The sequence below is a fragment of the Bactrocera dorsalis genome, chromosome 1 (genome assembly GCF_023373825.1).
Source record: "Bactrocera dorsalis isolate Fly_Bdor chromosome 1, ASM2337382v1, whole genome shotgun sequence".
Taxonomy (NCBI): Eukaryota; Metazoa; Arthropoda; class Insecta; order Diptera; family Tephritidae; genus Bactrocera; species Bactrocera dorsalis.
Genome location: NC_064303.1, coordinates 110984 through 183072, shown reverse-complemented (window position 1 = coordinate 183072; position 72089 = coordinate 110984). Strand labels below are relative to the sequence as shown.

General features: G+C 34.9%; 3 protein-coding genes and 1 long non-coding RNA gene across 18 annotated transcripts; all 4 read left to right on the top strand.

Annotated features, from left to right (window-relative positions):
* Positions 1 to 35300: 35300 nt before the first annotated feature.
* LOC105232257 (uncharacterized) lies at positions 35301 to 37906 on the top strand. The gene is made up of 6 exons (XM_011213892.4): positions 35301 to 35484; positions 36320 to 36565; positions 36637 to 36766; positions 37030 to 37204; positions 37327 to 37398; positions 37632 to 37906. The coding sequence occupies exons 1-6, from the start codon at positions 35403 to 35405 to the stop codon at positions 37743 to 37745; spliced, it is 819 nt and encodes a 272-aa protein (XP_011212194.1). The 5' UTR covers positions 35301 to 35402; the 3' UTR covers positions 37746 to 37906.
* A 3111-nt stretch (positions 37907 to 41017) lies between these two features.
* LOC105232256 (putative oxidoreductase GLYR1 homolog) lies at positions 41018 to 47768 on the top strand. Of its 2 annotated transcripts, none has more exons than XM_011213891.4 (10): positions 41018 to 41422; positions 41984 to 42020; positions 42476 to 42558; positions 42674 to 43493; positions 44649 to 44759; positions 44872 to 45015; positions 45086 to 45212; positions 46410 to 46496; positions 46641 to 46730; positions 46801 to 47768. In XM_011213891.4, the coding sequence occupies exons 1-10, from the start codon at positions 41343 to 41345 to the stop codon at positions 46998 to 47000; spliced, it is 1779 nt and encodes a 592-aa protein (XP_011212193.1). In that variant the 5' UTR covers positions 41018 to 41342; the 3' UTR covers positions 47001 to 47768. The 2 variants fall into 2 exon arrangements, with proteins under 2 accessions (XP_011212193.1, XP_011212192.1); XM_011213890.4 differs by having other exon boundaries at positions 41019 to 41422; positions 46407 to 46496.
* A 271-nt stretch (positions 47769 to 48039) lies between these two features.
* LOC105232254 (AF4/FMR2 family member lilli) lies at positions 48040 to 71832 on the top strand. Of its 14 annotated transcripts, XM_029552877.2 has the most exons (14): positions 48040 to 50203; positions 52689 to 53062; positions 61183 to 61256; positions 63494 to 64166; positions 64234 to 64694; positions 64750 to 64803; positions 64894 to 65488; positions 65554 to 68982; positions 69045 to 69343; positions 69409 to 69603; positions 69709 to 69795; positions 69859 to 70024; positions 70088 to 70238; positions 70319 to 71832. In XM_029552877.2, exons 4-14 carry the CDS (start codon positions 63495 to 63497, stop codon positions 70606 to 70608), a joined length of 6399 nt encoding a protein of 2132 aa, XP_029408737.2. In that variant the 5' UTR covers positions 48040 to 50203; positions 52689 to 53062; positions 61183 to 61256; position 63494; the 3' UTR covers positions 70609 to 71832. The 14 variants fall into 14 exon arrangements, with proteins under 14 accessions (XP_029408737.2, XP_029408734.2, XP_019848038.2 ...); XM_029552874.2 differs by lacking the exon at positions 61183 to 61256 and having other exon boundaries at positions 48040 to 49810; positions 52748 to 53062; XM_019992479.3 differs by lacking the exon at positions 61183 to 61256 and having other exon boundaries at positions 48040 to 49810; positions 52745 to 53062.
* On the top strand, positions 53069 to 58663 carry LOC115066583 (uncharacterized). Its single transcript, XR_007422640.1, has 2 exons — positions 53069 to 58288; positions 58368 to 58663. It is a non-coding gene; the product is annotated as an uncharacterized LOC115066583 (long non-coding RNA).
* Positions 71833 to 72089: the final 257 nt, after the last annotated feature.

Below are 72089 nucleotides of genomic sequence, written 5' to 3'. Positions count from 1 at the left end.
GAAACCTTTTAAAAGTGTATATGTGCACGTGTAAGAGGCCACTCCACTAAAAGTGTTTACCTTTTCCAGCGCATGTGTTTGTGCACTTGAAAAATTGTTAAGTGCCTTTGATTGCCTGCTTTTCTTATTACTTGTACATATGTGCATTCGTTTCTTTGCAAATACGTCAATGTTTCGCTACGAGTTTCTAATCGGCAACCCTTGGCTCATCGGTTCCGTCCTCGGTAAAGTTAACTTCCGCTGGTTTCCTATTTTTTGCATTATTACCAACTTTGTTTACGTACACACTTCCCACTTCAATGTACATATGTACATACATATATGCAATCACGCTTTTGATTTTTTTTGTTTTTAACCGTTTATCGTACGCCAAGTACATTAGTGAGCGCAACAGCAATTAGCAATGTAATCTTCGCAACTCTTAAGTAACGAACATGGTCAGGGAAGGCAGCAGAGTTGGAGGCATTGAAGTAAAACATTGAAAGAACAAAACAATTCTGCAAATTTACAGCTTAAGTAAGAGTGAATGCAATAAAGGTGTAACAAAGCTGACTAAGTGACGACGGCAATAAGAGATCGAGTGCAGAAATCGAGCTGGTGAGTTGAATGAATGTAGAGGCTTGTGCATGCCAAATGGGGTGCAATCATAAGTGCGAGCATTACAGTGTTAATTGGCACTTCAGCTAATTGTGTGAGGAAGGCACGCCTTTGCGATAACAACCTCTTTTCATTTTATAATGAAACATCCAATTAGACCGAGTTTCGCTTCTGCCATAAGTCGACTCATGTTGATGAATTTACGATCGTAGTCGAGAAGTCGGGGATCTATCCTTTCGCTGAAAAAAGAAGACTGGAATTGGATGTATTTCGTTTTCGTCTTCTTTTCATTGTTTATCCGATAAAATATGCTTTTATATTGTACAACTTTCCTTTGATATTAATTCAACTTATTAAAAGGCGGGAAACAGTATATCATTCGAATCTAAAAACTTATTTCAGAACGTCTTCAATCAAAAAATTTAATTACAAAACTCAGTTGGCACAAATTCGTGACAAATATGCCACATGACATTTAATAATTATAAGAATTGAGAAAATAGTACCCAAGTTTAAGAATTATTGACGCCTTGTAATCATTGTCCTAATGCTGTCATCGGGACACATTCCCACTCAAGTCGAATGCCACTTTGACTGCGCACTTCAAATTCCAATTCATTTTCTTTTTCTCTTGTGACGAAAAGCCCAGCATACAAATATAGCATATTAAAACTGCAGTAATACTTTTTATACCCTCACATAATTCTGCACAGAGAATAATAACTTTGTACACTCCAAATTTCTGAGGCAAAAAGTGATCACCTCCGCAACTAAGGAACATATCATTATGAACAACTTCAATTGTTTCTCCCAAACTTGGGGATAACATTGCATTGAGAAGGTAATATCTCATTTTGTAAAAAAATATCTTATGACAACAGCACTACTACTAGCATGAAAGTTGCCTATCGTACGTTTAACATTAGTCTGGACAAATGAGCAAGTTTTCACTTAAAAAACATATATTTTAACACAAATTCTTACACACAGCTCCAAATATTCTAGAATTTTGATTTTCTTACATTTATAAAACTACGTTAAATTCGGATCTATCCGAACACAGTTTATCTTACTTTCTCATACTGTTATACGATCGCCACAGCGGAGTGAATAAGTATATAACAACCATTCGATTGGCATGAGTTCAACTACCAAACGGCACAAAGTCAAAAATTCTTAAAAACTACATACCAACCGACCACTTTACGTTAACCTTACCATAAATATCGCGCGGTCTTCTGTAATTGTTATAAACCTACTCTTGATCCAACGAACAACACCACTAGCATACCACAAATAGAATGAGAAGCCCGGCCAACCGGCCAAATCCCGTAAAGCCAAATGCAAACAATAACGTGAACATACTTACTCAGCATGGTTGTAACTTCGACCCAACGTCTAATATGAAATGCCAAGCAAATCTACCAATTAATTTTAATGCCACAGTTACCACCTCCAACCAACTTTGCAACATACTCAAACATACGAGGCAAGCGCTCATGTATAAAATATTTTAAAACGGCGCTCAGGGTGGCATTTGACAAGTCAGCCAATTAATTTGAAAAATATTACGCACTTTGCACAGCCATTCCTTCTGTTCCTTCTGCCTTCAACGTTGGCGCCATATTTTGTGACTTGTGAAAATTGTTATTTGGTTGTCAGCAGAATTATAGCAATAACACAAAACTGAAAAACAAACTTTTATTTTCGGGTAATACAAAATTTTTGCAATTAAAAACTTTGAAAAAATTTTGAACTTTGTATTCCATTGGTTTCTTCGGCATTCTTCTACGCTTTCCTCTACTTTTCACAGCGTTTTTATATTTTTATTAATTTTTCTAACATTCTTCTTTGCTTTTTTACAAAGTTGGCATAGTCTTGCGAAATTTTTCTATAGTACTTCGGACAGCTAGCATGGAATCGGGAAAAATTTGGTTTTAATTGCAAAGCTTGAGTTACTAATAAATGTCATTTGTTACAGACAATTTTTTCAAACCCCTTTTCAACTCATCTTTAAATTGTGATAACGCACATTTTACCCCTTCCACTCTCTCTCTGATACTTCCTTCCTCCACTCATTTCTACGATTACTTTAATTGTTTTATGATATTTGGCGCATTTCGCTCTTTTAGCGAAGTGTCTTGCTGACCTTCTTCGCTTTTCCATGGACTTGTCTTGTTTGCGCAATTTTCCCACATTCATCGTTACTCGCACTCGTACTCGCACAATGTTTTAGTGAATTCCTTCGCAGTTAGCAAAACTTTGATATAAGTAATTTTTCATTAGCGCATAAATGTGAAAATTTTATATAAAGTGAGTATTTCAAGCGGCGCAATGCACCGCCGAGTGTTCGCAACCTTAGCCTATTGGCTAATGGCTGCTTGCATTATACTTTCCCTCATCTAAACTTGTTACTTAACTTTTCCAAACATTTAAAAAAACAATTTCAGTTCTTTTTTCAATTATGATTTAATTCAGTATACTCGAGCTCTACATGTTCTCCAAGGATATTACTTTATTCCACGGTTTTTTCATATAATAGATCTTAAAATATGCACCGATGCCGCACAACCTTATATGTATGTGCAATCAATGTACTAATTGTACCGTTATATTTTCTGTAAATGGTGCAACATACTACTATTATACACCTCTTCAGTCAAGTCACATGAGCAAATTTTGAAAAACTATTTTCTTATTTCATTTACCCAGCACTAAATATGGGCCTAATAAATTATTAGAATCATGTTCGCGCAACGTGTTTTTGTTCATGGTGCATGCCGTAAATGCAGCGTTCGTTAGAGCAGAGGTACGCGATTAAATTCTGTGTGAAACTCGGTAAATCTGCCACAAAGACGTTTGATATGATCAAGCAGGCTTACCCAGGTGTTGCTTAGCAAGAACTGGTGTGTTGCGGTGGCACCAGGTCTTTTTGGAGGGCCGGGAAGAGGTCGCTGATTCTTCTTTACTGGCGTAGACACCGCTTACGCGATTATAGCCGAGTCAACAACAGCGCGCCAGTCGTTTCTTCTCTTCGCTACGTGGCGCCAATTGGATATTCCAAGCGAAGCCAGGTCCTTCTCCACTTGGTCCTTCCAACGGAGTGGAGGTCTTCCTCTTCCTCTGCTTCCCGTGGCGGGTACTGCGTCAAATACTTTCAGAGCTGGAGTGTTTTCATCCATCCGTACAACATGACCTAGCCAGCGTAGCCGCTGTCTTTTAATTCGCTGAACTATGTCAATGTCGTCGTATATCTCGTACAGCTCATCGTTCCGTCGAATGCGATATTCGCCGTGGCCAATGCGTAAAGGACCATAAATCTTTCGCAGAGCTTTTCTCTCGAAAACTCGCAACGTTGACTCATCGGTTGTTGTCATCGTCCAAGCCTCTGCACCATATAGCAGGACGGGAATTATGAGGGACTTATAGAGTTTGGCTTTTGTTCGTCAAGAGAGGACTTTACTTTTCAATTGCCTACTCAGTCCGAAGTACCACCTGTTGGCAAGGGTAATCCTGCGTTGGATTTCCAGGCTGACATTGTTGGTGGTGTTAATGCTGGTTCCTAAATAGACGAAATTATCTACAACTTCAAAGTTATGACTGTCAACAGTGACGTGAGAGCCAAGTCGCGAGTGCGACGACTGTTTGTTTGATGACAGGAGATATTTCGTCTTGCCCTCGTTCACTGCCAGACCCATTTGCGTTGCTTCCTTGTTCAGTCTGGAGAAAGCAGAACTAACGGCGCGGATGTTGTGGCCGATGATATCAATATCATCGGCATACGCCAGCAGCTGTACACTCTTATAAAAGATTGTACCTGCTCGATTAAGTTCTGCAGCTCGAATAATTTTCTCCAGCAGCAGATTGAAGAAGTCGCACGATAGGGAGTCGCCTTGTCTGAAACCTCGTTTGGTATCGAACGGCTCGGAGAGGTCCTTCCCGATCCTGACGGAGCTGTTGGTGCTGCTCAACGTCAGTTTACACAGCCGTATTAGTTTTGCGGGGATACCAAATTCAGACATCGCGGCATAAAGGCAGCTCCTTTTCGTGCTGTCGAAAGCAGCTTTGAAATCGACGAAGAGGTGGTGTGTGTCGATTCTCTTCTCATGGGCCTTTTCCAAGATTTGGCGCAAGGTGAATATCTGGTCGCTTGTTGATTTTCCAGGTCTACAGCTACACTGATAAGGTCCAATCAGATTGTCGACGGTAGGCTTTAATCTTATATGCGATGTTGTCCCACGGTAGTTGGCGCAGATTGTGGGGTTTCTCTTTTTGTAGATTGGGCGGAGCACACTTAAATTCCAATCGTTGGGCATGCTTTCATCAGACCAAATTTAAAAAAAGCTAATGCACGCTCCTTATCAGCTCTTCGCCGCCGCGTTTGAATAGCTCGGCCGGCAATCCATCGGCCCCTGCCGCTTTGTTATTTTTCAGGCGGGCAATTGCTATTCGAACTTCGTCATGGTCGGGCAATGGAATGTCTGCTCCATCGTCATCGATTGGGGTATCGGGTTCATCTTCTCCTGGTGTGGTGCGTTCACTGCCATTCAGCAGGCTGGAGAAGTGTTCCTCCATAGTTTAAGTATGCTCTGGGCATCGGTGGCTAGATCACCTTGGGGGATTCTACAATAGTATGCTCCGGTCTTAACACCTTCTGTAAGCCGCCGCATCTTTTCGTAGAATTTTCGAGCATTTCCCCTGTCGGCCAGCTTATCAAGCTCTTCGTACTCACGCATTTCGGCCTCTTTCTTTTTCTGTCTACAAATGCGTCTCGCTTCCCTCTTCAACTCTCGGTATCTATCCCATCCCGCACGTGTTGTGGTCGATCGTAACGTTGCGAGGTAGGCAGCCTGTTTTCTCTCCGCTACGACACGGCACTCCTCGTCGTACCAGCTGTTCTTTTGCACTTTCCGAAAACCAATGGTTTTGGTTGCAGCTGTACGTAAGGAGTTTGAAATGTCGTCCCACAGTTCCCTTATACCGAGTTGTTGACGAGTGCTCTCAGAGGGCAGGAGTGCAAGCCGAGTAGAAAATCGGACCGGAAAAATTAGCAGATCCAAAGTGAAAACGATGTGTCCACCATGAATTTATTCCTCTTGGACAAACCGTCAACGCCAAGTTTTACGTGGAAGTCCTCAAGAGACTCAAACGAAAGGTCAATCGGGTCCGACAGATCATCGCAGCCGATTGGAAGTTGCACCACGACAACGGCCCGGCTCACACCGCCTTCTTTGTGCAGCTTCCTAACCGAGGCCGACATCCACACGCTTCCGCAGCCGCCGATGTGCCACCCGCCGAAACTTTTTTGTTTCCTTGCCTGAAAATGTCGATTAATGACAAGCATTTTGAGACAACAGAGGGGATCCAAGCAATGCACTTCGCCTCTCAAGACCATTCCGGAGAATGTCTTCCGTGACGCCTTCAATGCTGTGAAATCGAACTGGCACTGTATCGACGCAGAAAGACGATATTTTGATTTTTTTTAAAGATTTGTAACGATTGGTTCTATAAATTTTTTTTTAAATCGACTCAGTCCTATTACTTTCCGGACAAACCTTGTAGGATCGGTAAATTGTTTCAGTTAAAAAATATATTCATTTTATGTAATAAGTTGTTCACTGCTTTTAAAAAAGTTTCTTTGATAAAACCATAAAAATTGTGGTAACATCCCCACCTATATCAGTTGCTAGAAGAACAAAAAACCCAATAACAAAGATGAAAGGACACGGATACCTCTATTAAGTCCTTAAAGAAATAAAAAGCAATCATTAAAAGGATGATTCCATCGCCATCGCCAACTTCAACTCTCCACTACTTTCAACTACTTCATTGCCTTCGTCTGACATAAAAAAGTAACAAATTTCGGTTTCCGCTTCCGGCAGCAAGTTGGCTTGCGCAAATATACGTCTGTATTTGGCCTCCTCCGGCGACCGACGCTTTAAAAAACAAAATAAAACAGCATAAAATAGCACCAGTAACATTTTTGTGAAATGCTCTTGCTTCTATTTCTCATTCTCGCTTGGCTAACGCCCGTTGACTATTACTTTTTAGCTTTGTTGAAAAGGCCTGTGAAGTATAGGACAATTAATATAATAATATTACACTTCGCAAATATCCCGCTACAATGCCGTTGCATACATACAGAAATACATAGATATGTACTAATTACTAACGTTTTAATATCACTCCTTGGCTCAGGTCAAACCCGCAGCCACGTAAATACTAATTTAGTTTCAATGATATCAGTTAAGGTGCTTGTTGACAGGCAAAGACCAACGTTATGTCTCCCTCGCCGATGTTTGTGTAGCGAGTGTCGGCAACAATGAAAAGTAAGGAAGACTAAGGTCGAGTGCAACCAAACGTTAGATTTAAGGTAATGAATAATGGGAAATATTTCGGAATGAATTTAGTGTGTTCTTTTTATCATCAACTTAGTGATTTTGACAATAGATTACTTTTTTTAATCTTTGAGCTTCAGAATGTTTCAAATGGGTATTTATTAAATTAATTTTGTGTGATGACTGTCAGATTTTAGTTGTAAAATCTGAATAAGACAGCTCAAAGTTGCTCTTTAGATATCCATATTATTCAATCGTATAACAATAGTTAATTGAACTTGACTATTATACTCTGTGCAACATGTTACGAAGCTATAAAAAGTACACTAAGTGGTAACACCACTGCCTCGTTAGGGTTGTAAATATTATAGAAGAAAAATGTTTCCTCTTACTCCTGCGCCTCTCCCAAGAATGCTTAAATGTGCTGATTTCTGTTTTGCAGCGAGTTGCTCAAAGTAACACATTACGGCCTGGCCATTTAGATTAAACAACAAAATGTTCAACTTGCAAACACAATGCTTTTCTTCCTGGTAGCTTGCCGCGTGGCTATGCAACAAGCGATGTCGACTACATAACAAGCGACTGCACGCCAGTCCTTTACGTGTATGTCTTGTTGTCTCTAGGCCTCATTCGCCGTTTTCTCTTTTTAAGCTGCCATGTCTGAGAGTGCCATTGCAACATCCGCTTCCGTTTGACATGTAGTGCAACGTTGCACGTAAATTTTCACAAATTTCGCCCTTTCCATCCGGCTGTTGACGCCTTTTATATGCACCCAAGCACGCTTTCTTTTATGCCACGCCAACCTCATTCTACGCTAGCTACTTTGTTGCGCTACAATGTACTTAAAAACTCAAACTCAAAACTTGCTATTTGGTTCATCCCGTTCCCTAAAAACAGACCAACCTCCCGGAATACTCCGAATCACTATTCTTTGTTTGCACAATACTAGTAAAGAATTAACAAAAAAAAATTTAAAACCCTATAGTTACAAAATTTCTTAGACCAAAAAGTTGCACATTTGTGTAAGTAAAATAATTTTGCAACTTAAGTTTGACTATCTTGAAAAGCCCTACATGGTAGGGTATAACAAAGATCTTCATAGTCGACCTGCTCTTCTAGCCACTCACACGTCTATTTAATTTTGCGGTAAGTTCACTGTTTTGACATGTAATAAAGTAATTCCGAAAGCAGTTAGAGTCAACGAAAATAAAGTCTATCCATTCGCCAATCTTCCACTATACAAGTGTCGACTTGTTAGGCTTTCGTGTGGAAATTTAGCACTTAATTATATTTTGTGATAGCATCGCGTGTAATTTATTAGCATAAATGTTAACCTGAGTCTGCCTAATAGGTAAACTGCACGGTACTCCTGCTATAAGAGGGGTCTGAAGGGGTTGTTTGTGAGGAACGCACACTAAGGTAGCTCAATCGCTCGCACAACTCAACATGTTAGATTCCTTGGTTCACTTCTTGCTGAGGTTAGCCGCACTAATTTGTTTTGCAGCTTGTGTCAGGTAAACAATAAATATACCATTCACACAAGGGAGGCTTGAGAGAAAAGTTTTACTAGGGTAATGAAACATGAAATTAACCCTTATTCCTACTTTCTTCATAACATAAAGGACCAGACATACATACATACATATATACGTATCACTGTAACTTTTTTTAATGTCGCAGTTAAAAATTATAATTGTTCAAACAAAGACAATTTGTGGTGTAATTTCCAAATGCAAAACAGTCTAAAGAAAGTCAGTAATAATTATAGTAATAAAGTTACATAAAAGTAGTTTAACGATGCTCACTTATAAGTGAACATAACGGAAGCTCATAAGAATTAAGATTTTTCGCCTTAAACAATGTCTTTGCAACTCTTTTGTGACAATGACATTGATAACTGTCAAAGTGCAAACGTAAATTCAGGCTTGCATGAATACACTTATCAGTTGCGCACTTATACGAGCAAATATATTGACAGATACGAATGCAGCGGCGACACGACAATAAGCCCGATTTCTCTTTATCAGAAGTATTGGCACAGAAGTTAGTGAACAATTCATCGCACAAATATTGCCTTTTTCCCATTTTTTACTAGCGCAACTCACTTCTCCCTTGAAGTTCACTTGCTTTTCCAGCTGACATTCATGCGTTTTTATTGCCCATGCATGGAAATGCCTCAGCCGCTGACAGAGATAACACCACCATGGCTTCCCGCCATTACTCGTTCACTTAGTCAATTTGTCCCTCTTCTTTGTATTCACATTTTTCTTCTATTTTTTATATTTTTTCGCTCACTTGTAGCTTTCTACAGTTATCGGAAATGTTTGACAATTATTTGCATTGTTCAATTTCGCGCAAGCAATGTACTTAGAAAATGGAGATGGTAGAGGCAGAGGAAAGAAAGAAACTCCGAATAACTAAAATATTGCTTCCTTTTTATATTACAGTAGATTGTTAAAGAACAGTTTGGAAAAATTGAATTATATATTTTATCAATTTATATATGTAAATATGCCTGTATGTACAACCTCGAGAAATGATTCTGCTACTCTTGGAGTTGTTCAAGTTTTAAGCCGCCCCCATCGGTTAGAAACTTTCCAGAAAGTGAGACTGCGTCCATATCTTATGCATCCAGATATTATGGATGATTTCCAAAAAGAAAAGTCGGATACCCTATAAAATATACATACTATATATCTAAAGGATTAGCATAATGAGCTGAGTCTATTTAGCCATGTCAGTCTGTCTGTATATACGAGAACTAGTCTCTCGGTTTTTGAAATATTTAACTGCAATTTTACACACGTTCTTTTCTCTACTTAAAATTGCTCATTTGTCGGAATCAGCGATATCGGACCACTATTGCATATGACTGCCATACAAACTGAACGATCGGAATCAAGTCCTTGTGTGAAAATCCTTTGTATTGAACGATTTATATTTGCAAAAATTGGTAGAGATTTTTTCTAAAAAATTTTCTAGATCGAACTACTATATCATATGTATACCTAGCTGACATACAAACAAAACGATCAAAAATTAAATCCTTGTAGGGAACTTCGTTATTTCTGAAGAATATTCAAAACTTGGTGCAAGCGAATTTAAAGGTTTTTTTATTGTTCATAGCTTAATGTACTATGTTCAACTGATTTGAAATTTTCATTTCAACGTTTCACGAAAACCAATTTTTAAATAAAACTAATAAGTTTGGTATTATTATCATAATCCAACATTAAATAATTATAACTACAATATTAAAATAGAAGTGAAAATCATTCAAGTATTTATGTATAATAGTGTACTGATTACTGACAACATTCATTACATAACGGCATTATAGTATCTTACATGCATACATACTTCATGCTTCATGCAGCTCACAGCGGACACAATAAATAGAATGCCCGGGATAGCAAGAATTTATTGCACTTATCAACCAAATATTGACCTAAAAGTAATAAATATCTATTTAAACAGCTTTAAAACAATAGCAACAAACACTACACATATTCGCAATTACAAGTACAACCGCAATTTGTTGAGACCGACAGTAATGAATGTCACAATGAGCTGCAGCGGACAAATGACCACAATGCGAAATAATTTCATTATACACATACGGATGTGTGTAGCTGGAACATTTGCCGAAAATTTCGACTATTTGACAATATTGTGACAATAGTAACAAAATTTGAGTTGAATACAAATAAGTACATATTTATTTTGCGAATATTTATGGGTTTTATATATAGTACACAAATAGTAATGAATGTTTCCGGTTTAAGTTAACAATTCACCCAGTTATAACATAGCAATTCGAAATCAAATTTTGGAAGTTTTTTAAACAAGAATAATATATTTAATACATACATATAATACAAAAGAATTGCCTTATAAACTAGTGATATCTTCATTCTAGGTTGATATCATAGGATATGTACCTACCACAAATACACCTATACAAATACACAAATTTAAGCCCTAATGTTGCAGCAATTTCTTGGAAGCGATAAATATTAAGGCACAAAAGTTGCCAACAATAGAGAAAAACTCTAGATTTGCATACCGTGTACCGTTAAGGGAGGAAACATAACGCTAAGCCCTCTCACAATAATTACCCTGGAAGACAACTATCGGTTAAGTTATCGGTTAGCTATCCAACATTACTTCCAGAAATTTTTGTTAAAATTTCTACGTGTTTCTTAAGAACCAACTTAACCAAAAATCTTTTGTAAGTATGATCCCTCATCCTTTTCTTATGCAAAGGCCTTATGAGTTGCACAGTATGTACTATACTTTCCGCCTTAATTCTTTCTAGTCACGACTTGCTGGGTACTGCCCGTTGTTCTGTCAATGTTTATGAATTGCAGTTTTTTGTCACAATTTTTACGTCCTGCACCCCTCCTTATAACTTCGACGGTTACTTAAATGTGTCCCAACAACGGAGCAAACCCATTGTGATAGACATATCGGCTAAACGACGAAAGGACATATGCTGTGGCAAAAGTCACATTGCTTATTATAATTCGCATGAATTGGCACTTAAAAGGAAACACGAGTATACACAAAACCCTTAAATTACTTAAATTATAGTATTGAATGCAAAATATTTATATATAGTATAAGAAGGCAACATGAGGACGAAAGTACAGAGTACTTATTCTCATGTGCTAGTATAAAAAATATTTCGAGAGAAATATATTAGTTATTTTATTAGCATTTGGTAAGTAAACTTCTTAGGCATGGTAACAAATGTTTTCTTTAAACCGCAAGCCGATTTTATTGCGCGAATATCATTGCTTCTTCAATAACCCACCCTCGTTGCTTACTCTTATCTCAAGCTTCTATTGCTATTTTATGAACTTACTATGCAGCAATCGCCATAAATGCAATATGCGTGACTGTTTAGAAAGCAAATAGACACGTTGATCATGAAATAAAGCGGTTTCATAACCATTGCAACCCTTTTTCTATACCAAAAGTATAAGAAAACAATGTGGGAATATTTTTATATAACATATTATATAATAATACTCAATTCAAATAAATGATATGAAGCTGTAACGATTTTTATGATTTTATATAATTTCTCATATATGCAGTTATATGCAAATGCACATATAAAATTTTAATAGACTACACATGAGTGTTAAATTATACCCTGAACAGAGTATATTAAGCTTGCCAACGTCAAAAGCCCCATAAAATGTATACAATAATGATCTGTGTGACATGCTGAGTTGATCTACCCATATCCGTCTGTCCATTTGTAGCGAGAATTAGTCCTAAAGTTTTTTTCGGTGCAACCGAAGTTAAAGGTTTTTTCTTGCTGTAGAGTTTATTTTATGATTAAATTCTCGCATGGTTTTGTTTATATTGTCTCTTTAGTTAGCATTACCATACAGAGGCGTACGTAAAGGGGAATAGTTTTAGAGGTTCAAACCCCTGAAATTTTAATGAATAAATATTTTAATTTTATTTCAATCGCCGGTATTACACATATTTTAGCAAGTAGTCTTTATCTACAATACTACATAGTTTCTGCGATAGCGTTTCGGTTATCCCTTGGGTTCAATGCATGAGGGAACGGAGAATTCGGGGAACGGTCATTCCGAAGATTCGTCAAACTTGGAAGCTAAGGAGAGTATTATAGTTTTGTTCACATAACGGTTGTTTGTAAGTCCTAAAACTAAAAGAGTCAGATATAGGGTTATCTATACCAAAGTGATCAGGGTGACGAGTAGAGTTGAAATCCGGATGTCTGTCTGTCCGTCCGTCCGTCCGTGCAAGCTGTAACTTGAGTAAAAATTGAGATATCATGATGAAACTTGGTACACGTATTTCTTGGCTCCATAAGAAGGTTAAGTTCGAAGGTGGGCAAAATCGGCTTACTGCCACGCCCACAAAATGGCGGAAGCCGAAAACCTATAAAGTGTCATAACTAAGCCATAAATAAAGATATTAAAGTGAAATTTGGCACAAAGGATCACATTAAAGAGGGGCATAATTGGACTTAATTTTTTTGGAAAAGTGGGCGTGGCCCCGCCCCCTACTAAGTTTTTTGTACATATCTCGGAAACTACTATAGCTATGTCAACCAAACTCTATAGAGTCGTTTCCTTCAGGCATTTCCATATACAGTTCAAAAATAGAAGAAATCGGATAATAACCACCTCCCATACAACGGTTATGTTGAAAATCACTAAAAGTACGTTAACCGGCTAACAAAAAACGTCGGAAACACTAAATTTTGCGGAAGAAATGGCAGAAGGAAGCTGCACCCAGGCTTTTTTAAAAATTAAAAATGGGCGTGGCGTCTCCCACTTATGGACTAAAAACCATATCTCAGGAACTACTAGACCGATTTCAATGAAATTCGGTATATAATATTTTCTTAACACCCTTATGATATGTACGAAATATTGGTGAAATCGGTTCACAACCACGCCTTCTTCCAATATAACGCTATTTTGAATTCCATCTGATGCCTTTTCTGTATAATATATACATTAGGAACCAATGATGATAGCGGAATAAAACTTTACACAAATACGGTATCAGTAACAGTGTGTATTTTAGTTGAGGTATCCCTTGTGGAAAAATTGTCGTGATCGGACTATAACTTTTCAATGTCTCTGATATCGAACACGAAGAACTCAGTGCCTAACCTAACCTAATTTTTCACCGAAAATATCGGTAAATCTCTCAGAATTTAATTCTAATTAATTTTACAGCAAAATAAAAAAATATGTAAATGACGGATAATGAAATCTCGATTATCACTTTATCATGCGAGAGTATAAAATGTTCGGTGACACCCGAACTTAGCCCTTCCTTACTTGTTTATTTTTATATTGTACAAAAAAAATTCTTTCACGAAAATTGGTGGAAATTTACCTTCTTATGTCCCAAACATACCACTTCTATATTTAAAATATTTATTATTTCTCCTTATATTGACCTAATATCGCAGAAATCCAAATTTTCAATAAAAAAAATCTCAAGTCAAAATGTAATTTTTTTAAGCCAATAACCCTTAAAAATTCAGACACTCCCCTCTAATATTTATTATTTTATATTTGGCTTACGATTCTACAATGAATTTTTTTTTATATACTTTTCAAATGTCATAAGAAAAGACCATACGCTTTTCTTGCAAAGACATTTTTAATTAGTCTTTTATAAGAAAGTATTTCAATTTTTCTAAACACTGCAAATCTTCATATTTTATAAGCAGAGTCCTAAAACGGGTTATAAGGTCAGCGATATTAGTAAATTTAGGATTTATTTAGTTAGTACTAAAGCTTTGTAAGTTAAACGATGTAACATCTAAGAGCATACAAACATATTAGATATTTCCTATTACTAAAAATATTTCCACATATCTTTAGCTCATGAGAATGTACAGAATTTACAAACAAACTACTTTTAAAAGCGCTCCTGTATAAATCTGAGTAATTTGAGAATAATTGAATACCTTTAAATAGTAATTTGAATTTAATTCTTTTCATGAAATCTTAATTTCAATTAAATGAACGACACGTTGGTAACATTAACACGCACGCACTGACGGTTTTATTAATTATAATTGCATGATTCGGAGGCGTCAGTCAAGCGTAGTATTGGCGTCAGCCGTAAGCGAGAAAACTCAGCCGCAAACACGGCATTCTAAGCTTATCAAAGTGACAAAAGTGAGGTTGGAAAACTTGATTTTGTATGTATAGTTCCCAAGCCAAGAAAGTTTACAACAGCCGCAGATACACATACATATGTATGTATGCTGCTGTGCATTCAAATGTGAAAGTGCGTATTTGCCAGACATTCACATACCCACCACACTTTACACACATACATACATATGTATTTACACTAGAAAATTACTCTTGCCGCGTTCTATTCACGACAGGTGAGCCATACGTGATAACAAGTTGACAGCGTATGCGTTTTGTAAGTATGGCGGTACTTTTGTATGTATTTATATACAATATATGGGTGCGTGCCTGCAAGTCACACGTGAGTATGTATGATCACTTAAGTATGTATACAAATTCAATTTCTTGACGTGATTTGTGCCAAAACAAACTATTCTATTGTTACGGTAAAATATTTTACTGATTTGTCGCACCTTTATACTATACCATATGTATGTTCCTATGTATGTACATAACAAATATACACAAACTCGTATATACATTTTCTCAACAGTACATTCGTTGCACGCAACCATTTAATTACACATTTTCACCATTTACATCTATTTGTATGCATACCAGGAAGCACTCAAACGCAAACTAATGAGTTTGGCGAGCTTACTACTGCTGGATAACTTTGGCACTTCTTCTTGGCAGCTGCATGATGGCAAGAAATTGGAGCTGACGTTGAAAAATTTAGCGAAAAATTGCTTTCCAAGCGTTATTAAATTAAGTTTAAGCCCCGAGATGGTATGAGAAGCTTTTAAGGGAGCCGGGGTCAAAATTGGAGGAGGGGCGCGGCAACGCCTGTGAAAACACATATCTCGAGACCCGCCTGAAACTGTTGGATTTTGCATATAGAGAACAACCTCTCCTAGTGGAATAATTTTTGAAGATCTTTTATGTGGGCAACTGTATTTAGAGGATCTATAATTTTCTATAATTTTTTGTCTGTCGCGACCAAGTCTTGCACTCACCTGTATGTATGGATATTCCATTATGTTCAATTGTTTGGAATTAACTTTGTAACATCTTCGAAAAGTTTTATTCCAATCAAAAATCATTTAAAATGATTGCGAATAGTTTCTCGCGAACTCACGGTTTCACTGCGGTCTGGAATTTATTCAATCAAATTAAATTTCTGCACTAATAATTTTACAAATTGCAACATACATACATACATCATGTAGATATGTATGTACGCATGTTACAGGTTTCCAGTGCTCGTCCTTCACTGTCGATCACAACTGACGGTCAACGGGCCAAATAAATAGGTAAATAGATTTGTACATATGAACATTGAAAATTATCCCCCAGCGCAGGAGAAATGTGCGATGCGCCCTCAAGCATTGAAGTGTGAAGGAGCGTCAGTGATGCGAATTTATTGTATAATGCGACAGTTTTCTTCAATAGTTTTTGCGTTTCTTACGATTTTCGTTGACTCCACAGCATTTTGTGCACCATCGATGCTACATGAATAGGAGTACCCACCCACCCTATGCACTCACTTCGCCTTGGTCATGCTGTACTTTGTTTGCAACACATTTGTTGATCCCCCAACCACCGCATGTTGCCAAGCCTTCGCCTTGAGCGCGACACTTCACTTTGCTACATCACGCATCAAAACAACAGCATGCCAACGGAACAACAGAAGAGCGGTCCGAATTTCAAGAAGACGAAAAAGAAATATGTCCAACTAAAACTGTTTGTCGCTACAGTTGTACTCGTACTATATGCATACATACACATGTATTTGTCACAGTATAAAGTTCGGCGGTGTGAAAAGAAAACATACCTATTACATTTGAACATTTTTGCACTTCAACAAAGTAAACAGAATAATAAAAAATTAAAGAAAAAAGTTGAAAACTCGAACTTATAAAATTTATTGCGAATTTCATCGCTGCCACCAACGCAGACGCTGCTGTTTTTGCTGCCGCCGTTAGCATCAGGATTACATACCATTACAACTGAAATTATGTTTCTTTCTTTTTTCAAATTTCACTTCAACAGTTAATGGTTTTCCCCTCGAGAATTCTCAAATGATGGCCACGCTATCGGCAGTGGTGAAGGCAACAGCGGGTACAAGTACGAAATGCGCAGAGAGCACGGAATAGAGGAGTTTAAAAATAGGTATTTTGTTGTAATGTTTACTAGAAATTCCATTACAAATTAAGCGACAGCATCAAAGCGCTGTAGCCAGTTTGCTTCTGTCGACGCAAGTTTCAGCGTAGTTTGCCACTTTCTCACACCTTTTATTTGATTTGCGATTTATTTGTTTATTTCATGTTGATATTTTATTCTCACTTTGTTTTTGTTCTGAAATTCCCACGAAAAGACGTTATTTCTATTGAAGTAATGTAGCAACAGTGTAAATAGCAAAGTTAATGTAAAGTTACGAGCATACATACATACATATATAGTTATACATATGTAGGGAACCATTAAAAAAAAACAAAGTCGAATAGTGAAAAAACAAATCTTCTTTGCCATTGTGACCTAGCCGACGATTTGTTCGAGAAAACTAAAGTAGCGCTGTTGAAGAAAACTTATTCTTCGCAACACTCTCAGCTGCCCCCATCTATTCACCCCTTGACTATATTGCACTTTTCATTCGTTTTGTATGTTGTTGGTTGGGGTTCCCGCAAATTGCCGCACCATCATTGCAGTATTCTTTTCTTGATGAACATATTTTTATCGGCTCTTTTACTTCGACCCCTGAACACTTTTCACAAACTTTATTCCTTTTCTTTGTGTAACTTACGCAATTGTATATTTGGAAGACTTTTTAGTTTTCGCATCTAATGGACATCGTCTAAATTATTCTTTATTGAAATTTATTGGGTTGAAGTTCATGGTGATGTTTTCACCAATTCGCGTATTTCTTTCGTTTTGCTCAAATATATATACATACATATACACTTTATACACGTGTGTCTTAACTTATGGAACTTACAACAGAAGGGTCAACAAGTATTTTATGTCTACTCATGGTTCCTGGGTCTGAGTAGTATTTTACAAACAAATTACGAAAGCTAGTTAAAGGGTTTTTTGACGAGTTTTGTCGAACGCGACCAAATATTACTATAAAAATAAAACCCGCTTAGTCCTAATATAGCTTATAAAATTTCGTATATATTATATAATAGATTGGCAGGACTCAAAACTAGTCAAACTTCGCAGGTGGCATCCACTAAGTGCAAATTCTTCTATTCATATATGACACGACTAAATATTTTCCGATAAGTGAAGAACATTATTTTGAGGCGTTTGTGTTATTTTGTATTATCATCTGATTTTTTTATTAATGTCGCTGAACTCGTCTCAAAATAATTTATTGTAGTAAAAATGTATGGCAAACAATCCTCGTCGAAATAAAAAAATGCATTTCAAGTTGGCTTTTGTTTACCATACTATTGTTCCTTGTCGTTCCGACAAGGGCATACCATATAATACTTAGCTATTGTAGGTGCTGATCGATGGTAGAAGAGGAGAAGACTATAAAACATCTTTCATGCAAATGTAAGGCTTTATATACAAAAAGAATCCCAACTATTTGCAGAGGGCTCCTTGGCGACGTCTCGTCTTCATCAGACGCACGGGGTGGTTCAAAGAGAACTCAAAATAGTGAGTGGATTTTAGTTTTGGTGGCATTACAATGGGCCTCCTAAAGACTGCTATTCTCCCTATCCACTTTTATTTTAATAACTTCATTAGAGCTTTTGTAAGCATATTAGTAGTTTTAATGCCCAGGATTGATTTATTTTGGATATATGTAGGTATGTATTTGTGCCACAATACAGGAAACGATCAATGATTCTGTAAGATTTTCTCTCATAAATTTTTAAACCTTTATATTCATTTTAGATAGGGAAACCTAAAACAAAATAACACTTTTATTTATAATCTAAGTTTTTTTTTATTATTCATTGTTTTGAAATGAAAGCAAGATTTTCATTGAGTCAAAGATGGTATTTTGTAGACTGAAGTCTAGATATCTCTATGTTTGATTTTTTATAAAAACCTTCCACATAATATTTCGCATATTTTCGGTAAAAGTTGATAAATTATCAAAAAAATAGATATGCAATAATCATAAAAAGAAGGACATTTTCAATACTTTCAGGATTAAATTCGTAAACCGAACACTTGAAAACATCAAAACTTGCTAGGATATCCAGGGTAACAAAAAACTTGTTTAGGACTACAATTGTGACCCAATACTTGAATTGTTTTATGCAAGCGTTGTCCTATGCTTTGAATAAATATCCAAATATAGGCAGGTCCAATACTACCATAGTGTTAATATATTAATTTTCCCATATAAACAAATCTGTGATTACTGTCAGTACCGTACAAGAAATCTGGCTTAACTTTTCCAGGCGTTCAAACGTACTAAATGTCCTAGAGGATATGTGTATGTGCACGTGCAGAACTTTACGAAATGTCGTCATTTGTTTGCTAAAACTTTTGTTTCACTCCGATGCTTTGACTTCCTAACAACTTTTCACACTTTGCCTTGCTTTTAGCTTGTTATGCTAGTTTTCGCCTCATCCAAATGTTACATATCACGCTCTTAAATACGTCGGCATGCAGCGACAATTTTCTAAACTCCATATCCTGCATTGCTATGTAGTGGAGGCGTGTCTTGGTCACACATGTGCTTACAAACAAGTGTTTCTACTTAAGTTGATAATGAAAAACAAACAAGCATGGCAAATCATTGTGTCAAAGTCAAGGAAGAAACTTTTGAAGGATGCGCACATATGTATGTGTGAAGACAGCAAATTGTAATAGAAAATTTGTAATAATTTTTTAGAATTTTCATTAACATAAAAGCTTACTCTTTAATGCAGAATTGCTTAACTTTATCCACTTATCTGTACTTGCTTGAACAGACGGCGCTGCTTTAAAATAGCACCTTTTTTAATAAAGTAAGAGAATATAAGAATTATTATTATTACTTATATTGAAGCATAAAGAAAGATTTACACACAAAAATACAAAAGTCAAACACACATATACTGTATTAATACATTTTTTTCTGACAATCACGAAATTATACGTTTTTTATATGTTCTTCCTCTAGTCTACCACATTAAATTTAAAAATATATAGACATGTATTCATCAACAGCAAAAAGATTATGTTGCGGCAGCATTCACAATACCCAAACCAAAAATAAATAGTGACTTATACGAGTGCATACATATGTACGTATATATATACATATGAAAAAAGCTATCATAAATTACATAGTGCAAAAATATTGCAAAACTATGGCAGTTTTGTATGTATCTCGGTGAAATAAGTAAGTGTGTTGCGAGTTTCCAAGATAAAACCAATAAAATAAGATAAATTCATACAATTGTGGAATATTTATTTTACACGATATTATCAAATGTCACAAACCACATGAAACCGCCCCAGCAGTCAATAACTAATGGAGGACCTTCTTCTGTTCAATGTTCTCTTATATAAAAAGTGTAAAATTTGGCAGCCAAGCGGTAGATGTAAATGACATCGCCATGCTCAGAGTGGGTAAATGTATCCAAATGTTAATAAATGTTTGTGCTTTATTTATAAGCGTCATTTCACGATAACCCTTGTTTGGCGCCCACTCTGAAGAACGTAACACATAATAAGTAAGACCTGAAAGGTCAACTCCAGTGGCTTAGGATGAGAAATTTAAGTTTCCAACAGCACTTTTTAAGGAATTAACAAACCTAAGTATGTAACTTTGTCCGATTTCACCCATTCGTTATATGTTTATTAATAATACATTAGGATGGGTTTGAGGCTATTTTTCACAAATTTAAAAATCTAATGTATCTCCTTTTTTTAATAGATCTTGCTTGAGTCATGTCAAACTGTCATGTTATTTTTGTTCAGTATTGTTTGGCATTTCAACAGAGAAAGGTTTACGCCCGCATTGCTCAACTTATGGTCAACATATTCAGCCTATACGCGACACCACCACCCAGCTTAAGACCCGACATTCATTATTGGATAATACTCGAGCGAATAGCCCACGTCCAGCACCGTCCAGTAAAGAAAAAATAGCAGCTGTAGTTGATAGCAGCAACTCGGTGTGACGTCTGGAACAACTTGTCGCATTTTACGTGGAGATTCTAAATTGAAAGCTTACCAAATATTGCTTGTGCAAGAACTGAAGCCGCTCGACTTTCCCAACCGACATCGCTTCACTTTATGGGCCCTTGAAAAGTTCTAAGAAGATCCGTCGTTTTCGAGCCAAATTTTTTTCAGCGATAAAGTCCATTCAATGGCTATGTAAACAAGCAATATTGCCGTATTTGGGACGAACATAATCCTAAAGAGATTCAAGAGCTACCATTTGATCCAGGAAAAACAACGGTTTGGTATATTTTTTGGACCGATGGAATCATCGTTCTTCAGACGAGTATTGTGAAGTGAAAAAGTAACGTCACAATGAACATATAGCTACTTTACGCTGTAAGTGTAGTTCTCATTAGTTTAACCAGTTTTTCCTCCCCATGATTGTTTTTTTATAGCGTTTGTAGTGTATTTTGTATTTAAACATTCCTCATTTAATGCTGGCACATTTCTGCTCAGTCGTTCGATTCGCACCTTTTCAAGTAGCTCTTCAGTTTAATTAATCTCCACAGCCCACGCTTTGCTTTGATTCTCTTTTTCTATTGCCCGCTGTACAAATCCATTGTTGTGCTAATTGATTCCACAAATTAAATACATTGTTGGCCAATTTTTTCAATTACTCTGAGAAAGAACCACTTTGCAAAAAATCGACCGTCTCAAATTGTTTGACATGCTAGAGAATTTGTAAATACTATATACCTAACATTTGGCGCAGGCGATAATTGTCCAACTACTTGTCTAATTAATTGCGAGACTTTTTTATTCAACTTACTGATTTTGTATTGCACTTGTTGGCACAAGAGCTCAAGCAGTTTTTTTACGAAAGACAACAGAGTTTTCATTAGCGAGATCCACAAACATTGGCACCGACAAATCAACGCACCACCGAAACACTTTAAACAACATTTTTTTTATTATATTTTCCGATATTTACAATATTATAATGTCGATACTTGGCGCATTCAACACTGTTCAGTTCGTAATACTTTTTTCTTCCTTTTATTTATTTTTTTATACATTTCGATGTCAACACGTTGGCCAAACATTTTTTACCCTCCCCTTTTTTGTTTTAATGTTTTTTGCCAATGAACAAAAGCTGTGAAATGCATTGTAAGTAACTAAAGGTAAAAGGTTTAACGCTGACAATTTATTTGTGCGGTGTTTTTCCAACTCCTTTTAAAACATTTAATTAATTTTCTCTTGTCCGCCTTCTCTCTTCCCAACTCAGGTTCGTTGAAATCCTCTTTCACAGCGTTGTTGGTTAATTCACTTTTCCATTCCAATATTTTAATTAAGTGCAAAATAATAATGGCAGACTTGGAAAGCTGTCATAAGATTTAAAAGAATCGGCAACAAGCAAGAAGAGGGAAAACTAAAAATCTTCAAAACCTATGTGTTGTGCCTATATATTTTATATATCCTCTTCTCGAACCAGAGTTGATTTCAATTTGTCTGTTGACCTATTTAGGGGGAGTACGTATGTAGTAGGCAAATGCGTCACGAGGGAATTCCATAGATTGCCAACCATTTGCAAGTTTTTTACAAAAATGTGTGGTTTTGTATTTGGCTGACACCGCTTGCCGGCGTTAAAACAGTGAAAACCATTTTTGGCGCAAATTGTCAAAACAATTTCTGCATTAATTGATCATAGTGCGACGTTTCTGATTAGGTTTTGGTAAACACACCAGTATACCTAGTCAGCTGGCTCAATTAATGCCAGCGTCGAATCTAAATTAACTCCGTGAAAATGCTAAATTAAATGTGGGCACATAAGGAAATGGAAATAGAGCAAACATCGCGCTAGGACAGTGAATTTGCATTGTTGTGCTAGGAAGTGTACTAGTTTTCACATACAAATGCATCTCTACGCTTAAATCGGAAACATATTTAGAAATATATAATATGTGCAAATACTTGTATGTATCAAAGATATAAAACCTCGGTATGTTAATTTCCTAATTAACCCTTCTACTAAAAATAAAGTTTGAAAAAATATGGTAACGAAGCTGAAATAGAGTGGTAATGCTAAGGAGCGCAGCTAGTGTGACAGCATAAAAAAGATGATTTAGGGAAATTAAAAAAAAAAACAACTGTATTAATTATTTTAAAATTTTAAGGTATAAATATCCTATTTTAAAAATACACAGTAAAATTGTTGAAGGCAAAAAGTAAATATTTTTCGAGTTTCGCGATCTCTGACGGGGCTAAAAAACTAAGAGTTAAACGTTTTTCGACACCTGAAGTGGCAGCTGATACTTTTAAAACGCATGTTTTGGAGAAACCTAAATCAGAACGGCAAAAATGCCTCGACAATTGGTTCAAACTCATGCAAAAATATATATATAGATCATATGGGGTTGTTTTTAAAAATAGTAAAACGATTTTCGATGATTAAAACTTGTTTTTGTTCTATATAACATAAAAGGCAACAACGCATGTCAAAATTCAGGAAGGTATTTTGTCAACTAGAAAATGTTACATTATTTTAGCGTTAACCCTTAAGAAAAAGTAAAGTAAAAAATTACCATAGCAAGGGCTTGCTTTCCAACGCTCACTAATTAAAGAAATGCAAATCTCTATTTCAAAAATTTATTTTGTATATTATGGAAAAAGAAAATTCTAACCTGTCTACTTTTATGGAAAGCAGAATAAGTATTAGAGAATTCATTAATATATGTATGTTATGCTTTTCTTTTATATAAAGACCTACGTAACATCTAAACATGATAAAATTCAGTTTAGAAATATGCAAAGAAATCACCGTCACTTGCATACCAGTTTAAATAGTATTAGTGCCGGGAATAGTTTTATGATAAAACGAAAGCAATTAAAATATATAAACTCACAACACATACAAAAGGTAAACACCAGCAAAACATTTTAAATAGCATGTGGTGCAAAAAATCAGTAGCATATATCGCCTGGCAACTGACAGTTCAATTTACAGCCACGATAATGACAATGTCAGTATGTGCAATGTCAGAAATGGCAACAATAATTGCTGTAACAGGAAAATGCAGACATACTAGGAGGGCAGTAATGAAAGTTTACGCAGAATTGTATTGTTTTTGTTAATTTTTAATTGGGGCATCGCCGCAATTACAAAAATATTGTAGTATGGTTACATACACATATTTTATTTTTCTAAACAATAACACACCATGTCAAAACTACAATACTCTTATTGTGTATCATGATAACCAGGGAAATATTAAATCCTTATTTAAAAACAATATTATTAACGCATCAAATGCTTCACAATATTTTTAAGATTTTTTATAAATTTGTGAACGTATTCATTCTCAATAAAATGATTTTTTTTAATTAAAAATTTTGCTTTGGTAGCATATTTAGCATTGTGTGTTTGGTAAAAACAAACCAACAGGCTAAACAGCAATTTGTTAAATAACACTCTTATTATGAAGAAACGATTTCTATCACTCATCATCAAAGTCATTTTTTATTTATACTTTATTTTGATATATACATAAGTAGACAATTTTCAAGATGATTCAGTGCGCATTTGCGTCTACCGCCCGGTCTTGTGCAGCTCATATCTTTCAACAGTGCAAGGATGCATGCATAATATTTAACCTCTTAGCCGGTAAATGCTCTTAGACCTCACCAGTGCGATATAAACACATCTACGTTCCTGATTGTATACTCCAATACACACACATACATATATTCCAAATATTCTTACATTTTCCTTCCACATTACTGAGAGATTTTCTACACAACCAACATTAAACTTAAGTTGTTAACGCTGTCGTGGCAAGTTCCTCCATTTGCTGAGTACAAATAAATATGTATTATAATTTTATTTTCATTTTTTTGCTTTAATAATATGCTTACATGAGGGAGTTGGTAGTCAATTTCGTTCACTGGTGTATTTATCTGCATTTATATGTACTTTTAGTACTTTATAACGGATTTAGTAGTAAATACGCTTTGGCAAATGTAATAGCGCATGGCATATGAATATAGCATACTTAGAGGCGCATAAACACACGTACGGCACGTAAATCGAGCTGGCTGGCAATTCTGCAGTAAGGCAAGGATAAAGCAGATTGTAAATCTCTTCATATTTTTCGCATCATATAATTGATGAAAAAATTACCGCGATTTCAGCTAAATTCAGTGTGCATACTTTTAGGATTGCGGCCTTTGTTAGTACAGCTTCTTGTTGCTATGATTTGACTTCGTCTTCAGATTCTTCTTCGTTTGAGCAATCACATTTTTTCCGCCATTTGCTTTGGGTAAATCGAGCATAGTTGAGTTATGTGTAATGATCTACTCAAAGTATTTAAGTATATGAAATATCAACAGAAAATATATTCATACGCATCTGTATATAACTTTACTTATACTCGTACGTATATGAAAGCCGGAAAATTACCTATTGGAATGAAAGTCGGTTTTTTTGCTACATCGAGCAGTTTTTCTTTTGTTAGAAGTATATGGGTATATACTTGCAAAAATTTTATTTTTTACTACATGTTAATCGGCAATAAACTTTGATAAATGTTTAACCCCCACTCGGTACGTCGTGGTCTCACAACTTAAAATGTCACAAGTATGGAAGATATTTTGTGGTAGTGGTTGCCGTTTGCCGAGTCAAATCTCTTACAACATTGTTGTTAAGCAAAACTTGGACTTTGAATGTGCATAGGCTACCTTACCATGTCTTACCCAGCTGCTTCTAACCACTTTATACAATATGTTGATAAGTTTTTTATCACTCCTAAGAATAGGATGCACTGAAAACACTTTTACAATTCATGTTCTACAGAACATGCAAAAATGAGAAACTTAGAATTGACCAGATCTTGTCAAGAATTTTTTACGCACCTTGAAAAATGATCACGATCCACGAAAACTGCAAACACGTATGAAATTGATTTAAGAGATATGTATGTATGTTTATAAACAACAGTTATCTTGACTTGTATTAGCCAATTTGTATGGCAGCTATAAGCTATAGGTGTCCGATATCGCAGATTCCAACAAATTATCGTCTTCTTGGTGCAAAAAGGACATGTGCAAAATTTCTGGTCAATATCGCAAAAACTGATCTAAGATAAACGGACGGACGCAGTTGGCTAAAACGCGCTGATCACTCTGATCAACTATATACCTCATTGATAGTGTTACAAAGATCTTAAAAAACTTAATACATCAAGTTCAGGGTATAAAAACGCATTTTACTTTATAAAAACTCTGAGGAGTGCAGCGAATTGGTGGATTCAGTGTTATCTGAGATATTGCACCGCAACAAAATTTAACGTTAACAGCTGCAACAAAGTGCCAAATTACCACAATGCAGACACGTATTATACATACATATGTGAAATAAACTTAGTATCTAGGTCCATATGCCTGCAGAAATGCACAGAAACGCAACTGCATGACCATTAACCAAGGAAGTTAAGCATTAGTAGCCTCATGGCATGTAAAGCGTATGCATATACATACACACATACATACATATATAACACCATGTGTGTGTGCAGAGCCTCGGCCATCCTTTCATGAATGACACTAGCAAAAAATGTTCCTTCAAATATTTTTTGGTCATAAAACGCATTTGTGACCCTTGGCCACTTTTCAGGGGTTTGGGTCACCATCAGCTAAGCTATCGCCAACAAAATGAATGGAAATATGAGCAAAATGAGTAAGTGATGCACTGCAGCCACTTTAAGTGCATTACCACTGCAGCACAATAACAATAACAAGGTTTTGCACTAATAATCCTCGAAATTTTCTCTGCAAATGATAAATTAACATGAAAATGCCTTTTTATTACATAATAGATGCAAACCAATCTATAAAAAGAAAATCTAGAGAAAAGAAAAAAAGTAAGAACAAGTGGGAAAGGGACTAATTCAGGTTCAACCGAACATTTTATACTCTCGCAACTTGCAAGTCTCAAAGCCAGGGAAATACTTTAAGGTATAAAACCAAACATTTAGGTAGTAAAGATAGCCGGATGTTCGAAAATCCTGACATAGTATTATGTATACTGAAGAGGTCAAGTTTTCGCTCAAATTTACCTATTTTAGGCATAAAAATACACTGATATGAAAAAACACGCGTTATGTTATGAAACACCACACGCGTACAAAGTTTTATCTCAATACATTCCGTATACTGAAAGTGAAAGAATCAGATGGAATTTAAAATGGAGTTGGAAAGTATGAAATGAATGGAAAGAAGGTGTGATTTTGTTTTGTGTACGGTGCCACATTCATTGTCCAATTTTGACTCTGACTACTATAAAATCCTCACGTACTATCTAGGATGTAAACGATGCCCCAAAATGAACACAAAATTTAATTTGCCGCCTTATATGTAGCAAAGGCCGCAGAGTCTGTTAAAATTCGCGTCAAGCGTAGGAATCCTAAAGGATGATCTTCATGGTACTGTAAATGAATTCCATCTTCTACCGCAAAGAACCAAAACTGGTCTATGCGTGGATTATTAGCCTACCGAATTAACTTAACCTAATCTATGTAGAAAAGTGTTTACAACCCTAAAAAGCGACAACTGTCAGTTTTAGTAAAAATTACATGATAGAATAACGAGTCTTCATTATTATAATGTTTTAAATTTCATTTCATCAAATGGATGCAGTCGCTCGGAATTCAATTCGTCTCCTTAGCCTATATTTTTTATATATATAACGGGTTTTTCAATAGGGACGCTACGGTGCTACAAAAGCAGATAGTGGCCGAAAACGACGCCATATTTTTTCCGCTCTTTTGACATTTCTCTTCAGTAGGGTTTGGGTTTCATCAAGAAAGATATACGATCGAAATTATTACAATTTACTACCTAAATACGGCCTCAACTTTAAGAGTGGGGGTTTCAATAAGAGCGCTACAATTTTTTTTTTTTTAACAAATGTTAAAACAACAAGTAAGGAAGGACTAAGTTTGGGTGTCACCGAACATTTTATACTCTCGCATGATAAAGTGATAATCGAGATTTCATTATCCGTCATTTACATATTTTTCTTATTTTGGTTCCTAATGTATATACATACTCGTATTATACAGAGAAGGCATCAGATGGATTTCAAAATAGCGTTATATTGGAAGAAGGCGTGGTTGTGAACCGATTTCGCCCATATTTCGTACATGTCATCAGGGTGTTAAAAAAATATTATAAACCGAATTTCACTGAAATGGTCTAGTAGTTCCTGAGATATGGTTTTTGGTCCATAAGTGGGCGACGCCACGCCCATTTTCAATTTTTAAAAAAAGCCTGGGTACAGCTCCCTTCTGCCATTCCTTTCGTACAATTTAGTGTTTCTGATGTTTTTTGTTAGTCGGTTAACGCACTTTTAGTGATTTTCAACATAACCTTTGTATGGGAGGTGGGCGTGGTTATTATCCGATTTCTTCCATTTTTGAACTGTATATGGAAATGCCGGAAGGAAACTTCTCTATAGAGTTTGGTTGACATAGCTATAGTAGTTTCCGAGATATGTACAAAAAACTTAATAGGGGGCGGGGCCACGCCCACTTTTCCAAAAAAATTACCTCCAAATATGCCCCTCCCTAATGTGATCCTTTGTGCCAAATTTCACTTTAATATCTTTATTTATGGCTTAGTTATGACACTTTATAGGTTTTCGGTTTCCGCCATTTTGTGGGCGTGGCAGTGGACCGATTTTGCCCATCTTCGAACTTAACCTTCTTATGGAGCCAAGAAATACGTGTACCAAGTTTCATTATGATATCTCAATTTTTACTCAAGTTACAGCTTGCACGGACGGACAGACAGACATCCGGATTTCAACTCTACTCGTCACCCTGATCACTTTGGTATATATAACCCTATATCTGACTCTTTTAGTTTTAGGACTTACAAACAACCGTTATGTGAACAAAACTATAATACTCTCTTTAGCAACTTTGTTGCGAGAGTATAAAAACGGTTTGGGATATCAATGAAATTCTTTATTCCTGTAAAAGTACATTCGTACGTACTCCATGAGTCACCATTGCATCCCGAAATAATACGGCTTGGTGCGGTTTATGGGCTACCGAATCGAATGATATACTTAGTTCCAAGAGGATGACGTTACAGAGCGAATGTCACAATCGATTTATTGAAAACCAAGTTTGGAGAACGTATTATCTCAAAAAATGGCCCAGTCAATTGGGCACCTCGGCCTATTGCAGCAGTATCTGCCGATTTAAGCTTGAACACCGTCGAAAATTTGGTTCAGCGTCTGAACTTCTGCAAGCGTGCCCGTGGTGGCCATGCAAAAAAGATCGAATTACATACATAATGTATGTTCAGAGGAGTCAAGAATTTCATTGATATCCAAAGCCATTTTTGTTTTATTTAAAATAACTTTTGTAGCAGTCTTATTGAAAACCCCTTTATAACACTTTATCTATCTCGAACAAAACTATTGTGCACCAATTTAAAAACACATGTATGTAAATTTCTTACAAAACAATTATAATATAAAGCGAACGGTTTTATACAGAGTATAGGCATATATTGTAAATACATCCATGCTATATCACCAAATAATAATTAGTAACAGTTTTAACGATTAAACATATACCATTAAAAATTTGGCTGATTTTATTGTTGCGCTCTTAACATACACACATACATATATATACAGACATATTTATGTGTTATATGTAGGTACATATAAAGTGTTATCATTGTTGTTAACTTGGCATTTGCCAAATGTGAGTGCCAAATTGCATTGAACATCATTTAACTTATACGGTGGATTTTTATCGTGTCTATTAGCCATCCAAGCGATTAAAACCGCCAGCCGTAAACAACATATTCACAACTCAATGACTTCGCTATAGCCGCATTGAATCTGCTGCTCTTTTAAGTTTTTAATACCATATACCACAAACTCTAAACACCACAAAATGTCATTAATCTAACTAATAAGTTGGCAATTGGTCTCGCATTTATTTGTTGGCAAACCCGTCAATTTGTGGTTACCGACAGAAAAAAATCAAACTAAAAATGAGTGTTACTTATATATGTATGCCTTTATGTAGATTCAAATAAAATTTCGTATGACTCTAATATCAGTAAGTATGCAATTCTCAGTGTGTACTAAGCACATATCCTAAAACCATTTGGTAGTGCAGCTAGTCTAAAAGAGGAATTCTATTTTAAGCGGACCGAGTGATGGATTATGATGATATTATTTTATAAAATTCGTTTAAGTTACAATTAAATTATATATTTGGCAACTCTCCAACCACGTTATTTAAAAATACAGTATACTCTCGAAAAGTAAATTCTCAGAAAGTAAATAATCGCGGAAAAGTAAATCACCTTTAAGATTACACATGCACCTCGAAAAAGTAAATTTTTTAATTTACTTTTCGGAGAGTGTGATAAAAAATTCGAAACGAAGCAAGCAGCGTTTTTTACGATGTTGCAAAAACACTTACTCTCTTGTTTATTGCGTCTTTTTAGTAAACAAAGAAACTGCTGATGAAATAGAAATTTTGTCAGACACTTCAGATGGAGAAGAAGTCAGCCAGGAACCCAAAGTGACATATGCGGAAGCAATTCAAAGCGTAAACAACTTGATCCACTGGTTTAAAAATGAAAACGATGCAAATCAGGTTTTGAATTGTCGTACAAAAATGGTCAGAAAATATATTGCAAAAGAAAAAAAAAAAAAGAATATTTAAGATTTTTTCTCTTCATAGTAAATACATATGTATGTATGTAAATATAAATATGTTTTTCATGTAAATCCATATGTTTTATTGAAGCAAATAAATGAATGAATTTTTTATGTTTAAAAATGCATTTAATATTATAAAAACAGATAATTTATGTATATATTTGGAAAAGTAAATTATTCGAAAAAGTAAATTACCCAAAATACCAATCGATTTACTTTTCGAGAGTATACTGTATTCATTTAAACATTTAGTTGAAGCCAACCTTTTATTTTCTCAAGTTCAAGCCCACTATGGTAACGGGTGATTTTTTTGAGGTTAGGATTTTCATGCATTAGTATTTGACAGATCACGTGGGATTTCAGACATGGTGTCAAAGAGAAAGATGCTCAGTATGCTTTGACATTTCATCATGAATAGACTTACTAACGAGCAACGCTTGCAAATCATTGAATTTTATTACCAAAATCAGTGTTCGGTTCTTTTCTTTTTTATCGACAAATTTTGTTCAGCGATGAGGCTCATTTCTGGTTGAATGGCTACGTAAATAAGCAAAATTGCCGCATTTGGGGTGAAGAGCAACCAGAAGCCGTTCAAGAACTGCCCATGCATCCCGAAAAATGCACTGTTTGGTGTGGTTTGTACGCTGGTGGAATCATTGGACCGTATTTTTTCAAGATGCTGTTGGACGCAACGTTACGGTGAATGGCGATCGCTATCGTTCGATGCTAACAAACTTTTTGTTGCCAAAAATGGAAGAACTGAACTTGGTTGACATGTGGTTTCAACAAGATGGCGCTACATGCCACACAGCTCGCGATTCTATGGCCATTTTGAGGGAAAACTTCGGACAACAATTCATCTCAAAAAATGGACCCGTAAGTTGGCCACCAAGATCATGCGATTTAACGCCTTTAGACTATTTTTTGTGGGGCTACGTCAAGTCTAAAGTCTACAGAAATAAGCCAGCAACTATTCCAGCTTTGGAAGACAACATTTCCGAAGAAATTCGGGCTATTCCGGCCGAAATGCTCGAAAAAGTTGCCCAAAATTGGACTTTCCGAATGGACCACCTAAGACGCAGCCGCGGTCAACATTTAAATGAAATTATCTTCAAAAAGTAAATGTCATGAACCAATCTAACGTTTCAAATAAAGAACCGATGAGATTTTGCTAATTTTATGCGTTTTTTTTTTTAAAAAGTTATCAAGCTCTTAAAAAATCACCCTTTATTATGGAACTATGTATCTTCTTCCTTTAAAGTAACAGATTATTAAGTCACGTACTTAATTTCATACTAAAACCTTCGGTCACATATTGCTGTCGACTATGTTTTGTTGTTTGTTTTTGCTGATATTGCCAATGTTACTCATATTCGAAAACTAAACTATTTTTTATTGTTTGTGAATTATACGTATATGAGCTTTGTACAACGCAAACCGCTATTATAACATTTAAAGACTGTCATTGCAACTAATATATTTTATAACTGACCATTTGGAACAGCTAGGCATTTAAGAATAGTCGAGAGATCAAAACGCTAGATAACATTAAATTTTGGCAAGTCAATTGCTAAAGCAGAAAACAATCAATAAGTATTGATTCCAGACACACTTGTCGTATTTGAATCGCTAACTAACACCTGAGCTTTTTTGAATTTACAACCAAACATTTGTATGAATACATTACTGCTTTTTTGTTTTAATTTGCGTCATTAGCATTCACAACTAAAGAATTAAAAACAAGTAGGGAAGGACTGAGTTCGGGTGTAACCGAACATTTCATACTCTTGCAACTTGCAAAGTTCAAAACCGGGGAAATACATTCAAGTGTTGGCAAAACTTTAGTCAGGTGAAAAATCGAAATTATTATACCCTATATAATTGAGGTCAGAGAAAGAAACGTGCTGATTGCATTCATTTTAGCATTGCAGAGATATACTTGAGAAGATATGTTCAAGCAACTTAATACATAAGTATATAACTCACACACTGCGCGACATTTTCAGCATAAGGTTGGTTGGAATAACGAAAATCATTATACTATGTAACAAACTTGTATGGGAGTTGGGGTAATTAGTAGCCTAAATTCACATATTTTCGACTTTACTTTATTAAAGGAGTTCTGCATTGATCGAAACAAATGGTATTCCGATGATGCAAGGTCAGGGCTACATGGTGGATGTATCAAAACTTCCCAGCCAAGCTCTCCCAGTTTTTGCCGAGCCATCAAAAATATGTGTGGTCTAGCGTTGTCCTGATGGAAGACCTTTCTGTTTTTTTTTTGTATTGCTTGCTTTAATCTCATCAGTTGTTGACAGTAAAATGTAGAATCAATAGTTCGACTAGGCTGGAGCAGCTCATAGTGGATGATTCCTTTCCAATCCCACCAAACACTCAGCATAACCTTTCAAGGTGTCAACACTGTCTTTGCGACCATTTGTTGAGATTCACCACGCTTGGACCATGAACTTTTTCGCACATTATTATCGTATTTGATCCACTTTTCGTCTCCTGTTACCATTCGCTTCAGAAATGGAGCTTCTTTTTGTAGCCAACCTTTTTAAATGGTTCAAAACCGTTTTATGATGAATGCTAAGTTCCTTAGCGATATCATGGCTGCTTATGTGACGGTCCTGGTCAATTTTTTTCATAATTTCATTGACTCTTTTTATACAAAAATTTTAAAATATAGCGAATTTCTTCATTATTTTCACACTATTTTAGCACTGGAGATATGCGACTGCAACGACATCTATTGACAAAATACGAAAAGAATTTTTCGACTACCCAATTATGACAGAATAGTTAGGTGAACAAAACTATTATACTCTGTAGCAACATGTTCCGTGAGTATAACAATATTTAAATTTTTTATGCAAGAACTATATATTCATATTCGCAAACATATGAGGTACACTCATGATATATTCGTATTTAATTGAATGCCCTATAAATGCGCATTAATATAAATAAAATTGTGAAACACATATGGATGTCAAACCCTGACCTGCGCTTCAACACGTTAAACACACATAAATGACGACTATGATTAGCGCACTGACTGCTAGGAACACCGACTGCGACGTGTTGTGTAAAATAATTAGTCAGTGCATTACACACCTATGTACATGCTTATATATTACTTAAGCTAATTTCTTTTCTTGTATTATATTTCGTTTTCAATTTTAATTATATTTATATATTTGGATTATTCGATAAACAAGTTTTGCATATTAAACATAGTCAGATATATAGTACGAGTACACAAATATCCGTTAATCGTTCAATAACAAGTTAGTCAGAAAAAGTAAAGAGTTTTCCAGTTTTCGTGTTTTGTATGCTAATCAGTTGCATGGACCTATTTTAGGAGTATATATGAAGTGCGCCATTGAAAGTGACATTTTAGATATTGTAAATTTTGGATTCGGAAGCACATCCATACATGTCTAAGTGTGAACTTTTCTGAGACGTTATAAACCACTTCCTAAGCAGGGATTGAGAATACGACAGCTAATATCACTAATAATGGATTACCTTAAAGCTTATTAGTCAGTTTACAATGGCAATTAATCTTGGTAAGAAATGAAATATACATATGTACATATGTGTACAACGCTTGTAGATATATATATATGTATGGATGCAACAATCGCAATCATTTGGGTGATTCGATCATTTAGGGGCTAAAAACCGATTTTTGAAATTTTCATTTTTTGAATTAAGAACACTGCAGGCAATTAATTCAAAGAGTTCATTTTAGTGCATATACATATGAACATTTTTTCATGATTGAAACATATCATTAATTTATGTTTTCCGCTTTAAATTATCCAAAAACCTTACATATTTAGACCCGATCTTACGTGTAATAAGTTCAATTAACAGGCCTTTTTCAAATCTGTTTAGAGGTTACATTTTTTTGTTAATAGTGTACGTTTGTAACAATAAAAAATTCTAATAAAATATTTCATTTTTTATATGAGAAAGAAATTGTTGAAAAAGTTAAGTAGAGATATTGACAAGTATCGCCTATGTAAAAAACGAGGATTTAAAAGCATTACACAATCGTTATACCGAGTGGAAAATTCTACTATTTTTTTTGTTTTTTTGTTTGTTTACTGAAAAAATTCGCTGCACAAATATATATGCATTTAATATAGATATATATATTTTAAAGCAATATGTACTTTGTATGTATTTATTACTTTGAAACACTTATTACACTCCCGTACTGACCTTATTGTTCTCACTTCACAACTTCAGACAAAGTTTAAGAAACGATCAAAGTCTAAGAAAGACAAAGCGACCCCTTTAATGAACATTTTTCAACTACGTAAGCCACTTATACTCACAATTTCAAGCAACTTTTATTAATTAAAAAACGGTGTTTAAATTTTGTATAATCGCATATCTGGGTGCTAAGTGCATGAAACATTAAACAATCATATACTCATTACTTCGCAACAGCATCTGCCAGGTGACTAAGAAGGTGAAGAAAAATTTTGAAATTTCACTCTACACTCGATCATTTTGACCAGGTACAAGAGCAAACTGCTTTGACAACCGCTGAAGGCTGCCAATTAGAAAAGTATCAGCGAAGCAGCAAGTCAGCTCATCTTAACTTTATCATTCAATTAAATTATAGTGTTGAGAAATTGTGAAATTATCATTTCATAAGTCAATTTCGCATAATTGTCGCCCATTATTATAAAATAGTAATGCACACTTTCGTGTAGTATTGCGACTTGTAGCATTTTTAGGTAGAATACATTTTATTATTACACCGAAGCAAGAGACACATTTTATGAACAGCTAAATCATCGTAAAGCGTCGTCGGCCATCGACTGACGGCAGGTGTGCAAAGCATAAAATAGAAATCAAATAAACTTATTGCTCAAACAACTTTAGTCGAAGGCGCGTGCGTACACAATTAAAGTTCCTCTTAGTAAAATGCAAATGTTATTGTCAACAAAATTTGAACACACTGCTGAGCAGTTGGACAAAATGCAGGAATTGCGCCATTTGGTGGAGTGTGAGTGTACTAAAAAGCATACAGTGAAAAATATACAGAATAATAAGGATAACAAATTGAAGACAAAATATTTTGTAAAATAAAATGTGCTTTTAAATACACAACAAATGTTGTGCATGATATTTTAAACGTAAAATATTAATCCAATGATAATAATGATCTAGATCTTCAGAGGAACCATTATGTGCAGTGACATAATTAGAACATATGTACATATAGTATGTATATACATATGTATATTCTATTATTTTGTATTTTATATATAACGGAACATCAAAGAACGGATACTTAGAACCAAATATTGGGTAGTCGAAAAAGTCTTTTCGTATTTCTAATCAAACTTCAACATATTCCATCAGTGTTAAACCTTCATCGGTGTAATTCGAAATTTCCAGAACGGAAGCGAGCGAACCACTGTTGTGCTACACGCTACTGATACAGCATCGTCTCCGTAAACTTAACAAATTTAATTGGTGGCTTGCCTGGCTTTCTTCCCTTTTTTATACAAAAATTTAAAAATATAGCGAATTTCTTAATTATTTTCACTCATTTTGAACAGATATAACTTTTCTTCAACTTCCCCGAATTAAATTTTTTTTGTTCAAATAAAGATGTTAAGCCTTCCAACATATATTTATACATATATTGTGGTGGGACACAATGTGATTGGTAGCACTGGAGGTATACGACTGCAACGAGATCTATAGTATTGACAATATACGAAAGGTCTTTTTCGACTACCTCATATTTGTGTTATTTATTAAAAGTTTGTGTTATGAGATTGATTCCAAACATTTTCAAGTGAAACTATTTGTCATCTCATCCCAATATCTAGCTGCCAATGAGTTGGATATAAGCGCCGATGATATTTTGCTTTCCAAATTCCTGACATTTACTGGTTGGCAAGTTGAACGCGCTTATGGAGCCCTCAATAGGTATTACGACTTTAAACTACATAACCCAGACTGGTTAGCACATCACGAGGTGCATTACTTTCGGGATCATTTTTATCAAACACTCAGCAAATACATTATGCCTAAGCCAGACAAGGATGGGCGTGTGATTTTTGTATCGAAAACAGGTAAATTCGGTTAAGAAAAATAACAAGCTTTTTTATTTTTGATTTTTAATTATAATTTTCACTTTTTAAAGTCGATGCATTTAAAACATTCCCTAATTATATGTACGATATTATCGAAATGGATGATTTAATATTCGAATCGCTTTTACTATTGCCACAGGCGCAAAAATATGGAATCACTGTTATCAGTGACTTAAGTGGGTATGTACAAACTTGCGTGTATAAAACTGCCATGTAATAGGCATTTATATACGCTAACACATGTGTAAGTAAGTATATATTTTTTAATTTATCAGCAAAGATATTTTATATTATAAAAGTTTACAGTAAACAAGAATACTTTTCTTATAAAATATTTAAAAAAAAAATATTTTATTACTTACATGCACATCCACTCGAAATATCGACAATCATAAAAGTCATCCATCAAGTATAACTGTGCATTCATTTATCCAATTTTTTAGTACCAACAAACGATTTTTGCGTTTCGCCTCACCCGCCATGGCCAAAATGGTGAATGCCAAAAATGATGTTATGCCGTTTACATCACGTATTGTACATGTCATACAGAAGGGCATGTTTTTGAATGCCACAACCAATTTGATGATGTCCTTTGCTAGTAAAGAGTTCAAAGACCGTGTAAGTTAATAATAATTACAAAAAAGTACATAAAAAATATATGTATGTATATATAAGGTCAAAGTTAAACAATTAACACTTTTTGTCATTGGAATATTTTGCTTTAATAAATTTCTCGGTAGATACACATTCACGATGGCAAGAATTTTGACAAACTGCGAAACATGGTGGGGTATGAAAATTTGCCGGCTGAGGTGCGTATTTCAACATTTAAATTAGTATTTCATAAATTAAGTATTTAAAAAATATTAGTTATATTGTATTTATACTTTTGTAAATTTAGTCAACATTTTAGCAACTATTGTTGCAACTATTGTTGCTAAAATTAACGAAGTAATCCAACAAATTTAAATTGTAGTGTATTTCACACGCATATGAATTTAGTTGTTCACTAATGGCCTACTTTTATTTTCTTAAAATTTCACAGTATGGTGGCCCCAAAGAAAATGAGCTGGATGTAAACATCTTATACGAACACTTGTTGCGGCACTCTGCATATCTTTCGAAACTCCAAAATTACAAAAGAAAATTCGCGAACTAAATGTGAATATAGTTTATTAAGCTAGTTTTTAAGTAGTTATCAGAATTTAATACTAATTTCAAATCTTTTATAGTGTTTCGAAAAAAATAAAATAATATTTTGTCGTTTAAAAAACAATTGTACTCCTTTTTTAATTTCTTACAAAAATGCTTTAATTATTTTTCAGCAGTAAATAATGATGTAGTTAAAAATTAAAAACTATTCTAACATCGTCTTTGGGCAAAAATAGTGAATTCGTGTCCATTTACTTTTTTTATTATAATTATTATAACTTTTTTCAAATATGTAATTTATTGTTAGCAAGACCGCATTACGTGTGCAATATGTTACTTAAATGTATATTACGTATATGTATGTTACTTACTATGATAATATATGTAATAACATCTAAATATAATAACTTTTTAATAATACAAAGGCATCCAATAAAATAAGTACAAAGAGTTAAATTTTCATTTTATTCTTGGAACATTTTTTTTCGAAAAAGGAACCCTTTTCATAATTTTACACAAAAGCAGGGTTAATATTATTAAATAACACGCATAATGTCAGTAGATTCATGTATGATCCCGTTTTTCGAATAGAGTGATTTTTAACAGAATATAACATTACGTTGAAATATGTGGGTGGTAGCTATTTTTACCTTACTAAAATTTCGAAGTTTACATCCATATCACGTGTTCTAAATTTTCTGAGATTCTGCCTTAATCCAGCCACAGGCAGCTCAAAAGACTTAGTAAAAGAGCCAAAATGGTCTCTCAAACGGCATTCAGCCGCAAAACAAAGGCCATTATGTTTTTTTTAGCAAAATGCGTAAATACTTTCTTCTTCTTTTTTTCAATTCCTATGATTAAATTTCTTCACTTAGTTCCTAACATCTTAATATTTATACATACAACACTAATAAAATTACAAATAACTTTTTATTAGGTTTTTGACATTTGGAACAATTTTACATTTTCTAAATTAACAACATATCTTCCTCGCGGCCATCAATTGTTGAAATACATTAACTTCGCACACACATACATATGTATGTATATATTGTTTGTTAACGCGAAAGCAATTTTGCAATATTCCATGTATGTACATATTATACAATTAATTAAATTAACAACAATCTCGATCTTAAACTGCCCGACGAACATATGAAATATTGCCTTCGAACTGTCAAAATATAAAGGAAATTAGAACAGGAAAACTACGGCAATATCCCAGTTAGCCAGGGGTACAATTGCGAGAACGGTTTTTGTAGCCAAAATTCTCGGTAACCACTTTTGAACTTGATTTTTATTTCCTCGTTTGTTGTCAATTATAGAGTTCTTCTTCCAGCTGAGGTGACATTGCTGTGTTGACATTTGAAAACGGATCCAACACCCAGTCTGGTATTTCCAAGTTCAAAATGTCCTGGTATCGTTCGATGAAGTCAATGTGGAGGTTTTCCAAATGTTGGCAGTAGGCAAACAATTCGTCGTTACTGCATGATACTGATAAATTCGGAAAATTGTGAAACTCACGTCTGCCCAGATTCTTTTTGTGTAGAAGCAGTTTGACTGCGAAAGCAGCAACGACGTTTTTGTTTTAATTAAATTTAGTTTATCGCCTTGCAGTTGGAGATTCATGTCGTTGAACAATTTATACATGTCTGTCATGTAAGCTATATCATTCTTTAATGTTATGAGCTTGTCTTGAAATTCTGTATCTTTAGTTTCCAAGAACTCTATAACAGAGTCAAACAGGATGTAGAATCGAGTCGGACAATTGCCTCTTGATAGCCAACGAACTTCAGTATGAAACAACAAACGATTGAAATCCTCGTCATTGGTAACACAAAGCTGATGAAATAATCTATCATTCTGCTGCGGATTTTATTGACTGCTTTGATGACATATTGCAGTGATTGAAATAGTTTTTCACTTAAGTTTCTAGCAACTAAATTTTGTCTATGAATAACGCAATGTACACAAGGACATCTGGAATTTTATTTTTTAGGTGCGCTATTAAGCCTTTTATGGCACTCTATCATAGCCGGAGCGCCATCCGTAGCAATTGAAATAATATTTTTCAAAGGAATCTCTTCCTCATCGCAAAACTTTTCCAATATATTGAATATGATTTCGCCTTTGTATCGGTCTCTAAATTTCTAGCAAATAATAGTTCTACACATATTTTCTCATCTTTAATAAACCTCACGTAAGACAACAACAATGCTTCATTAGTTGGTAAAGTGTACTCATCGAGCTGAATTGAGAATTGGCTTGTCCTCAGGTGATCGCACAATCATGTTCAATGTTTTCAGCCATTTCATCCATTCGTGTTTGCACAGAATTATTTACTCAAAGGAATTTTTCGGATAATTAGTTCAAAAGCTCAAAACGTGCGCTACCATATCATTTCGCAAGTGATAAAATAAATTGTTCAAGAGCTCCAAAGCATGCGCTACACTCGAACCTTTGCGCAAATGATTTCTGTGACCTGGTCTACGAAAAGGGAGCGCTAACGTGCGAAAACTAGTGACTTTTTGGATTCTATCACGTGAAAAAACATCCATCCGAATCAAATAAAAAGTGAAAATTGTTTTTTGACCCTGAGCCCCCTTTCTGTAGACCAGGTTGTAAAATCCCACTATAGATTTGGCAATGGCAACGCAATACGTTGACGTTTGTATTCTATAAATTCTATCCTGTCGAGATCGAAATTATGAAACGGAGCGACCGATTGGATTTTTTGGATCGATTTTTTCTATATCAATAAAATAGGACTACGCGGACCGAGACCGAGTTTGAGCAATCTTTTAATTCTTTAAGTTGTTGTTGAGAGTCGAGAGCTCATGTAGTCGTAGTCTAAAATTACAAATATCCCCCCAGGTCTCTCACAACGGCCGCTTTTCTTCTCTTACCGCCCTTGGACACCTGCAGCGCCCACCAAGGGGCTTACGTTTTACGCAATTCTTTGCTGTCCTTGCGTTTATTTTGTGTTGTCACGCGCAAGTGTTCGACCGGATGCATACTTAATGCGGTATTGTTTAGTTACAAACGCGCCAAAGTTGCAAACGCGCCGTCAGCGCAGTTTGGTTACCTGTGGTAACCAATTATTTTTTTACATAATTACACATAATCACACCCTGTTGGAGGAATGCGCGAGTAGTTTTTAGTCAGGTCAAACACCAATTTGGGTGTCATAGATGTCACTGGAGTCATTATATTGTAAGCATTCAGCAAATGGGCTGAATTATTGTTTTCGACGCCATTTTTGTTTTCACAAATTTGACGGCAAAAAGAAAGAAAGAAAGAAGCAACGAAATTCAACGGCCGACCATAGTGAATCGCATCGTCGTGATTGCGTTCATTTTTTAACATTTTTTATCACATTTTAACCTTGTGATTTTAACTCAAAATACAAATATTTTGGTGAATTCGACTTCTGGCGGCGTGTGTATCAGATTTGTGTGTGTTTTCAGCACGTTCATCGTGCAAATAATAACAATTTAGATTGAACAATATTACGTGTGGATTACTTTTCATTAGCGTAGTAAAGAATAATTGGAGAAACGGCGGCAAAATAAGTTTCCAATTTAGAATCGATAATATCGTTGAAATGTCGAAAGCCAAGAAATTATCATTACCCAGTAATGACTCAACAGAATTTTACAATTATAAACCGAAAGACTTGATTTGGTGAGTACAAATTACTCCTTAACACAGCAAATGGAAGCATATTCACGAAATTCCAAGCGGGAGCAAAGTATTATTTGACAAATGGCAGAAAAATGGCGCACATAACCTAAAAATGCAATTGAAAATTGGGGGGAAACAATTGAAAATAAATACTCGTGGCTAAAAGTGGCCTACTCTTCTGAAAATTAGATGTAACTAAGCTACGTTGTTAGGAAATAACTTTAAAGTGAATTGAGTAAACAGTTATTTCAACGTCGGCAGCTTGCATTATTTCTATCGCTCCGTTGGCACCAGAGCTGTACTATGTGTACGACGATATCGTTGCTACATTCGGCACTTCCTCCACCCATTCTAAAATATTAGTGTGAATGCTTCTCAACCACTATTATCAATTTTCTCTTTCGTGGTTTAGGCAAAGTAAATAATTTCCCGCGCAATCTTTTTTTTCATAAAATAATTACTTCGCTTAACTATTGGAATGTTCTACATTTAGTTGAATTAATTTGAATTTATTGAGGCGCCAATGGGTTAATTTATTAATGTTTTATTTTTAAATTTTAGGGCAAAGATGAAAGGCTTTACACCATGGCCGGCAATGGTAAGTACAATAAGTAAACCCTCAGATTAAAAAATATCCAAGTTTTATTTTGACTGTACTTTTGCTTGCCACACAATGTGGCTGGTTTTTTAACGCTTTGTTTGCGTTACTTGTATGTGGCATCCAAATACATATAGTTTGTTATGTCTATACTGACATTTGCATTACGATTGCTGAAGGTTGTCAACAGCGACAATACCTCAGATATAACACTTTAAAATTGTTTTCCAAAACCAAACAAGTTAGCTTTTATAGCCATAGTATGATGTGTAAAAAAATTAAACTCTCACAAAATAATGTGCACAAAATATTAGAATACTTACGTTTAAACGTTTATTTAATTTAGAATTGTTATAAATGGAATATATACATATGTATTTAGTGCATTTATTATGAAAAACTAATCATACCATATGCATATGCTCTATAAATTTTCTCAATCATATGTTATTTAGATTGTTGAACCCTCCATCGATCTTTTGAATCAACCGCGCAAAGCTAACACAAAAAGTGTGTTTTTCTTTGGAACACGAAATTTGTAAGTAATTTTTCTTATATACATATATATGTATTTATAGCAATAATCAAACCAAACTAGAATTAAATCTGAAGTTGAAAAAAATTTTAATATTTTGCTTTATCGAAACCTTTAGCGCTTGGATAGAAACGAATAACATAAAACCGTTTGAAGGGCCTTGGAAAGCCGAATTAGCAAAAGTTAATAAGCCTAATTCGTTTCGTCATGCAATGGCTGATATTAATACTTATATTGAAGATCCCACAGAGGTTGATGCGGAGGTCAGCAAAAATACGATCAGTAATCATTCCACTGAGGCAGACTTCGATAAGATTCGCGACGGATTAACGGATGATGATACAACAAATGACATTCGTGGCATTGATGATGCTGATAATGGTGTAGAGACCATAACCGGTGATGTTGCGGTTGATTTGGATGATGTACAGCCTTCTTACAAAACCCCTGTCAAGCGCACGCCCAAAGCCAAATCGAGCGCTGTAGCTACAATCAAAGCAAAATCATCTGTTAGTGGAACTGTCGCTAAATCATCAACAAAACGACGTCGCTCATCACAAACCGCAAATAGCAGCTCAAAGCGTAAACGAAATTCGTCAGTTGGTGCCCTTGAAGATCTAAATGATTATATAAATCGTAAATCTACGACAACACCACCTTCACGACGTAAAATAAACCCCGATGCTTTGGCTCACATTGGCAGCACATCGCGGCGCAATGTTAACTCAATCGCTCTACTTGATCGTCCGGTAGTATCACGCCCGGAAGCGCAAGCAATTGATATGAATGCGCGTTCCCAAACTCTAGCAGAACGGGACATTACACCATCTCAATTGACTTTTGGTTTCCTGGGTCTGGGGATCATGGGTTCAACCATTGTAAAAGATTTGCTATGCACCGGCCACAAAGTGGTCGTCTGGAATCGCACAATGTCAAAGGTAAATGAAATGACATTAAGATGTTGTCTAAAGTTATAAAAAGGTATCTAAAGTTTGAAAACGGCTATATGGGAGAATATAATATTATATTAATATTGGCATTTTACAAAATAATATAGAATTTGAAATAGAATAAATTCGCGCCTACTTTTATTATATTCCGACTATTTGGATCGTTGAAGCCAAATCTCCCGTATATGTACTCGAGCTTTTTCAAAAGGCTACATCCGGCAAAATATTCTCAACTCCAAAAGTATTTTCCAAGTCTTTTCGAGTGGTTTTAGTGTTCATTATATTTATGGGTATTTACCGTACCGGTGTTGACCAACCAGCGTAATTGTTTTTGAAGCGTGGTCGTAAGCAGTTGCTTTAATAATAATTGTCAGTCCAATGTTGACAAAATTTGCATAATAGTCACAATTATCGACTTTGATTCCCAAAATATTTCGAAATTGAGAAACGTGGCCTTAAAGCAGTGTCAATTATATTTCACAGAATAAAAGAATTTGTTCACATATGGTTGTTTTTAACACGATATTTACGATTATTTGTGTCCAAACGTCCGTGCAGCGGTTTAATATGTATGAGAAAAAATTTAATGTTGACAGAAAAAGTTAACAAAATCAAAAAAAAAAAAAACGGAAGAAGATAAATCACTTGCTTTTATTTACTAATGTGCATGAATATAAGCGTACAAAACGCGTGTGAAGAAAATTATATACTAAATATCTTCAAATGTCACTCATTTCCATCCTGCTGGTGTAGAGACTTGGACGATGACAACATTTGATATTCGTTCTGGATACTGTAGCATCCAATATATGTCCTGCGTGCAATGAGTCTTCGCTTAGCACTGGCCACCTCTTTACATGCCCCACCAACCCCATAATGTAGAGACTTGGACGATGACAACATTTGATATTCGTTCTGGATACTGTAGCATCCAAAATATGTCCTGGGTGCAATGAGTCTTCGCTTAGCACTGGCCACCTCTTTACATGCCCCACCAACCCCATAATATATTGAAATAATTGCACTTCGTTTTCCAAAATGCTTTAGAATACAACTTTTTGCATCTTTGGTTATTTTTATTGTTGGCCTACAATTTATGAAGTAAATATTTATATTGTTAACTAAATACAACCAACTTTGCAGTGTACACCGTTCGCCGAAGCTGGTGCTGATGTCAAAGGCACACCTATGGATGTAGTTGAAGCTTCAGATGTTATATTCTGTTGTGTTTCAGATCCAAAGGCATCCAAAGATGTGAGTATTTTAAAGTATATTTCATATTAAATATTCAAATCGTCTGTGCTACCTAGAGTAGTACATCTACAGCATGACAAAATACTGAAATAAAATAAAATTTGTATTTCAGCTGGTATTTGGCAATTGTGGCGTGTTGGGAGTTAAGGAAATGAACGGTAAGGCCTATGTTGAGATGTCGACAATAGACCCTGAAACTTCGCAAGACATAGCTGAAGGAATACAATCTGCAGGCGGGCGTTATTTGGAAGTGCAAGTAATTATAAATATAGTTTTATACATCTACTTTTTTCGTTGACCAAGATTTTTATCATCTTTGTTCGTAGATACACGGCACACGACAAGAGGCCGAAGATGGTATGCTGATAATTTTAGCTGGTGGAGACCGTTCAGTCTTTGAAGACTGTCATTCTTGCTTCAAAACTATTGCCAAAAACACATTTTTCTTGGGCGGTAAGTTGCGTATACTTATTTCCCCATTGCTATTAAGAAAATTCTTAAATTTAACCAAATGATATGACGAATACTTTACCGTTACCACGACAGTCGCGGCTGCGTAACCGGAACGGACTCAGATTTTTTTTATCCGGGCAACAACAACGAATACTTTACCCCAAATTAGACTGAATCTCCAGGTCTATGTATTCCGTAACAGCCGGGCAATATAACCCAACCTAACCTAACCGAACTGAATGATAAATTAGTATGGTAGCCTTTTAATAAAAAAAAACGCTTACCTTTACAAAATCACTGTTCACATCTTTACAAATGGAAACTAGGGCCTTAAGCCGGTTTCTGCAAGTTGCTGTACTATCCAGAATCAGTTGTACTGGGGTTTCCTGTTCCATGTCGCAAAACTGGCAGTTTGCGCAAGAGACTATGTCCATGTTGCACAAGTGCTTCCTGAGCCTGCAGTGACCGAAATTTCTAACGAGGAAGGTTGATTATTTTCATAAACCTTGAGAGGTTCTACCCTCCTAGAAGCCTTATATGTACCCGGTTGCACACTGATAGGCGGTTCAGCCTTCCTATGCACTCGTCGACTAATAGCAAATTAATCTAATATGTTGAGATCGCTTTTAGCGCCGCTTAACTGTCGCTAAGAATAACGATACGCGGGTTGCGATAGTTTTTGAGTTCTACGCCCTGACTTATAGCAAAAACTTCTGCTTGAATAATGCTTGGAAAACGTCCCATTGGTATTAATAGCTTGGCTTGCGGTTCCGCAATGCCTGCTCCAATGCCTTCCGGTGTTTTCGAGACGTCGATGTACCACTGGATAGTATTGCCTCTCAGCAGAATATCAAGCGTGGAATCGTTCCACTCTGTCTTACTGCCGAGAGTATCTTCAAACTTCTTTGTGAAGTTAATCCTCTTTGTAACTCTGTCTCTTGGAAGAAGGGACAGTGGTATGTTTTCCCCTAGAGCCTTTATCGGTTGAGACGACATTATCTTCCCTTTGCCGACTTAAATTTTCTCAGTTTTAGCCCTACCATTATATATAAAAGTATTATTTCATATCACAATAGTCATTACTATTATAATATTAATTAAAATAATCAGTTTAATTTTTCGCAATTGGTTTTATTTTAATGTGCAATGTTATTTTTATTTGTATTTTTTTGAAAACGCCTTACCCCAATTTAGCAGAAGTTGGGAATGCTTGCAAAGTAAATTTGATACTGCAAACGATAGTCGGAGTCAGTTTGGTTGGACTAGCAGAGGCTTTAGCATTGGGTAAGTAATAAATGAACATATGTACACGCAAGAATCAACTAGGGGTTTTATATAGTCTCATAAAGTTATAACTTTATGATGCTTTATGACAGGTTGTGAGTACCCCAAATATGTATATAATTGTCATGTTTTGTTTAATTGCAGCCGACCGTTTCTCAATTTCATTAAAGGACATTATTGACATATTTGAATTAACATCAATGAAATCGCAATTATTATTAGCCAAAGGCAAAGGCAAGTCATTGATTTAATTATAATATGTTGTGAAGTAAATTTAATAAAACTATAATCATATTTTTTATAGAAATGGCCAAAGGAGACTTCAACCCACAGCAACCACTGAGTCACATGCAAAAAGATTTACGCCTTGTGCTCAGTATGGCGGAGAATTTGGACCAATCGATGCCTGTGACTGCAATTACAAATGAAGTTTTTAAGCACACAAAACGTCTTGGCTATAGTGAACACGATTCGAGTGCCGTATTTGTAAGATCCAGATTTTAACATTTAGTTAATACAGCAACATTTTAAATGAATGATTCAAATGATATGACACGTACATATACCTATAAAACAACAACAAAGGAAACACTAAAATGCATCGGTTCAAAGCATTCGTTTCTTTTACATGTAATCCGTTGTAAATGAAAATTTCCAATATGCCCATTTATAACATAATAATTATTAGGAAATTAATATAATGTTATGCATCTACGCATTTTCGAAGTTAGGTTATTTCGAAAGCAATTATCAATGACGGCAACAAAGGTCAGCAGCAATATCTCCAAAACCCTAAATTTAAAAGATCAGTATATATTTTATGAGCCACATATAGAACAGAAATAGGTAAAATTTGGTGTCAGATCCATCACAGCAGCAAGAGCAGTCAGTAATAGACCATACATATAAACTAAATTGAAATAAATACTGACTGACGACTGATAAAAGTGCATTCAGATGTTTCAAGATAATGATACTAAAAAGTGGAGTACGCAATCTGTGTAGAATAAATACACGTGTTTAAAATATATATATAATATATGTATATATATTCGATTTATGATAAGGTTTAAGAAGAGGAAAATAAAAATGGCAAATATTTTGTGGAGATGACAGTGAGGTCGAAAATGTAATAACGAATGTGTAAATGTGCGCATACAAAAATTTAAAAATATCCTAATTAATATCGCATGGCGCATTTTGCAAATCATTTATATATTTGTTTTTATATACATAAATAAATAAAGAGGACAAACAATTCTATAAACAAAATATGTATTGGGTAAAATAATTATATGAAAAAGATAGGTGGGAATTAATATTCGAATATAATGGACTTGCTACTCTAGGGTTCTTTGATATTTGACTGAGCCTCTGATATGCATATGATGTGCGTAATCATATTCAACAAAAGACATGTTAATTACAGAAATTTATATTTTTTTTAATATCAAAGGTTATAATATATTAACTTGCCAACATACTTTATATTTTAACCCTGACGTAGTACACGCTTAGTACACAAAATAATAACACATGACTACCAATCAGCAAACAAGTTTAAAAAAATGTAGTCTTTATTATTGTTTTCGAACTTATTTGTGCTTTCTGTTTTCGGTAAAATTTCATTTTAAATAACTAACTTTCATTTATGCCTTTTCTTTTCATTTTTTCCAAATGTAATGTGTTTCTGATTCTCGTACATTTTGGATGATATAACTATATCTAACCAAAGAAATAATGTAAAAAATACCGCCAAAACCTTCTTCGTAGCAAATGCCAAATGATTCCTTAAAAATTAACATCTTACGGAAACTAGACAAAAATTATTTGTCTATAGCATACTATCAAAAATCACAAGCCAAATATTCAAGAAACGTTGGTTTTCTCTACACTGGATTTAAAAATTGTAGCTGCAATTATGGATTGGATATTAAAAATCAAGTTACTGAAAATAATCAACAGTTGTGGAGAACTTAAATCTATATATGTATAAGAATATTAAGTTTACAGCGGAGTTTATTGACAATTGGACAAAAGTCTCTAAATCTTTGAAAAATAATTAATTGAAATATGTATGAGTATGCGTAATTCTCACATGCACTAATCAGCTGAGAAACCTTCCTTTACTTTGCCCGAAAGTATCTTAAATGCCTTATCTTGTTTTTATTCTCTTAACAAACTTATTTCGTACTAATTAAGTTTTTAATATTTTGATGGTAGCTCATTTATAATTTCGATTTTTACGAGTTGACAGTACAAACTTTATTATCCAATGCAAGTTCATATAGATATCTAGTTTTACCAAGTATTTATTATGAAGTAAAATAGTTTCGACAATGTTATAATGCATTTTGATATGTACAAATGTATTTTCAATGAAAAGTAAAATGCATCGTAAGAAAATATATATGAACAAACAAATATATTGAAGAGAATTATAGAATGTGCATATATATTAAAACTTTAAAGAGTTTAAAAATGTGTGATAGTAGACTGTTAGGTGTCGAGTGTTCAATATTTTCCCAAAATATTCAAATATTTACTTCTTTCAATATATTACAAATGATATGATTAATTTCCGATAGTATGGATTTGGCAAGATGGTGTTAAAAGGTAAAACTGTTTTCAAGTAAAGCCATTATTGTGTTACTTCGGAGCGTGCTTTCTCTTCTTATTGATCCATAATGTAAAATTTTAATGTATTTCATGAATTCCTTGTTTACATTTTGATGAATTAAGGACTTAACAATCTCTTCGTATGTTGTTATTACTAAAAAAAAACACTTTTTTGGCGGAAATGTTTGGTAGAAATATATTTTTGTGTTATGAAAAATATAATATATAAAAGAAGACAGCTGGTACAGGTCTTTTTTGGTCTTTGGACAAAATCACTGTAATGAATCGTGAATTTTTAAAACAAAACATTAGTGTCTTTTGGTAATTGAATACCCTCATTCATTGCTTTCAACGAGTCAGCAAACTAACGAATTTTCTTTGACAGGAATATATCAAGCAACGAATGAACGAAAACCAGTTCAAAAGCGATTTACAAAAAATAGAAAATGGCGAACTTTGCTTTTCATTTTCCAAATTTGACATTAATTTTCTGTTGAAATTAAAACGGAGATATTTTCTAATTAAAAAACGATAGGCTGTAATATTATGCAGTTATCGAAACAACATATAAGCAACTAAAAATTGACATGTGCGTTGTTTAAAATCTAAATATGAATATGTCGTCTGCCATTGCGTGTTGCTGAAGACTGTAAAGAAAAGCAACACCATTGTGACAAAGTATCGGCCAGTCGTAGGTACATACTTAACATCCGCCAACGAATATTGTTATTGTTAATTGATTAAAGTATTACTTTCAAAAACAAAACACCAAAATATCTTACCATTCAAATCTAAAAGTGTAGATTGTATCAAAGTTAATGAATTTCAATGGGTAACCAGTCTGTGTATCGTGATGCAAAAAGCAACAACAAATTTGCAATTGTAGCTGCCAATAAATATACCAGTACTTTTTTCTGACAATCTAATTCAATTGGGTGTTCAGAGATTGTGTTAACTGTGGGTGTGTGACTAATTTTCTCAAAGATTTATTCGAATAATATATTTGACCGGGCCACAATTTTTCAAAACGATTGGAATTGATGTGGATTTAAAGAAAGGCAAGTGGAGTTATCAGGCCAAATGCCAATGTAAGTTCATTACGCCGTACATGAAATTTTTCCCATGTTCATTACTTTTTATCTACATTTCATCAGCGTTTATTCATTCTACATAGCTTTCTTAATTATTTTGTATTTTTTATTTGCATATTTTCTTCTGCAAAATTTCACTCGCAAATTGTGTCAAATGTAAGAATGGCTCACTAATTCAGAGTATGTGCGAGAAAATAGGAGCTATTACTAAATATATGGTTATTTCTTTCGTTCGAATAACGAAAAATTGAGGTTGGTTCGAGGTCGTAAAATCCTTAAGACATGATTATATTAGATTTTCAGATGTCAACCGTTTTGACATTTCCACTTTTATTTACTTGTGTGTTTTGAAAGCGTATTCAACTGCGTTGACATTTCCTGTCAAAAAAAGAAAAACATCAGCTTATAAATGTCATGTCATATGAGAGTACTTCGAAATCATTTCCATCGATCGTATCTTAAATTTAACGCGATAATGCTATGAGATGGTATTATAAAATTCCTATAAATTGTTTGCCGTCAGAAATCGTTAATGTAAATTATGCCAGATCATCTGAAGTATTTTACAATATATGTACATAGATGTAAAAAAATGTTTGTGTAATGTGACCCCAAAAATATTTTTTTGATAGGGTTGCATTTTTTAAATTTGTGAAATAGAAACGAAGTAAGAAGTACAGATAGTTTTAATAAATAAAGAATGTGATTTATCGAATTCCTATGCAGGAGTTATTATACATGTCCATGCATACAATTTTGTAGAATCTCCAACTGTGTTGAATTGAAAGTTTTGCATAGGAAAATAACAAAATACAAAAGTAAAAGAGATAGATATAGTATACCTTTAAAAGTGTAAGATAATAAGTGACAAAAAGATAGGATAGGAAGAGAAACAAAGCATGGGAAGAGATAAAGATAAATCAAGACGTAGAAGAAATTCCCGATATACTTGAGCCGTGTGAAGTAGTTGCTAATCTTTTGTCTGCCGAATTTCAAATGATATGTTGACGAAAATTGTTAAATAGTTATCAAAAAATATGTGTAAACCGTAAAGAAGAGAAACGTGGGTGAAAGTGTGAAGAAATTGTGATCAATGAAAATCTATTAATAAAAAGAAAATTGTTGGCAAATGTCTAGTGATAAAGTGAAAATATTACAAATACATGCTCATTTAAAATATAAAATGTGTTAAGAGTATTGTAAGAATGAAGGAAAAACGGTGAGAAAAATAATTAATATGAAAAGATGCAACGACGAAGTGGAAGAAAATTGTTTGAATGTGTGTAAGAGAAGACATTGAAGAAGTAGAGAAAAAATTATTGCAAAATAAAAGCCATCAATCTGCAAAGTGGTAAAATTTTTCTAATCTTCTTTTTAAACCGAATTATAGTTTGCAAAAAGTTGCAAATTAAGTGTAGTTTTACGTATCTTAATGTTTATTAGTGGTATTATTCGTCTTTAAGGTATATGTGTGTGTGTAAAATTTTGGCGAAACAGTTTTAAACTTAAAAAAAGAAAGTTTTGAAGTGTAAAATCCTTTATAGTTATAAAGAATTAAAAGGCTTAATGTAAGGATGATCTCTTGGTTATAGTGCCAGATGTATTGACATAAAAATCAAAGTTTATCAAAAGCAAATAGCATATGTGTAAAGTTAAAAATTTGGCGTTTGGCAATAGAAAGAAGATTAGGTAGGAGTAGGAATGGTAGAACACGGTTTAATAAAGCCAGGCAAGGTGACGAAAATATGAGTAAACTGCGCAATAAACCCAAGGAAGATCTATCTCATGATACACAACCAAATGTTTAATTCCGTAATTCAAATAGTAAAAACAAATCTGTTAAGTGAAACCCTAATGAAAATTAAATATTGGTCTCATAGTCACTAAACCTAATATTTTATACACCGGTTCTGCTTCTTATATACCTATAATAGCAACAACTATTTCATCAACACATATTGATAAAATAAATAATACAATTCACGATATTGCCGTTTGCGCGCCGAGAGTGTTATAATACTCATCGTAATTGTAGAAGCTACCGACAATACCGAAGGTGCACGAACGCGTCGTATAAAAAACAAAAAACTGACTAGCAGATGTATAAGCAGATAATTTTAAACAACACATAAGCAAAAAACAATGCTAGTAAAACACATTGTATAGGTATTCATATATACCGTGGGTTATACACCTATAAAGTACGATAATCAAAATTATATGGGTATACCGATACTTTAAAGCCCAAAATACCTGGTTACAATAAAATTAAATTTGAAACATAAAAAACTTTTCGACGATCAAAATATCAGTATATCATACTTTATATGTTTTCGGTATTTACAACTGTTGAACTACGTCGTATATGCCGAAAAACGTTTTTATTATCCAAATTTTTTAACAGTTCTGCAATTTTTTGCTAGAACAATGCGGAAAAACATAATGTTTTAATTCCATATATAAAAACATAATTCCTATGTAGATTGGAAAAACACATTTCACCACGACCTTCATATACGACCTTTACTTTCTTGACAGTAGTTCTTTTAATGAAAAAAACCTTTTCATTGCGTTTTCAAAAACCTTTTAAACAAGTTATAACGATACCTATAAATATTAAAATAAAAACTATTAACTTCCTGCTTCCGGGAAAGTGTGAAATCCTTTAAAAATAATTTTATTAACATTAACTCAGCCGGTGACGCCTGTAACAGAAGCATTCAGCAGAAAAAATAATAGCTGTTTTTGAGAAAATACCTCAAATTGAAACAACCATGTCTTAGTTGGGTATGCGACATTTAGTAAAAAGTTTGCTAAACCCAATGAAATGGATATGAAAAAAATTCCAAAATCACGGTAAGTTTATAAATATACATAGTAGCCTAAATTATATTGTATAAAATTTCATTGAGCTTTGGCAAGCATGCGATATTACAAATTTTTAATAATTCCGGTCGTGCGACATTCGGGTATGAGTAACGAGAACGGATTCGGCTTTTTATCCGGTCAAGGACTGTCAACTAGGCACCAGGAATAAATTCTTCCAGTACAACAACTAATAATTTATGATATTATGCATCAGTGATATATAAATTTAATCATTAAACTTATTGCGTCTCTTACCGAAATTGCCTAATTAAAAAGGCAACAAAAGTCGTTTCTTCCATCCACATAATAGATTTTTTTTATATGTAATTTGAATTGAGTACATCATGCTTGACTATATATACCCAAAAGTCACATTTGTTTTACAGTGAACGTAATCATTCTCGAGATAAGTACAATAAGTATTACAAGCACTTTTGTTTTGTCACTTCTGACCGCTATTGAATATCTTATTTTCTTTTCTTAAGTACCTGAAATTTTCATTCAGATATATAATTTCTACATATCTATGTTGGTTTTTAACCCTGCTGTTAGGTTAAAAAAAACTTACGAATCTTAGGTTAGAGGACCATTTGGTCCATACTGCAGTTTTCATACAAAATAACAATTTAATCTTAGTCTTTATATTTAGTTTGGTTCAATACTTGCTAAATATTATTATTTTATTATTTATTCAACACTAGTAAAATAAAAACTAGGCGTTTTGCATGTTACAAAGAAAAAAAAATTGGACCAAATGGTCCTTAACCATTACGCTGGCTAGGTCGTGTTGTCCGGATGGACGAAAACACTCCAGGTCTGAAAGTATTCAGAGCAGTAACCGCCGGGGGAAGCAGAGGAAGAGGAAGACCTCGACTCCGTTGGAAGGACCAAGTGGAGAAGGACCTGGCTTCGCTTGGAATATCCAATTGGCGCCACGTAGCGAAAAGAAGAAACGACTGGCGCGCGGTTGTTAACTCAGCTATAATCGCGTAAGCGGTGTCTACTCCAATTAAGAAGAAGAAGAAAATATCATTCAGTAAATTGGTAGGGCTTATAAATGTTTAAAGTGAACTAGTGACGACAGCCGGAACGGACCCGGACAACAAAATAGTAAATAATTCGACTATTTTGTTGTTGTAGTGGAATAAAACATTCCTGAAGTAGTTTCGAGGCATGAGGCCGAGTTGCCAGTCCTTGGTTGGTTAAAAATACGGGTCCGTTCCGGTTACTATGAAGAAACAAGATTTGGTATAACTCTGTTTTCTTTAAGCTGTGTAGGAAGTTGGGAGTAAAGGTGATATGTTTCTAGTCGAATTATTCTATAACCTTTTAAGGTACTATATGCAGCACTTTATATGGTATTTTTATATTCGGCATGTGCTGAAATACTGCTACGCATATAAATTAAATAAAAAATTGGACAGTAATTAAGAAACATCGGAACGTGTTAATTACATCAACAAACAAAACACAATAAAATAAATCTGTATTGAAGTAGAGTGCACCCCAAAGTCATTGCATCTTTGTGTTTTTAAGTACAGGTTATACTTTTAGAATAGGTTGCTTACATATATGCATAGGTAGTAGTCATAGTAAGATTTTCAGGTGAAAAGCTTTGTAAGCACAAATTTTCACATTCATACTGTATTCAAAATATAACTAATCGAACGAACACTAGATAAGCTTATCAACATTTCATAGATAATCGGAATGGTTTTTTAATAGTGTGTTTATATAACTTTCTCAGTAAAACAAATATATTTCGCATACCTAAACTTATCTCTAAAACCTCTACTTTAATTCAAAATTGAGCATTACTGAATTTTAAAAAAATACATAGGCAATTTATTTAGCACTGCCCGTTTCATCAAAAAAAAATCTCCATCACTCAAATCAGTGTTATAGTTTACTTCTGAAAAGTATAGGGTGAGCCATATAAAATTTTAAATTTTGAAGATAGGGCGTAAAAGATTGAGTGTAGCGTTTGCTGTATGGCACGTAGCGCCGTCCTGCTGGAACCAAATGTTGTCCAAGTCTTCCTCTTCAATTTGCTTGACCAAAATCCGCACCATACAGTGATTCGTCCTGGGTGCATTGGCTTCTCGACGGTTACGTGCGGGGTTTCTGTGCCCCAAATGCGACAATTCTGCTTGTTAACTAACCATCGAGGTGGAAATGAGCCTTGTCCGAAAAGATGATTTTTCGGTAAAATTGACCATCCTCGGTCAAACGATCTTCTGCCCAATCTGCGAACTGTAGATTAGTGAATAGCGACCCATTTCGTAAATTTTAGACTTTTACTGAATGGTATTTGACGTTTTCAATGTCAAAATATAGATAATTCAAATTTGAAACGTTAGATAGCTCACCCTATATTAAACTAATAAAATATAACGCATTTGGTCTTATTGATAATTTAGTGGCTTTGTAGTTTGCTGACTTAAGAGGTTAGGGGTAGTCAGAGGCACGAAAAAATGAGAGTTTTCAGTATTTTTTTTTTTTTGCCACTAAGTCATGTTATTTTACAAAAGTAGTAATATGGCATTATTATAGGATGTGTTCACTTGAAGCCACAAAAATTTCAAAACAAAAAAATTTAATTTCCAAAGTTATAGTTGTTCGTGTTAACCCTGTTCCAAAAAAAGGTACTTCCTGTGACAAGCATAAGTCCTTGGAGATTCATCTAAATACAATCGGACAAAAAAAAAGTTTTATAAATAGATAATCCCGGGCCTGATTTTTTTTTTTTTTTTTTAAATTAACAAAATGGCGGCCTCCGGAAATTTTCGAAAAGCTGTATAAATTTCATTAAAATCTACTGAACGGGTTTCGAGTTACAGTTGTCACTGATTCAAAAAACATAGTTTTGAGAAAAACGCGTTTAAAGTTTCACACTAGCGCTTTGAAGTACCCGAGCTCTCTTTCTTATTTCTCGAATAACTCAAAAACTAATTATCGTATCAACGTGGAATTTTCAGGGAATATTTTTAAGATATTACACTTAACGAAAATGCAAAAAAATTAAATAAATAAAAATTAAATACATACATATATGTATATACATACATATGTATACATATACAAGTATATGCATATATATATTGTACGTTCATTTACACATTTATTCGTACATTTATCAGTATGATTCTCTCATGTTTTGAAGATTGGCACGTGAGTGGAATAACTACTTTTCACACTGTCAGCTGTTCTTTTCTTTCTGATGCTATTGTTACCTACACTTATGCCAACATGTTTTCCAATCCTCGAAAAAGTTGTTAAAGTGCAAAAAGGTTTCAATGCGCGTAGCGTTTAATGCCTTAAATTGAGTTTGCTGAATTGCCAGAAGTTACAGGGAGCTAAATCAGGCGGATACGGTGGTTGTGAAGAATCAATCCTGCATACGACGGTGCAAAGGACGATTCTCAAAAACCAATTCCTTTATTTTATTGACGTGTTGATCATCAGTTAATGTGGATGACCGTCCTAGACGAGGTTCATGGTCAACTCGTTTTCTATCCTGTTTGGATAAGTAGGAGTTAAACCTGCTACAGTATCCAGAACGAAACTGCGCGTCACTTATGTTTCTTGCAGAAACTCGAACTCTTTGCCTGCGATGGGTGGTGGCTTGACTCCGAGTACTTCATACTGGAAGGGAGTCGGTGAAGGTGATGGAGTGTTAAGTTCCGTGCAGAGAAGAAGCAAAAAAGGTCGTAGAGATAGCCGTTTATATTAGAATTTTCTCCTCGAAACAGTAAGGATGATTAATGACCGCTCAGGTAGTTCATGGTCCACCTCTTCAGTCCTGGGGAGAGTATAGTTTGTTCCATGTCCTGCAATAGCGTTGTGCCACTGACTGTGTCAAAGGCTATTAACACGTCCAACACTACGATAATCGTCCTCTCACAGGGTGGTTTCTGGTTAAGGCCACGAACTATCTGAGCTCTAGTGGTACTGTGCCCTTTTCGGAATCCATGTTTGTGGTTTGATAGTTATCGAACGATAAGATAAGTTGGCGGGTTTCCTACGTTTCAGTTGTGGGACCACACTTCCGACTTTCCGAACTATGTGCACGTTGCAGCCGTAGATGCTAAGGTGGCAGTGCGTTAGCATCATGGGGCCACGTACGTTGTGATCCACTCCCTGTGTATCTTAAGGACTGAACGGGGTTTAAGATGGCTCCAAAATCGTCCGGACTTGGGTTGGACTCAATACCAGCACGAGTCAGGAGGATACGGAGCAACTCAAGTTACAGCTCGCAAGGACGGACGGGCAGACAGACAGTCAAGCGGAACCGGTTTTCAGTCGATCGAAGAGATAAAACCAAATTCCCTGAAGGAGCTAAAGCCCATCTCAAAAAGTACTTATAAAAAGTGTTTCGAGGACTCGAAAAATCGTTTGCATCTGGTGGAGATTACTTTGAATTAAATATTTAAAGTTTTATTTACCATTTCCGTTTTTTTTTTCACAATACATAAATACAATGAAACTGAAGGTTCCGAAATATTTAAATTGATTAATATTAGCAAACTCCCAACTGCAAGTGCTAATCTCAAATTTAATACGTGTTTAATATTATTTGAAAATTTTTAAATTAAATATAGTTATATTTATATTAACTACTTCAATGCGAGACAAAAACTTCTTACTTTCATCCAAAACATGAAATTTGATCGACCAAAAAACAACTACTGCCCAATAAAATCAAGTTTTTTAAGCTTTGCTTTTTAACTCAGTGTTGGTCAGCTGTGCTGCAATCAGGGGTCCCTATCGTGGATTGCGTACTTCGTATCGATTACTACGTAGAAAAGCAAAGGTATTTGGAGATTCTTTTGTTAGCAGTTAGCAGCAGCATTCATTGTTATATGACGCGTCCGATGTAATATGCATGGTATTGTTCATGAAATTTATTATTTATCCGTATGGCAGTGAAGTTTGATGCATACCTTAGTTTGTTTGTTTGTAATAACAGTAGAAATAACTGAATGTCATCCATTGACAGTGGACCTCAAATTATCTTGATATTCCCCCGAATAATGTTTTTAAAATGTATGTAATTTTGTTCAACTACTACTATTTATTGCAATTATTGAATTATAATGCAATACGCGTGAACAGACGAACTATTTTTATAATATCTGTAAAACAAATTTTAATCCAAAAGGAACGCAATCAGTCCGTACTTGTCGCCATGGTCGGAGTTACTCCAATATCGGTGTAATAATTTAACAAATACTTATTTCATATGAATTTTAATAATTAAGTTTAATGTTTTAAAATTTTCATACTTCTTTAGTTATGCAAATTTCAAGAATACTTGACACCCGACTGCGTCCGATCCAAGTTCGTCCTTACTCGTTGTGCAACTGATTTTATTTTATAACATGATGACGTTTATGTACCAACTCCTTCATCTTTTTCATCGGGCGATCTCCATTTTTTACAAGACGATGCCCCGCCTCTTGTTTCACATCTAAACGACCACGGATGAAAATGCAATTGGTGGCCATTTGGCCGACATTTTGTTCAAATAATAAATGATATTAAATTTATCTGCATAGCAAAAAAAAAACATAACCCATTTTAACCAAATTTGAGTGTTTTATTTCAACTTACCATCAAGTCGTTGTTGGTAGATCCTATAGCAAAGGTATATCTGTTAAGTGTCTATGAAATCAGCACCAACATTTTTATAAAATTGTCTTATGTAATAATCAATTTTGTATAATCCTTATAGAGATTGTTTACTGTGCCATAAGTTGAGACGTGTTCATGTAAGTTTAAATTTCAATTATTGGTTACCGGTGTTTGTGAAGTGTAGATTGTCTGGCAATATAAATCTGGATAGTTAAGACTCTATTATGGCTATACTAAAGGTTTAATTTTTCATTTCATAGTGATTTTTTGCTATTTCGCTCTTTGCAATTTTGTGCAGTTATTTCTGATACCTCAATAAATGTATCATTCAACTGCATGCATGCGTTTATACCTATGTGCATACATATGTATGTGTCCATTTGTTTATGCTTCGCATACTAATTACATTTGTCCGGATTGTAATAGTATTTACTTTGTTTCGCTTTGCTGTTCTGATTCTTGTTTAATTTCAACTTCTGTCGACCGCTACTTGCTTTCAATTTTACAGCATTTATTCCATAATCAATTTTTTAATTATAAAAATAAATAAATTACAGACAAATTCTACATAGATTGATTATAACAACTTTATTTACCTGAGAGAGTAAAATTATACACACATACATACATATATCCATTCGTGTTTGACATTAAAAATTTTGTCTTATCTGTATTAAAAATCAGGTAGGCTAGGTTAGAATATATGGCTGATATATAGAGTGAACCAGAAAAGTTTAGGCACACCGTAAACTTAAATGTTTATCCAAAAATTACAGGTTTCTCTTTGAATTTATGAAAGTAATAATAATCATATGTTTCCATTTCAACATTTTTATTATATATTTAAAAGATCTTTCATATTTTTTAAGATAATAAAATTATAATAAAAATATTAATGATTGTATATAAAAAAGTTTGGGTGGACATATGGAAAATATTGTTCTCAATCCGAGTTTTTTAATTCTAATAATTTGTTAAACTTCCTTTGGCTTAAATAACTGCTTCTAAACTTCGACGCAGTCTTCCAACTAGGTTAGATGTCAAGAGTTATATTTGCCCATTCTGTACGTATGGCCTCACTTGAATCCTTCGATGTTATGTAGTGAGTCGGTATTTTTTCCAGTAGATGCGTAATATGTTCTATGAGGATAGTGTCTGGGGATTGCGGACGTGTTTTTAATTGCTTACAATGGTAAATAAACCACTCTTGCACAAGATATGACGCATGTCTTGTTGAAACAAGAATGACTGTCCACTTATGCCCAATTTTTCAATCATCAATAAAAACGGGATTTCCCACACCAGATGCTGCAATGCACCCCAAAACCATTACGTTACCGCCGCCATGTTTCATAGTCTTAGTTACGAGTATATTATTTTCCTGGCGCTCTTTGTTTCGTTTTCGCCAAATTTTTTCTATTATTCTTAAATCTATTCTCTGTTTTATAATTCCCACACTTGAGGAAGGTCTCTGCACTATATTACAAATTTCACGATTTTAGCTGCACGCGCAACTTATGTAATTATAATTTTACGGACATCTATCGAAATTTCTGTACAACCGGCCATTTTACTCACTCTATAACTACTTAAATTTTTGCACTGACTTAAAACGATTGAAAATTTAACAAATAATTATGAGTAATAAACCGAATAGAACAAAAAATTAAAAATAAGCTATATTTCCCAAAAACTTAACTTATTCACAAATTATTGAGAACCTTCTTCATGAGTGTTTAGCCGTTTGCTAACGCGAAATGCATGCGTTTCTTATGAAATTACGGAATATTCCTTTGCTAATTATGATATACATACATACATGTATGTATGTAAGCTAATAATACGAACTGTGTCGAAAAGTTGGTTAAAATTTCACCAATGATTGGTTTCCTAACATTCGTTAAGATTCCGTGATGCGCATCTATTCAGTAATAAAACGCAATAAAATAGTAAAGCTTTGACTCGTTCAGATTCCATTCAATTTGAAAAATTAACAGTTGCGTTTGAATCCGCTGGGGTCTGATACTTGTCTTATTCAGAGTAGTCAGAAGTTAGTTAATTCAAGGTCAGTACCGCTAAAATCAGGACGATTATTTCTCTAAAGGAGGCTGTACTCCTGAGCAGTAAATCTCATTAGATCGTAATGACAGCAAGTCTGAAACCGGTGTTGATGGATCGTTCACAAGAATTGACTAATTTAACAACCTTCCCCCCAAGCTATGTAATAATCCTTAAAATAACTAAGACCATTTTTTATAAAGGCTAGGCAAGGGAGAGAAACTTAATATTCATTATTTTTCGTGCATTAATGAGTCGATGAGGAAACAAGCGCATGTCGTGAGAAATATCTGTAGAGGATAGTAATTTTTCATTCATAGTATTAGTATAGTTATTATATATGTATGTATATACATATGTATATTTTCAATATTTACATTTGTATAATTATATATTTGTATTTTATCTTTTTGCAGGTAAGCAAACATCTTATCCTCCAGAATTTTTATATTATTAAACAAATTGATTGAGAGCTATATGAGAGCGTACAGTAAGTATGCACAATTGTCTACTAGTTGTTTTCAAATTCTTATACATAATTGAAATTTGGTTGTAAATATCCTACAAAAATTGAAGTATGTTATCTAGACCATTACTATCAGTAAATGTATAAACCCAAACTTATTCTAAATTTTATAGTTGCTGACAGTTAAGAATATAAAGTTATCAACCGGTGACACATCAACGTAAACTATACTATATTGACAATTATTACCTATTCTCTTGCATCATGTTAAACAGAGTCGTTTTAATTATATTGGGACTACATGTCTTAACCACTTCATAGAAATACTAGTTACTACATTTTCTAATATAGTATCGTACATGTAAAACCTCATAAAATATATCCAAATTGCCAAATAGCCAATCAGATAAGCAGTAAGAAAAAACATTATTTTTCGATTCCTTGGCATTTTGTGCGTCTTTTGCAATAAAATTTTTCTCTCAGCATATTTCCGCTTTAATCGAATAGATTGTGGAGAGTTTTAATCTTCTGAGTTACTTAACTCACATTTTATTAAATACATACATAAATACAAATATATCTAAAAATATTTTATCAAAATTTCACTCAAGCGCTGACAGTTGTTTGAACTCAGGTAAAAATCCATTATTCCCAAGGTTATTCCCGCCCTAATTATTAAAAAAATTGCAAAATGATTTAAAGAAGTCGAAAGTAATATTTTTTTCAGGTAAGCGAGGTTTCTAAAAACCTGTTTGTTCGGACTATGGTCATTATTGTACCGCTGATCTCTCTGTTATTCTATTGAATATTGACAAATATATGTACATACATACATACATACACCCATCTAGCTCAAGAATAATAGACTACCCGTAGAAAGTATGTTTATAAAATGAGAAATGAAAAACGGACTTTGGTTCGGAAAGTTAAGTTAGACCCGTGGTTGTACAATGAAATGTAATAATGGCTATAGCGCCGCTATTTGTTTTTTTAATGACTATGTTTATGTAATTATGATCCCTAAACATAATCTTATATAAGGATTTCAAGTATTTTTTTCTTTTCTTCTGTAATTTAGTTTGTATAAATTTAATAAGAAGCTAAAGTGTATGTCTACTAAAGTGAAGTACTATATTACAGGTACACGAAGTTTATAAAAACCCAAAATTTATTTTAGGACTGTGGTAATTATAGTACCAATGTATTTGTTAAAAATTTTTGTCTCGCTAAAAAGGATATTGATATTTAATGGATAAAGTATATGTATATCTTATGCATATGTACATACATTAGGTGGGAAAATTTAGAACAAGAAAAAGAGTCCGAAAAAAAACATATTATTGGAAATTTAAGTTAGATCGTGGTTGTACTAGAAAATATATTTATAATTGATTTCTTGGGGGTATTTTCTTATATAAATAAAAATACGTTTCATATATCATATTTAATAATTTTTTTTTATAAATTTGTGAGGTAGCAAACATAAATTGCGTTTATTTAAAAGAAAAAACTTTATTATATAATAAATTGTGTTTGCTAATGACACAAATATAATTTTTTATATTTCGGTCTTTGTCTCCGGACTATTCAGTGAAATGAAAAGAGAAGATAGATAGAAAAATACATCATTGTAGCAAATAATAATTTGGGATGTCAACTATTTGTTTTAAATGAAACTATATTTGATATCAGATCTTTATTAGTGCTTTACATATTCGAATTCACGTACTTTAATAAATAAATATATATATTTTATTTGTTATAATTTCGATAATCATTATTTATTAGTTCTGGATTAATCAATGTCATTACATATGCAGCGTCTACCTGCTGACATTGTATTACTCTAAAATGTATCTCGCAGCGCTAACAAACCCTGCACTATTATTACGCGGTTACTACCTTACACGCCGCAGGTTTTGAAATATATAAATTATGCGCGCATCGATCCAACCTTCAGTTATTTCGTGAAGTTCTTGTGTTACGCATGTCAGTCAAGCTTATACATTTTACAAGTACATGTGCTAAGTGAGCATCGATCCAACCTTTAGTAATTTCGCGAAGTTCTTGTACTGCGCATGCCAGTTAGTCTTCTAGTTTTGTTAAAAAATTATAGCCAATTACGTACTGAAACTGAAAATAAGAAAAATATACATATTTAATATAATCCGTATAATTTCTATTAAATACGCCGGAAAATTTCTATAATATAAAAATTCCCGTCTTATGTCTTTCTCGGATTTTCTTCCTGCGCGAAATAGAATGGAAGATTTTGAGCGTCGCCAACAGAGGGAACGTGAAAAACATAAACGTCAGCAAGTGCAAAGTGTCGGCCGAGAGTATGCCCTCTTTCCAGAACCGCGTAGAGTGAACCCGTCCGAGGTAGATGACGATATCACCGCCAAACTGGGCGATCATTCTAAAGCTATTGAGTTTATGACTACGGAAGGTGTTGGTGTACAACCATCCTCCAACAATGCCTTGCTGGTTAGTCATTTACAATCAAGTGCCTCGTCCTCAGCTGGCGGCAATAATATCGGTAACGTCTCTATGTCCACCAATTTGTTGTCTTCGCATCGTTCGTTGGCTGGTTCACAGGCTCTTCAGCAGACAACGCAACAAACTCATCATTACCAACAACCTTTGCGTCAACAACCGTATCTGAAGCAGCCTGATAACAAGCTACCATATAACGGGCGGGGAAGTTATTCGGCTCAGTCGGCTAAAAATGATTTACGACCTAGCAGTGGAATGGCACCACCAAAAGGTCCTCCACCTTTGTTACCACCACCGTCTGGAACTATAGGCGGTAACACTGGAAATAATAGTAGTTTAAATTCAACATCTTTGTTACCACCACCATCAAATGGGTATTTGGGTCCTCCTAAATCAACCGCACCTCTACACAATGGACGGTTTCCTAAACCATTGCCGGTGAGTTACACATTTGTTATAATTTTGATTTGTTAAATTTTCAAAATTTAATTATTTATTTTTTTAGAAGTCAATAAATGATATAATCTCCAAAGTGGATCAAACTTATCGCGCTCCTGAGCAAATTACCAAAATAGCCGCAACGCCCCGTACAAGTATCGCTGATTACAATCTGAATGGGCCTAATCGGCACAAATATTCAGTTGGCCCGGTACAATCTATTTTGGGCTCGCCACCTTCCGGAGCGGAATTATTACAGAGTGCGGTTCCAATGCCCATAACACCAATCTCAGCTCTACCCGCAACCCCTAATCCTCAGATCATATCAAACAATTGTGGGATAACAACTATTAGTAGCGGTATGCCAGCAATAATGTCTGGTGCTATCCCATCGCCTACTATTGGTACTACAATGTTAAGTTCGCCGCTTGTGACGACCGCCGTTAGACAAGGATTGTTATTGTCTAAGGAGACCTTAAAACCACTAATGGATCAAGTTGGACCAACTTTAGAAAAACAGAACTCCACGTAAGCATAGCATCTAGAAACGTTGAATAGAAAATTTTAAATTAATATTTTCTAGGTTGGAAAACGATTTGGAGCTTTCAGAATCAGATGATGATCGTCGAAAACAGAGGTAAACATACTGCTTAACAATTTTTGTGATGTTTTATTTTATATCTTCTTATCCTAGCAATAACAAATTTTTTTTTTTTCATATATGCAGTCGTTCAGTTCATAATTCCAGTGATAGTTCACCCTCAGATTCTAGTGAGTCTGGTAGTGAAGAATCTTCAAAGAGTGAAAACCATCGATCGTCACTTACGTCGCTTCAGCAACAATCCTCAGCCCACAATCCAAAATCACTTACGCAAAATTCACTTCAGCAACAGCAACAACAGCAGCCACAACAAACGGCTCCATTAGTTGGGCGTACAGTTGCAAATAAACTCACAAATGATAAGTCAAAGGTTATTGAACCTCTTGGAGGTAGCCGTTCAAATATTTATCTAAACAGTAATGCACTGGGTTCGGCGGGTTCTTCCAGTTCAGGGCCGAGTTCTACGTCTTCATCATCCAATAAAACTCCTTCTCCGTCAGATTCGAGTAAATGGAATTTAAGTCGATATTTTAATAAAAAGCCTGCCTTAACACAAAATGCCACTCCACCACCAGCAAATTCGCTGGTTGTAAATTCAATTAACGTGAGCATGGATGAACCGACTCTTTTGCCAGGTGGGGCCCAAATAATACCTGAAGCTACACAACCCCAACCTAATCCCACGATCGTGAAGCACGAAAATACAAACTATGGAGTAGCGGTAAGCGGAATTACTAACCATACTTTTTGATCATTTTAAGTTTATTTTTTTTTTGTTTTTAACAGAAAAAGTTCTCCGCACGCAGTGACGATGATGATGAAGAGAGTACTGGTCTTCGCAATTGCGATACACGTAGCGTGATGTCCAATTCAAGTGGAGCTAAAACACATATTAGTGGAGGTGTGCCTGCGTTTATAAATGAAATAAAGAAAGAAGCTGATGTGCTTTATCCAAGCTCATTGAAAGCTACTTCCTCTGTTACAACACAGGCACATGTTCATGTTTCATCTCAGCAACAACAAACGCAAGTACCTCTGTTAAATGCTGCAGAATTTGTTGCGATACCAACGAGCCAAATAAAACATGAAGTTCCTGGTTTAACAACAGTAGCAACATCAACTGTTGCCCCAATGTCTTTGGCGGGTGGTACTACCACTGTCACTCCTTACAACACCATTAGCGGGAATGGACATAGGCGCACTCTTTCCGCGTCACCACATATGCGTAACAGTGTTTCGGCGGGCTCAGTGAAGAGGCGTGTTGGCCAGTTATCAGCCCCATCCAGTGATGGACCTACATCGAACAGTAGTGATGATGAAGATGCGCTGGCAACATCTACAAGGTCTACCGTACCAACGTTGGGTCCAGGTGGCACGTTAAAAATACCTGGCGTACCCGCAGCTATTACCGCATTACCACCTTCAACGTCACAGCCATTGGCATCAGCGCCCACAGTTCCAAACTCAATAACAGTCTTACCCATCAATCCTCTAACAAAGTCAGCACCTCTTCGCAAGCGAAAGAAACCTCGGAATTCGGCAACCAGCATTACAACACAATTGGACAGTAGTGACGAAGAAGATATGACATCAGATTTTAAAAGTGGTGGTGTGACAGTAAGTCCAACTGAGCTGAGAGCAGTAACTGGCCCAGGAGGGAAACTGTACTCGGAACCAACGCCGGTAGTGCCTGCAAAGAAAGGACCAGGCCGGCCACGGAAAACTGCTGGCAGTGGAAGTGGAAAGAAAACCAATGCAACTCCGATTGCTATCCCAAAAGGTCCCAAATTAACAGCTAGCAAGGATGTTAATAGTGGTGCTTTGGTTGCTAAAAAGGCTACAACAAAAAGAAGAGCCTCTCGTCAAAATTCAAATTCGACTGGCATCATCCCGATGAAATCACATTCTCAGACTACACAACCAGCGGCACTAACAAGCGTTCCAATCATTGATACATCTTCGTCGGGTTCAGCGTCGTATTCAACATCGAAATCCTCTAGTTCATCTTCTTCGGAAACGGAATGTGAAGATGGCGTTATAAGTGGTTCATCATCTGGTGATGACAATAAAAATAAAGTCGCAGGTGCTACAAAAACAAAACGCAATATATCGGCGCGGCCAACAGCAGCAGCAGTAACCCCAGCGTCAACATGTTCAGTCGCAGCAAACGTATTGCCTGCTTCTACTAGTCGCATTATAGTTCAATTGAATAGACGTAAATCTTCACATGATGATGTCCCGCCAATAGCAATATCGTCAGTAAGCACCGGTGGTTCGGCCAAAATGGCAAATAGTGGTAAGCGAAAGAGGTCAACGTCACATTTCACTCAGGCCGATGAGGAGGCTGATAGTGATGATGAATCATCAGATTCCGGATCTGGTTCGTACGGCAGTTCGGTCAGGAATTATAACACAGGTGCAACGGCAGCTAATTCCGTAACACATGGTGGCAATGCGAGTGGTGGCAGTTCACATCGCTCTCAGAATATGCAATCGCCATATAAAGTGCCCATTCCAGCGGCTCCTGTATCTAGTTCGACTTCTAGCTCAAGTAGCGTGTCATCGTCGTCATCGAGTAGCAGCAGCGGGGATGAACATTTTGATACAGAGCCTGGAGCATCCGTTAGTAATCGAGGCAAAAGTAAGCACAGTAAGACTGGTACTAAAGTTACTACTAATATCAGCAGCGGTTCCAATAGTTCGAGACTGCGTCGTGACAAGCCCAAAGCAAGCGATAAGAATAAGAATGTTACGCTTACGCGTATTTTTAATCCAGAAGGCGGTGCCAAAAAGCAAGGTCAGGTGCTGGTCATCGACGAGCAGCAGCAACAAAAGTTGATATCTCCTAATGCCTCTGGGTATAGAACTACAGTGTCCGCCAGCTCAACGTTATCAAATAGTCAAGAGAATCTCGTTGCAACCGCCACAGTTGTTAATTCACAATCACCTAGGCTAACTCCCGGACATATAAAATCACCACGTGCTTTGCCTCAACTGGCAGCAGTTGGGTCGCATCGCACACCGGATCGTAGTAGTCGAAATAGTGCTGAACGGAAAGTGCAACAACAACGCATTAGAACGCCGTCTTGTACACCTACTCGCACTCCACCTACAACCCGCACGCCAACACCCACACCGGCATCATTACTGTCAGCACCAACAGCATCACCTATGAGAACAACAGCAACGTTGTTGCCTAATTTCCCATCCCTTATATGTAAAGTTGATTTATCTCGACTTAAACGCATTTTACCAGAGTGGCGTACAAATACTTATCGGCTTTCTAGTACTACCATATCCCGTTGTGCCCAACATGAAGCGATATTAAATGCTGATTTGCAAGCAACATCAACCATAACTGGTAGTGGAAATGGCAACAGAACACCTACAACTCCAAACTGTCCGACGGAGCGGGAACTATCGCATTCCAGGGAAAGTTTGGTCGGAATTGGTGTTAGCGGAAGCAAACAAAGACTGAACACAATTCATTCAAATGGCCGCCTGGGCAATCTTTCCACAGATGGTGATGGCAGCGGTGGTACAACCCCCAAACAGCAGCCTCAACTTACACCAAATGGTTACAACTTAGTTACGAATGCATCAAATAGTTCACCCTCTACTAAGCAGCTATTAAAACATGAGCAATTAATCAAAAATGAACCAGGCTCTGAATTAGAGAGTGCATCCATGGCGTCACAACCTAAAGCTGACGCTTACTGCAGCGAAACTAAGTTTAAAACAAGCGGCTCAGTTAAACAAGAGCTTCTACTACTGAAGCAGGACTGCAAGCCTGGTTTAACTCCACAAATCGCTTTTGTATCCGCTGATAAGGAAGACGATCGGCCTGATGGATCACCAACTTCACAGCAAATGCGCGTAAACGATATAACTGAGCCAAAATCGCAACGGCGCAAACGTAGCGCCAGCTCGAGTCCATACAAAGACAAAAAGCGGAAAAAGGATAAAATGGACAAGTATTCCAAAGATGGTAAAGATATGAAAGATGGGAAGGAAAGTGATGCCGGTAGTGGTCCATTATTAACAATACAAGATAAAGAAAAGGACGTTGGGAAATCGATAACTGCTTTAGGAGCTATTGAACGTGATATAGGAAGCAACGCTATTGGCAGTGGTCATGCTGGTGTAAATGACACTTGTCGACGTGCAATTGCTATAATTCCACCACTTGGAATGAACAACAATGGGCAAATGGAGGTAATATTATAGAATTTTCGCTGTGGAACTTTATTTAATTGTTTTTTTTTTTTATTCTTTAGAAGGATCATCAAATGGAAAATCGGCAATTAGCTCCTACCAACCACGATCGATTACTGGCGGTGCGACAAATGCAGCAACAACAGCATCTTACTAATGTTGCGGCTTCAAATGGCTCACAAAATCTAGCGAACACTCAAACGGCAAGTAATAATTTAAATACAGCAACGACTGCAGATATTGCTGCTAGTAATATACTAGTGCCACCTGAAAATCTAAACGCTCCATTAGCACCACCACCGCAAGCGATATACCGATCATATTTTGAACGCGATGATGATGGACTCTGTGATGATATTGGGTAAGCTTTATATATATATATATATAATATGTGATTGTATTTATATAATTTATATTTGTGTTTAGGAAAAATTCGAAATTCCTACAGGAAGCAGTTAAGAGAAAGCACGCGGCCGATAAGGAACAAAATCTATTCAACCAAGTAACTTTGTATTTGGAGGCTGTTATATATTTTATTCTATCTGGAGCGGTACTAGAACTGCATCGTAATTCGGAGGACGCCAGTTGGGTTATGTACAAGGATACATTAAATTTAATTAAGTGAGTAAAGTGTGCAATTTCTAAACATAAACCAAATACAATGTTATCGAAATTTCTCTAGTAACACTATGATATCTTATATATTAATTTTACCTTTTTATTCAGGTTTATTTCATCGAAGATTAAGCATTTGCAAGTTTCATCTACATCTAATGAACTCCATGAGCCGCACAACAAAGTTGCTATCTTAAGGTATATATATGCAATTAATGAGAGTTTTTTTTTTATTTAACCAATTTTACTTCTTTACTTTAGTTTACGTTGCCAATCTCTAATCTCGCTAAAACTATATAAATTAAAACGAAACTATTGTCGGAATATCATCAACCATTGCGCAGATTTTTTAAAAAGTAGTCGGATGGAGGTTCTAAATGGTAATACACCTTCATCTAACTCGCCATCGAACTCAGTTTGTTCACAGGTAAATCAATTAAACAGCGAACATTTGAAAATAATAATAATCTTATTTTACTTTGCTTTCCAGGGCTCTGGTTCGAATACACCGCCCGGACGGGGTATGCGGCAAGATATTCAGATCACATTAAATCACCAAAATTTGTACTTCAATTACTTGGCTAATTGTCACGATTTATGGGATCAAGCGGATCGACTTGTACGGCAAGGAAACCATACTGGTAAGTAGTGTCCGTCGTCATTAAAGATATAGGTTTTGTAGAAGCTATTTTTAATAATCATAAATTTCTTATGTTTACAGACTTCTTTATAGCATTGGATCGTGAAAATGGACCACTTACGCTACACACCTCCATGTATGATTTGTTTCGTTATATACAATCGGGTCTTAAGAAGCTGAAAAGTGCGAATACCACCACCACAACTTCTGCGACTACTACAACTAATACTAGTGGATGCAGCGATAGTGTGACTATAACCGACAACGCCTCAATGGCTTATGTTAATACTACTACCACACTTAGTAACACCACACCCACCATCAACAAAAGTGCCAGCGCCATAAGTTCGGTAACATTGCAACCCCAGTAGTAATGAAATTGGTGGTTTATGCCTTTATAGATTTACTTGGGTATATGTGCTATTATTTTTCTCATTAAACATCCAAGAAACTTCTTCATCGTCGCGGAAAAAGAACGTAGTTGCATTTCTTATTCTCTAACTTAAAATTTAGGCATTAAAAAGGCTTTCGTGCTATATATATACATATGTATATGTGTAGATTTGGACGAGTGAGTGGCAGGCAGATACTTGCTTGTTGGTCATGAAGTTCATTAGCAAAACAAAGTGTTACAGTTTATAATAATATTGTTTTTATTATTACCTTTATTATTGCTATTATACAATTAACCCAAAAAGAAATTATCATTAATAATGCTTAATTTAAAAAGAAGAAAAAATACCTGTTTTTTCCTATTTACCTGTACATGTAAAGAACTTTTAACATCATAATTCTTAGTTTATTTAAAGTTCTTCATTTTGCAAAGGTGTACATATAGAGGAAATTAATAAAAAAATATTAAAGATATCACACGTTTTGTAAATATGTATTTAGCTTGCGAAATACAATGAAGCAAATGTTATTACAATCATTACTTTACTTCTATTTTAATTATTAATTATTTTAATTTATTTATACAAGGGGATACAAACCACGGTTAGAAATTTGGCGGAAATTATAATTGTTTATTTTATTGCATGAAATTGTACTCAAATGCAAGTTTTGAGGATTTTTTGAATTTCTCTTATTACAATAAGAAATATATATAGTTAAATGATATATATTTTTCACATCACACAGTTATACGTCTTTTTTATAGTTACAACCCTCGGGTAACATGATTATGGATTTAAAATTATTAATTTTTAAAAAATGGTTGCTGGTCCTTGGGTCGCATGTGATAAATAAAAGAACACATTTATGTAAAGAATATGTTTACAAACAGACTAAAAATAACTTTTTACAAAATCGATGATTATTGGTTTAATCATTTTTGCCAAACTATAGTTAATCTTATTCTATTATAAGAGAAGTTAGCCTTTTGTTTATTTTGCTATTTTGGAACACCATATTTTTAAATGACATGTACGCACGATTAAAAATATAAAATGACGATTAGTAAAAATAAATTTAAGTATGTTACCAACGTGCCTATGCGGTCCAGCAATCACAATATTTATTTAGATGGGAGAAATATATAAAAATATGGAATTAAGAAATAAAATTGCCAAAATAATTTACATGTTTTCATCAAATTTTGCGTTTTATTATTATTTAATTCAATGATCCTACAAGGTCTAGGCTACAAAGTTCTATTACAAATTACTCTTCATTTCCGTCACGAATTTCAAAAAAAAAATCCAAAATGTGCAATAGATTTATATACATAGTTTCATCTTCACATTTTTTCTTTTAAATTCCAATACTTAAGGGAAACTTAAGTATACATATATATATATATATACATATATAGTATATATGTGTATAGTTCTGAACATTCATATGCAGATTT

Coding starts and splice junctions, on each gene's coding strand:
- LOC105232257 (XM_011213892.4), top strand. CDS start 35,403: ATGCAAATGTTATTGTCAACAAAATTTGAACACACTGCTGAGCAGTTG. Junction 35,485..36,319: donor ATTGCGCCATTTGGTGGAGT/GTGAGTGTACTA, acceptor CCCAATATCTAG/CTGCCAATGAGTTGGATATA. Junction 37,205..37,326: donor GTAAAGAGTTCAAAGACCGT/GTAAGTTAATAA, acceptor ATTTCTCGGTAG/ATACACATTCACGATGGCAA.
- LOC105232256 (XM_011213890.4), top strand. CDS start 41,343: ATGTCGAAAGCCAAGAAATTATCATTACCCAGTAATGACTCAACAGAA. Junction 43,494..44,648: donor GGAATCGCACAATGTCAAAG/GTAAATGAAATG, acceptor CCAACTTTGCAG/TGTACACCGTTCGCCGAAGC. Junction 45,016..45,085: donor GGCGTTATTTGGAAGTGCAA/GTAATTATAAAT, acceptor CTTTGTTCGTAG/ATACACGGCACACGACAAGA.
- LOC105232254 (XM_029552874.2), top strand. CDS start 53,034: ATGGATATGAAAAAAATTCCAAAATCACG. Junction 69,344..69,408: donor GGACTCTGTGATGATATTGG/GTAAGCTTTATA, acceptor ATTTGTGTTTAG/GAAAAATTCGAAATTCCTAC. Junction 70,025..70,087: donor CGAACTCAGTTTGTTCACAG/GTAAATCAATTA, acceptor TTTGCTTTCCAG/GGCTCTGGTTCGAATACACC.